Source organism: Asterias amurensis, chromosome 21, assembly GCF_032118995.1.
Source record: "Asterias amurensis chromosome 21, ASM3211899v1".
NCBI classification, from domain to species: domain Eukaryota; kingdom Metazoa; phylum Echinodermata; class Asteroidea; order Forcipulatida; family Asteriidae; genus Asterias; species Asterias amurensis.
This window is the reverse complement of record NC_092668.1, coordinates 10,347,251-10,419,339: the sequence shown is the minus strand read 5'-3', so window position 1 is coordinate 10,419,339 and position 72,089 is coordinate 10,347,251. Positions and strand designations below refer to the sequence as shown.

General features: G+C 38.0%; 2 protein-coding genes across 2 annotated transcripts; both read left to right on the top strand.

Annotated features, from left to right (window-relative positions):
* Positions 1-24,522: 24,522 nt before the first annotated feature.
* On the top strand, positions 24,523-25,319 carry LOC139953372 (lactadherin-like). The gene is made up of 2 exons (XM_071952879.1): positions 24,523-24,726; positions 25,129-25,319. The coding sequence occupies exons 1-2, from the start codon at positions 24,523-24,525 to the stop codon at positions 25,282-25,284; spliced, it is 360 nt and encodes a 119-aa protein (XP_071808980.1). The 3' UTR covers positions 25,285-25,319.
* A 4,303-nt stretch (positions 25,320-29,622) lies between these two features.
* LOC139953336 (uncharacterized) lies at positions 29,623-68,382 on the top strand. The gene is made up of 7 exons (XM_071952839.1): positions 29,623-29,853; positions 29,978-30,023; positions 59,738-59,977; positions 60,312-60,512; positions 60,939-61,046; positions 61,468-62,886; positions 63,319-68,382. The coding sequence occupies exons 1-7, from the start codon at positions 29,794-29,796 to the stop codon at positions 64,176-64,178; spliced, it is 2,934 nt and encodes a 977-aa protein (XP_071808940.1). The 5' UTR covers positions 29,623-29,793; the 3' UTR covers positions 64,179-68,382.
* Positions 68,383-72,089: the final 3,707 nt, after the last annotated feature.

The following is a 72,089-nucleotide window of genomic DNA, read 5'->3' as shown; positions in this document are numbered from 1 at the left end:
GACCACGTGTACAGGTACAGAACATTATCTTTGTTAAGTAGGATTTAAAACTTTGCATAGTGGACATACGATATGGAAAGTTTGCGGTAATAACATGGTAATGACTATCTCTAATGAGTTGGGGTGGTTCTGAAAAGAACCGTTGGTTTCAACTCGACGCTTCGATCAGTATGCTCTGATCGTCTTCTGGAGAAAGCTGGAGAAGACGATCAGAGCATACTGATCGAAACGTCGAGTTGAAACCAACGGTTCTTTTTAGAACCACCCCAACTCATTAGAGATAGTCATGGTGTTACCGAAAACCTTTCCATATTATCTTTGTTATTCCACTTTTATTGCTTCCTGTCAACAATAAATACCCTCATCTTGAACCTTTAGAAGTTTTGAATCGAAATTATTTTAATCGATCTTCATAGATATCGTGAAAAATACTTATAACGAATCATTGTAACGATCCTATAAGCTAAAAAAGTAATCCCGGTCGATTTTCTGCCTTTCGCCCGGGTGGTATTTAAAATGCAGCACGGTTCTTTTTAAAAATGAGAAGTCTCGAAATATCTACTCTGCGGTTGGAATATAGAAAGACAGTTCTCTACAGAAAAAAACTTCTCTACGGAAAAAAACTTCACCTAGTAGATAAAAAGTGGAGTTACCGCAAAACCAAATATTATTATATTAAAACATTGGTTTTTGATTAATATAGATGTAAACGAATGCAGTGATGGCTCAAATGTGTGTGACATGAATGCCGACTGCACTAACTCACAAGGCAGCTTTCAATGTACATGCATGACAGGCTACACTGGAGATGGAATGACCGGGTGTACAGGTAAATAACATTCTCTAAACTCATCGTTATGACACTTATTTCTATCTGTAAAAAAAAAAAATACTGATCTTGAACCTTTTGTATACTTCTTTTCGGAGGTTTTGTTGAAAGTTTTATTTGATCTAAATTTAAAAAAAACGAAAGTAATTTAAAATGAGTCTTTGTAATACAAGTTTGATTAAGAAGTGTGTAGCGACGAGTTCTTTCATGGCTGTTTAAAACAGGCAGGGTTGTTGCCGTGTGATAAAGGCCCGAGCCGAAGGCGACGGCTTTTTTCACACGACAACGACCCTGCAAGGTTTTAAATGGCCGTTAAAGAACGAGTCACTACTCTTTTATTCCCATTCATGAATGTCTTTTTGATTAAAAGGCGTAATAAAGTAAGAAACTCTGTAAAACTTATTCGTTTCCGACGTGCTTGAGCGCTGTATGTACATGTACGACGTCCGTGTGTTGCATTGTTTTGACTGAGACGCCTATTTCCGACAGTTTCCGTTCCGTTTGTGTGCGTATAGTCTTGGTGCAACACAATCTCGTTTTCCTTTCACACACAGCGCGGCCAGCTCACCGACAGCGCCCGCATCGCCCGTAACAAGAAACGTCTTACACCAAGACTAGCGCAGAGTATCCGCTCACAATCGGTTATAAACATGGTCATTACCAAAGGTTAAAACACCCCCACGCGACGCGCTCTCCACTATTTTTTGTTATACCCTAACCCTTGCCACCTACTCCTAGGGCTGAAACAGGGTTACCCCTTTTACAGTCCATACGGACGTAGGCTTGGTCATCAGAGCAGAAAGCACTACCTCCCCAATTGTATGTAGCAAGTGTCACGACCGGGATTCGAACCCACACTCTGCTGATCAAACACCAGAGCTTGAATCCGGTGCTCTTAACCGCTCGGCCATGACACGCCACGTGAAATTGCTAAGGTTTTTATGAATTTTGATTTATAGATGTAAACGAATGCGATGACGGCACAAACGGCTGTCACACGATTGCCGACTGCACTAACTCACCAGGTAGCTATTTGTGCGCATGTAAAGAGGGCTACGCTGGAGATGGAGTGACCTGTACAGGTAGAATATAAATTTTCTAAACTCATCCTTATGACACTTTGCTTTTTGTAAAAATAACCACCTTCATTGAACCTTTTGTAAACTTCTTAAAGGTGGCTTTGAGTTGAACCTTTTTTATCCCATAAAATACCCGAAAGTAATTTAAAATGAATCTTTTCAAAACGAGTTTGATTTTTTATTAATAGATGTAAACGAATGCACTGACGGCACAAATGGCTATGTTATGAAGTAGCCAGACCATAGGTCTGCATTGATACCTCGGAATTAATTGCGCCATTTGCTGGGACGTGGTCAGCTATGGACAAGCAGGTGTAAACAAATTTGTATTCAGGGAAAATGACTTGAAGAGTACAAAATCATGCCTAAAAAGGCTACAGATGTGCCGTAAGAAAAAAAAAGATAATTACAGGAAATTGACATTGAGGGTTGTTCTACTTGAATGCTATTTTTATTTAAAAGGAGGTTTGTTAAATATTTGTTTTAAAATGTTGTTTTAAAACACTGATCAGTCTAATGACTTAACCCAAATACTCACACATAATTCGATTGTGAAGTAACGTTATTTAATTTTAGCCTAAGTAGGCCTATCATATTTGAGCATAGGTTTTTGAGCATGACTGAATCATAATATTAAAATTGTTAATAGATTATAACGAATGTGAAAATTATCCAAGTGTCTGTGACACAAACGCCGACTGTATCAACACACAGGGCAGCCATGAGTGTTTATGTAGAGCTGGCTACACTGGTGATGGAGTCTCGTGTACAGGTAGAGTCAACCCTCAAATCTTAATCTTATAAACAGGGATGTACTGTTTGATTAATACAAGAGGGTGTATAAAGATGTACAGACTTTGAAAGGCTACCATAGAGATTTATCAGGATGGGTGCTTTCTTGTCAAATGACGCAGTACCAGCTTTCCTGTATGTCATTTTTGTCATCCCTTTTCTACACATAATTTGATTGTGACGTAACTTTATTTAACTTTGATACGTATTATTTGACCATGAATATTTGAGCTTGAAAGAGTTATGTCATTAAATTTTTAAAAGATTATAACGCATGTGAAAACGATCCAAGTGTTTGTGACGCAAACGCCGACTGCTTCAACACACCAGGCAGCCATGAGTGTTTATGTAGAGCTGGCTACACTGGAAATGGATTCGCGTGTACATGTAGATTTAACTCTCAACCTTTAGATATTAAACATGGGTGAACTTCATAAGTTGATAAATACACGAGGATGTATAAAGATGTATCATTTGAAAGGCTATCAAAGAGATTTATCAGGATGGGTGCTTTCTTGTCAAATGACGCAGTACCAGCTTTCCTGTATGTCATTTTGTCAGCCCTCACACTCATTGTAACCAAACTGAGGCTGGACGAAATAGTAGTCTGGTGCCATGTTTGCGCAATGAATGTTAGCATTCATTACTGTTATTGGAGACAGTAAACATGGCACAGATGGTGACAGCGTGATAATGGTGTAATAGTTGTTATCAATTATGACTGAATTAATATATTTAATATTTCTTTCCTAGATGCCCAAGAGTACATTAAACCATCAGTATGATTTACAGATTTTAATTTGAATGATTTTGTTGACGCCTTGCAGAATGTGATGAAGGGAAATATGGACTGAACTGTGACTGGGAATGTTCCTGTGTATCACATGGTACATGTGACAAAAAAACTGGCCAATGTCAATGTGATCCTATAACTGGTTCGACTGACGCTGTATGTGACAAAGGTAAATATCTAGGTTTACACTTTGACTCCGTGGGTCGAATTGAAGAATTGAGAGACTCCTTGGTTGGTTTGAAGTTTATTTTCTCCACTGATCCTTTTCAGATACTGCCCATGAGCATTGTATTTAGACATGTTCACACATTGGAAAGCTATCTTTAAATTTGTCATGTATTTTAAATATTTCACACAAAATGGTGTAAATTGTAGACTACATAGATGCAATAAACCAATACGGTTAGTTCTTTGCATTGGGAGGGGATGTTTACATCGTGTCGCCTTCTGTAAAAAAGTGCGTTTAAAGGGTCGAAGTACTTTTTCCTGACACGTAACACATTGCCCACAGATTTACATTAAACTACAGTTTGAAAATTATGACAGTAGATAGCTTCCTTTGAAATTGTACTCACTTAAGTGTTGTAGTTTTTGATAGATGAGTAAAACAAATATATTTTTCGTCTCAGTTTTAACATGTCGAAGCGTATTAACCAGTTATGCTATTATGATGGTATGATACCATAACTGGGTAATGGGATTTTACATGCAAATTTTTGACTTGTTTTACTCATTTCTCAATAACTACAGAACCTCAGTAAGTTATATTTGAAGGGAAGCTTTCGACTTTAATTATCTTCAAACCCTGTAAGTTTAATGTAAATCTGTGGACATTTTGAAAAAGTACCAAAATTGTTTAAACAAAGAAATAACAAAAATGTAACGATGGTTCAGCGGAACCAGATTAATAATAGCAATCTTAAATGATAAAAGCATTAATGAGCGTGTAAAGTCTCTAAACACTATTGGTACTTGTTAAAGACCAGTCTTCTCTCTTGGTGTATTTCAACAAATGCATAAAATAACAAACCTGCAGTGAAAATTGAGCTCAATCGGTCGTCGAAGTTGCGAGATAACAATGAAAGAAAAAAAAACACCCTTGTCACACGAAGTAGTGTGCTTTCAGATGCTTGATTTCGAGACCTCAAATTCTAAATCTGAGGTCTCGAAATCAAATTCGTGGAAAGTTACTTCTTTCTCGAAAACTACGTTACTTCAGAGGGAGCCGTTTCTCACAATGTGTAATGCTACCAACCTCTTCCCATTACTCTTTACCAAGTAAGGTTTTATGCTAAAATTATTTTGAGTAGTTACCAATAGTGTCCACTGCCTTTAACGAAGTATTAAATGATTGTTTTCCAGATGACTTTCATATGTCATTGACACGAGCTGATGGTATGACTGGACCTGTTCGTGACACTCAAGCCATCGATGATTTGGAACTCATCTGCACTGTGAATGTATTACCAGCAGAACTGGTTGGCTCTGTATTAATAAGATACCCAGATGGGAATGAATATCCAACCACACTTGATTCCAATCAGCATGTCTATAGAAAGACAGTTATAGATGTACATCCAAGAGATAGTGGTGACTACACCTGTTTCACCAAAATCCAGCCTCGACCATCTGATTCCATCGAAGATAAAACAAGTGTTTACAGTCTCACTGTTGTAGGTGAGTCTGTAGGATCAGGAATGAACACTGTTGTAACTTGTCCCGAACCCAGTATCTTATTAACACTTGACTTCGTTCAGGATGTTCTATGCTTTCGTGGCATTTTAACTGTTCATTATTGTTGTTACTCTTTCCATATTCGTTCTCTTAACACACCATTGCAGATCTAGATGAGTGTGCAACAACCGTGCACCATTGTGATGTAAATGCCAACTGTGTTAATGATGATATCGATGGAGGATACCATTGTGTGTGTTATTTTGGCAACAGACTTGCTGCTGATGGAGTCACTTGCGAAGGTTATAGTTCCGAGTTACAATAGGCCCTACATGTATTTGGTGTTTTCAATAAATGCACCCGACTATGGCAGTCCACATTTGGGTACATTTGTTCTGTTATACCATTGTATGATTTATTATGCAGCGCCTCACAGGCTGCCTTGCTAGCACAGCTCTACAAAACGAACATATTATAGCGAGATTGAGATTGGTTTTGACCTTCTACCAGTGACTGCTGCTCAAGTTCAACTCATATACCAAACTGGTCTGCTCAGTGGTGCCTTAATTATGAGGAGAAGACTGCTTTTAGTAGGATCTTGTCCCGTCTCTTCTATATCGGCACTACCCAGTACATCTACACAGTAGCCATTTGTAATTCCAGTACAGAGGAATTGATCTACACGATCAATGACAATCAGTGAATGATCACAAAGAACTCAAAGGACACCGCAACAATGAAGCTTAAGTGCCTGCTCCTCCTTGTGCTGGTAAGCCAATTGTTCACCTACATTCTTCTCCACCAACAACACTGGGCTGAAGTAGTTAACAATCCTGTCAACAATGGAACAGCTAAACGTCGCATTGTGCTTACTGGCTTCTGTAAGGCTTGCATCCCCTATTACAACAACTCCACTGCTACCTTCAATGTGACATTAGTAGCGTGTGGGGACATTGAGCGTAACCCTGGTCCAAATACAGAGCAGATTCATCAAAGAGACTATCATTCACAGCAATCTAAAATATCATATATTTCAGCTCAACTTTTGGCTATTAGAACTACCTGACCAAAACTACCTGTCTCTCAGCACACTTGGTTCACCATTAAAAATCTGCAGATTAACTCAAAACCACCTACGCACAGGGGTACCCGAGCTGGTACTCGCAAGGCCAAACATCGTCTGAATCACGAATCCACTGACTCGGACCACACATCCACTGACTCAACTCCAGTTACTCCTCCTGCCGATCATCCAATAAACGAAACAACTCAGCTTGGTTTAGTAAATTGCCAATCTGCTTGCAACAAGACTGAGCTCATCAAAGACCATATAAATGATTATAAGCTTGATATAATGGCTTTAACGGAAACTTGGTTTCGTTCGGACCAAGATACACACACCCATGACGTCACCCCCAGAGGGTTTCACACCCCCAGAATAGGGCGAAGAGGAGGTGGTGTTGCAATTCTCTATAAATCAACTCTCTCAGCGTCCGTTGCCATGCCAGCCAATCAGCCTACTTCCTTTGAATCCATTCAAGCAGATTTCATCCACCACGGTAACGCCAAACACTTCCGTATCATTGTTTTATATCGTCCACCACCTTCCAAAAAAAGCTAACGTTCCATTCAGCACGTTTATTGATGAGTTTACTGATCTGCTGGACAGCCAGGCACTGTTCCTCGGGAACCTCATCATTCTTGGCGATTTTAACGTGAACTGGGGTGATAACTCCACTGTCCACAGTCGACTCAGTGATCTCCTAATGCAGCACGACATGCAACAATTAGTCAACACCGGAACTCACACGTCTGGTCACATAATAGATCTTGTGATCACCCGACAACGTCATTCCCTCATACTATCCACCACAACAGCAAACTTCATTTCGGACCACTGCGCTATCCACTGCCAGCTTGACTTGGAGAAACCCAAATACATAAGGCGTCAGGTTACCTATCGCAAAATAAAGACAATAGACCAGGTCAAATTTAAACAGGACATCATCGCATCTTCCCTCTTCAGCAACCCAGTTGACCCCCTCATCGATCAGTATAACAACGTTCTCAGAGTACTGCTCGACACCCACGCTCCAACCAAGACCTGTTCCATCATTGTTAAACCTATGGTTCCTTGGTACAACGACGACATTGCGTCAACTAAGCGCAGGCGTCGACAACTTGAACGACGTTGGCGCTTAACGAGCCTCCAGGTTGACCGTGACATCTTCAAAGCTCAGCGAGAACTGGTTAAAGTTAAATTCAACAACCACAAGGCCAACTACTACTCTGACAAAATACGTGACTGTGGCCTCCACCAAAAAGCCCTTTTCCAAGTCATCAACAATCTCATGCACAGGATAACCACTCCTATTTTCCCATCATTCCCAAACGCCACAGCAATGGTTGACAGCTTCTCTGATTTTTTCAAAAACAAGATCATCAAAATCAGAGACAACATTCCCCTACACACTGAACCCTATGCTGACCCCCACGTTGAAGATTGTGAGTTCCACCAAGTTCCCCTCACAGCATTTTCCATCGCCTCGAATCAAGAAGTCACTAAAATAATCAAGAGCTCCCCCATGAAGACCTGTGCTCTAGATCCAATTCCATCAGCCATGGTGAAAGAACACATCGACGTGTTGGTTAAGCCCATAGCGGCAATAAACAACAGATCTCTTACCTCAGGTCACTTCCCAGATTGCTTGAAGAGGGCTCTCATTACTCCAGTCTCTCGACAGTCTCTCGACAAAAATTATTTAAATAATTATCGTCCAATTTCTAACTTATCATTTGTGTCGAAGGTTGCTGAAAAGGTAGTAGTCGCCAGATTGAACGCACACCTCACGGAGTATGGCTTGCGTGATGACTTCCAATCCGCTTACACTAGTTTCCATAGTGTAGAAACAGCTTTGTTGAAAGTCCATAATGACATCATGATTGCCATCGACAACAAACGGGCGGTTCTACTGGTGCTACTCGACCTTTCAGCGGCCTTCGACACAATAGACCATAACATCCTTCTGCATAGATTACATTTTCAATTTGTTCAAGTCATATTTGCATAATCGTACCCAGTCTGTTCACATTTCAGGGAATCTATCAAAAAACTCTGATCTTATATACGGTGTGCCACAAGGATCTGTTTTGGGACCTCTACTTTTCACCTTGTACATTTCACCCCTTGGCCGCATTGCCCGACACCATGGTCTCCACCCCCATTTCTACGCAGACGACACACAGCTGTACGCAACATTTTCTCACAATTCACCCAACGATGATATTCACACACTGCACATCCTTGAAACATGCCTGGACAGTATTAGCAGGTGGATGACAGCCAATTTACTCAAGCTCAACGCTCACAAAACTCAGTTTCTCATCATACGCTCACCACACCTCAGACAGGAAGTCAACATCTCTCACATACGCATTGGTGATGCCCTGGTCGCTGCTTGCTCTGATGCGCGTAACCTTGGTGTTACTTTTGACAGGTTTATGAACCTTGACCGACATATTACATCAGTCTGTCAATCTTCTTACGCGCATCTACGTCGCATAGCTGCAATCAGGGCCTCACTTTCATTTCACACAGCTGAACAACTCATTCATGCATTTATCTCATCAAGACTGGACTTCTGCAACAGTCTACTTACAGGACTTCCTCAGCAATCACTAAACCGTCTTCAAAAAGTCCAAAACGCTTCTGCCCGCTTACTCACCAGAACCAAATCTTCCGATCACATAACACCCATTTTATATAATCTCCACTGGCTTCCTGTTATACATAGAATACAATTCAAAATCTTGCTTCTCACATTCAAGGCCCTCCATGGGTTAGCACCTTGCTACATTACACATCTTCTACAACAACGTAACATCAGACCAGGCCTTAGATCATCATCATCATCACACATACTATATGTTCCCAAAACTCGTCTGGCAAGTTACGGAGACCGCGCCTTTTCCAGCTGCGCACCGCGTCTCTGGAATTCCTTGCCAGACGAACTGAGGGCCACACCTGGGGCCGATTTCACAAAGATCTAAGATTGATCGTAACTGCAAATCAATCGTAGTTGCTTAGTAAAACGTGATGTCACAATACAAATCACTATGGTGATACTGAAAATTTGTCTTGCGATGAATTTTATTGCTTTGTGAAATCGGCCCCTGATCTTTCTACTTTCAAACACAACCTCAAGTCTCATCTGTTTAATTTGACAGCTGACTAGCTTCCGGCGCCTTTGAATGGATCTATTCCAGATACTGCGCGCCTTATAAATTTTATGTTATTATTATTATTATTATGATGATGCAGGAAGAAACAAACATTAATTACATGAGTAAATTTGTGACCAGGTGTACAGGTAAATAACACAATTATTCTCTAAACTCGTTATGACACTTATTACTTTTTGTAAAAAAATATTGAACCTTTTGTAAACTACTAGGATTTGGGAACTTTTTGCAACACAAAACACAATGTTCACAGAGTAATTGTTTTTAACGATTTATAAAATTAAAAAATTAAATAAAGTTGTGTGGGGGTGACTCCGCCTACCCCTTTTGTGACGTCAATCGAGGAAGACTTTGCCTCGATCGAACATCGAACACACGTACGGGCAAGTACATTCGTTAGTTTGTACGTTTTGAAAAAGTTGTTTTCTTGAATTTTTCCGGCAATGTCGACCAGGTGTATTGCTGCTGGATGTAGCAAAACAACTAAAGATGGTGTCACTTTGCCAAGTTGTCCGGTCCAACGTCTTTTCCAGCGCTGTGCAGCAAACACTTCATTCGAGCCGTCGTGCTTAGAGAATCCGGAATACACTACACATTTTGACATGAACAGAAAAGTTCTTTTCTAAAACATGACGCCACCCCAATAATTTGTCCAGCTAGTGGGGAAGTCGAAGAAAGTACCTGAAAGACGTAACGAACCTAACGGAGCATTTGCCTAACGTGAAAAAAAAAATCAGGTATTGTTTCAACTTTGAGGGCATGTTTCAAGCGTCACTATGTTGTTTTGGCACTGCATGCGATTCATCGCGCCTCGATTGACGTCATGAACAGCGCCCTCTCGTGTCGGAATTTTTTTCAAATTTGTAAATTACATGGGAACTAATTTTTTTAAACCTTCATATTCCACTCATCAAAACACATATTTTAGTGACAAAAGCTTTGTTTTGACAAAATACCACTTCCAGGTGACTATAACTTACACCGTTTGAAGATAATGATAGTAGAAAGAGTTCCTGAAAACATTATTTGCTGAGGTGCTGTTGTTTTTGAGAAATGAGTAACAATGTCATGAAAATACGTTTTTACATGCTAAAATAATGTTCGTCTCATGATCACTGAGACTTTTTATGACAATGTTTTACTAATTTCTCAAAAACTACAGCAGGTAATGTTTTCAGGGAAGCTTTCTGCCATCAATATCTTTACACTGTGTAAGTTTAGTGTAAATCTGTGGACAGTGTGTTTTTGTCCTACAAAAAGTACCTAGACCCTTTAAAGGTGGTTTTTAAGTAAACGTTTATTTGATCTCCATAAAGTACCCGAAAGTAATTTGAAATGACTCTTCGTAATACAAGTTTAATTTTTGATCAATAGATGTTAATGAATGCACTGATGGCTCGAATGGATGTCACGGGAATGCCTACTGCACTAATTCACCAGGCAGCTATTGGTGCGCATGTAAAGAGGGCTACGCTGGAGATGGCCTGACCACGTGTACAGGTATATAATATTTTCATTGTTATGACACTTTATTGATTTCTGTCAACAATAAGTACCCTTAAACTCATAAATTCATTTTGCATCATCGCAAATAAAGGTCATCATTAGGAATTAGGTGAAACTTGTTAGCTTTTGCAGGTGAGTGCGATGGATTTGTAAACAAAATAATGACGTCACAAGGAGGTCATGGTTGCTGATGTTATTGCGCAATCACTTACTACATCCTAGCATGAGAGGTCTGCGAAGCAGCACATGGAGAAAGGTCTGAAAATGACCAAAACGTGTGCTGTTAAATCTGTACGAGGAACAAAATTTTCCTCAACCCATTAAATTTCCTGCTGGTTCGACTATTCAAAAGGAATGACTACGTTTTGTAAACACTAAACTCCATCCAACTTCTACATTTCAAAGTGCATAGAATATGTTCAGCCCACTTCACTGAAGACCAAACTCGAGGGAGACAAAAAAGGTCTGCGGACTTGTCGCGGCAGGCATACCCAGGCTGGCACTGCCGCTGAAACTTTTCCCCATTTTTCAAGGAAACGCGACTTCGACATCTGCATTTTTTTAATTGTTGTTAATAAATATCATTGCAGTCTTGCATTTCATTCATTAAAGGAATGCGTTGCCTTGGATCGGACGAGTTGGTCTTTAATAAGCGTTTGTAACCGTTTGTTATAAAATGCATATGGTTGGAAAGATGTTTTAAAGGCAGTGGACACTATTGGTAATTGTCAAAAATTTGCCTTCACAGTTGGTGTATCTCAACATATGCATACAATTACAATCCTGTGAAGATTTGAGTTCAATCGGTCATCGAACTTGCGAGATAATAATGAAAAAAGAAAACACCCTTGTCACATGAAGTTGTGTACGTTTAGATGGTTGATTTCGAGACCTCAAATTCTAAATCTGAGGTCTCGAAATCAAATTCGTGGAAAATTTCTTCTTTCTCGAAAACTATGGCACTTCAGAGGGAGCCGTTTCTCACAATGTTTTATACCATCAACCTCTCCCCATTACTCGTCACCAAGAAAGGTTTTATGCTAATAATTGTTTTGAGCAATTACCAATAGTTTCCACTACCTTTAAAAGTAGAATACAAGGATCCACACAAAATTGTCTCCAAATTGCGTGGTTTTCCTTTTACTTAACGAACTAACACGGTTGGCCTTTTATGGGAGTAAAACAATTGACTCTCATAATAATGGCCGACCGTGTTAGTTGGCGAGGTAAAAGGAAAACCACGCAATTTCGAGTGATACTTGTGTGGATCATTTTATTCTACTTTTAAAATATGTATCTAACCATATGCATTTAACAAACGGTTTCAAACACTTTTCAAAGACCAACTCGTCAGATCCAAGGCAACGTGTTCCTTTAAATGATCGATCACACGTGAGAGATCCTTGTGCCTTTCCAACCGGAAGTCAGCCTACTAACCATACAGTTCCAGCATTCGCGGTGTCAAAAATGCTGTGTTCGACAAATAGTTACTTTTTCTAATCCGTTAGAAACATAACAGCATTATTGGTCGAAAAAGGGTGATGAATATTTTGTTCGGCTTCGTCTTCTTCGATGCCCCGGCCAACCGGGGAGCGAGTGGCTCGAACCGGTATATTTCTACGCCCACGGACTTTCCTCATTCTGGTCTTCCACGCTGACAATCAGGCGAACTGAAACTGCTGGCCTTTGTAGCAGAATTACTGCCCTTACAGTCACTGGTACTGTCACCATATGACGTTACATTGGTATCTTCCACGTCACTTGCAGCCACGGTGAAAAGTTTAACGAACAAGCTTGAGCGGAAATAAGGGCCTCTTTCACTCTGTTGTATAGGACAAAATAAAACATTGTCCTCTATGTGACGTCATGCAGTTGCTTGAGGATGCTGCCCAACGTGGTGGTCTCCGCACGATTTGCAGTGAGGGGCCAACAAATTAGGCATGACCAACCAAGGACCAACAAAATCGTTCAACTTTATTGAAAATGGAACCGCAATGTATAATCGCTGCGGTAGCACTTTAAAATGACCTGTGATTACATAATGATTTGCATTGTGATATCACAGTTTGCTAAGCTAATAATATTGATTCACTCCCGGGAGAAGACTTAGCTCCTTGTAAAAACAAGCACTGTGTCTTTTATATTATTAATTTCAGAGTGTAATCAAAATACTTATGTGTTTTCAATGATGGATCTTCAGCTGCCGATGACGTCACCAATACTAAGGTTCACACTTAACAACGCTGACTATGGCTGTGTGTACTTTTCAACCACGGGTCCCGGTAGAGGCAACGAACTTTTAGAGTTTTGTAAGTTTAGATTCCTATTGGCTCAATCAAATTAACCTTTTCAATATTTAGATATCTAAGTTGATAAACGTACATGAAAGATTGCAAATGAGAGAGAACCCAACCGATAAGTATAGATCAGGGATATAGATATAGATGAGGTCGGTTCAATACCAATCGGTCACAGGAGTGTGTCATCTCAAATGAAACTGTCTGAAATCTGTCCACATCAGTACGTAAAAAATTACCGGAAAACTGTACATCTTTACACAATTCACGCTGAAAGTTTCAACACAGTTGACACAATAGCATACTATTATATTAACAGTTCATTGATAGTGGGGTAATGAAAAGTAAGATATGGTAATAATGGAAAATTTTCAAGAGAACGAAATCGTTTCAGGGAACAACAGTGATTTTGAGGGGATGTTTAAAATGATTCATTTTATCGGTTTTGTTCACACAGAACAATGCTTAAAGAATAAAATACTATTGAATCAAACTAATTTGGAGGGAACAAAATATTATTTACAGGAAATGCAATAACTCTATTTATTTGACCTTCATGACTTTTTCCGTTAAAATATTTGTTTGACACCACTACTGTCATTTTCCAAGGAGTATTCAAACACTGGTCAAAGACCAGTCTTCTCACTTGGTGTATCTTACCATATACATAAAATAACAAACTTGTGAAAAATTGAGCTCAATTGGTCGTCGAAATTTCGAGATAATAATGAAAGAAAAAAAAACTTGTCACACGAAGTTGTGTGCTTTCAGATGCAAGTTGATTTCGAGACCTCATCTAATGGTCTTGGTGTATCTTACCATATACATAAAATAACAAACTTGTGAAAAATTGAGCTCAATTGGTCGTCGAAATTTCGAGATAATAATGAAAGAAAAAAAACTTGTCACACGAAGTTGTGTGCTTTCAGATGCAAGTTGATTTCGAGACCTCATCTAATTCTGAGGTCTCGAAATCAAATTCGTGGAAATTTACTTCTTTCTCGAAAACTACGTTACTTCAGAGGGAGCCGTTTCTCACAATGTTTTATACAATCAACCTGTCCCCCTTACTCAAAACCAAGTAAGGTTTTATGCTAATAAATATTTTGAGTAATTATCAATAGTGTCCACTAATAAAACAAGACCTAGGAGAATTAACAGGAGGATACAAAACATATTAAGTCGGATTATCTTCAAATCAAAATAATTGCAGACAATGTGTAATTGCTCCCTGCCCATTGCAACGAATCCCAGCACTATTTTGGTTACTTTACATCACAACTGCTGGACTCTGATTATGGTGGTGTGCCTGATCCGAGCCATGTAGAGCATGAGCGTAATCTGACAAAACATCGGTTGGTTTTTGACTGGTTGGTTGGGGTTGCAACCCCAACCGGTTGAGGTTCCGACTTAAAGGAATGTATATATGCATAACTTCTGTTTTCTTTAGATATCTGTTGAAAAATGATAACAAATGATTACAATGTTCATGATATTGTGGTTATTATTTGTAATTACTTGAATGTAGATTTAAGCAATACCGATGGTCTCATCAAATATAAGGAATCATCACCCTATCAAGATCAGTGGGCAACCGGTCAGTTTAAGCATATCCCCTACACCAACGTACCAGTCATCATCAAATACTTCAACGGTCGCTTTGAGATGTCAATCGAAGGGGTGGAGGCTTCTACTTTGACCTATAACGTGCCATCTTCAGCTCAGCCCAGCAGCTGGTTTGTTAGGTTTGCAGGCAGCTCATCTGAGGCAACATTTGTTTTCACTGGGCCATGTATTGATGATTTTGATCCACAGGTCATCAAAGCCACAACTCGATCAGGCTAAGCTAAAATACAAAAGCACTGATTGGTTTGTTGGATCATAAACACCAAGAGTGTGCGCGATTGTAATAATAACACTAATATAGCGCCATCTATCTAGAATACTAACCCGACGCGCTGGATAGGAAAATAGAAGAAAAGGTAACAATTTAAAACAAAATAAACAAAAACGTTAAAATGTTTAAATGTTAACTATAAATGTTACATCGTCAGTTCGGGGCTATAGGATGATGCTCTTCGTCTAACTTGAAGGATTTCAAAAAATGTATGCAGATTTTTAAACTTCAGATAAATTTAGTTCGTTGCTCAAGAGGGGTCCAAAAACTAAATATTAAAACAAACAAAAATCATTCGTTATCAAAATCTATATGTGTGGATTTTGATTTTGAAAAAAAAAAAATCTTTTTTGAAAATTTCACTTAACGCCATTTTGTAAATTTCAGATATGAAATTTCAAATAATTATAGACATCACCCCACAGCACTGAGCTGACGCTACGTTAACCACGAATGAAGCACTTTACTTATGATTATTTAAACGCAAGCACGTTATTTAACAATATTTATGAATTTAAGTGTCAGTGCGTGATTTGTTTTGATTTGTTGAAGAGGTACAGTAGAAGATAGGTGCACTCTATATTTTGGTAGGTTTATTGAAAGTTATGTTGTATTGGTACATGCTGTATTATTTAAAGGGAAAGTATACATTTGTTATTTTAAACTGTTTGATTTTTCAATCATATATGAAGATGTAAACAAAATTAACGTGTAAAAATTCTGTTTCAATCTTATTGTTTAAGATATCGCCGAAAATCCAGACCGGTAAAAATTATGTTCACTCAAGATCGAAGGATAGTTCCTATAACAGAATACACAAATCTTAGAAGCATTATTAGCCAGCGATGCTTCTCATTTTCAAAATGTTGGTCATTAAACTGATAGATTGTTACACAACCGAATTACTTCGAAGTGAAAATAATCTTTCTCAAAATTTACTATCGAAAGCTACTGGGTTGGCTTCTAAACCAAACTTTTTATTTGAATTTATTTTAAGAGTAATAACTAAATGTATAACTTCTCTTTAACGCAGCTAAAAATAGTTGGTAGAGCTGTATAAACAAAATATTGTTGACTTTCTTGTGTATGTTTTGTTGGATGTTTTAAATCGAAATATTTCCGAGCTCAGAAAATTAGTAACTAAGCGATTTAAATTCTTAATGTAATGTAGTATAATTGTATATAAAGAATAGTGGTTACACTCTCACAACTCAAAAGTTGAATTTGGTCCGAATTCCGGGGTCCCGATGGACCTTAGGGTCCGCAATTTGTATCAAAATGAGTTCAGAATCCGAGATGAAATTGCAGTTTGCGGGTCAAGCTTACCTAAAAACGGGCCGGGTCCGCTGGATTTTACGTAGAGTTTTAACAATGTTGGTTAGTATGTGAGGCAATTCAAAAAGTCTGAGGAGGAGTGGTAATAATTTGTTAGTTGTATGATTATAAAAAAAGACATTATTAAAGACACTGGACACTATTCATAATGTCAAAGACCAGTCTTTTCACTTGCTGTTTCTCATCATCTGCATAAATTAACAAACCTGTGAAAATGATTGAGCTAAATCAGTCATCGAAGTTGCGAGATAATAATGAAAGAAAAACACCCTCGTCACACGAAGTTGTGCGCTTTCGGATGCTTGATTTTGAGACCTCAAATTCTAAATCTCCGAGGTCTCGAATTAAAATTCAATGAAAATTACTCCTTTCTCGAAAACTACTTCACTTCGGAGGGAGCCGTTTCTCACAATTTTTTAAAATATCAACCTCTCCACATTACTCGTTACAAAGTATGATTTTATGCTAACAAGTATTTTGAGTAATTAATACTAAACATATTCAGTATCTCTTTGTTCTAGTGTTAATATTTTGTGATAATGCCACTGTAGAATAATTGTGTGGTTTCAAAGATTGCTTTTATTCTATTGTAAATGTAGCTTTAAAAAAAATAAGTTTTTATATGAAGAAACTATTAATAGATAAATAAATAGTATAGGGTTGCGGGTACAGCCATGTGTGAAAAAAATTGTGTGAGGGTTGGCTCTGAAAAGAGGCGGTGTGGTCTCGACGTTTTGAACATTAAACAATGCTCGTCTTCAGCACCAAACCGGCTCTTTTCAGCTAGGGCCAACACTCGCACAAAAGCTTCAAACAATACATGAATAATATACATGTACTTGCTAATTCACTAGAAGTTTTCTCGGTAAATTTTTGAAAATGTGCAGCCAATTTAACCACCAGCCTATTCTATTTCGCACGAAATCGAATGCTACTTACAAGGGTCATTCGATTTCTTTTTAAGACTAGTCAAATGTACTTTTACGTCTGATATTCGTTTTAACAAAATAATCATTCCATTTAACAATTCATCGAAGCTGCATTAAAATTCGCAGGATTTGTTTTGAGGCGTCCGTTTTGTCATTCAATTTCATTCTGGGGCAGTCAATTCTGGAATTTGTGCAAACGCTTGGTTAACTTTTTGTTTCCTTACAAACGTTAAAGGCATGCGGTTCATTTTTATTAAGGACAGTTCTGGGTATGAACATGTAGCAATTACTGGTAGCAATTCTGTAAACTTCTAAATTTATAAACTTGGAAAACAGTTAAATGATACAGGCCTACAACATGAAGATTCGCCAGATACCCTGCTTGGACAATGCATGAATATCAGTTCAATCACTTCAAGGTGTTACTTGTTTGTTGGCCATTTGTATACAAGATATGTCTTTCCTATTCATCGATTTAAACAAAGCAATTTTCAATGAAAAGAAAGTTCTTAGTTTGTTATTCAGCAGCACAATTGTAAAGGTTAATAAAGCACTTAAAAACTAAAACAATTTGGTTGTTCAATGTATTCTCTGTCAGAAATGTTGCGTAAACCCGAGCATGAGACGAGTTGTAGTAATTATTTTACTATATAAAACCTCCCATGCAAGAAATCTGTGACAGTTTCAACAAACTTAGATCCTCCGGTTTTTGGAAACACAACAATCAATATTCTGTTCTGCATTATGATGTACAATGTCTCAGACAACCAAAATATTGAGAATTGTTTCCTTCCCCCGAAATGTTATTTTGTTCCCTCGAAGAAACAATTCGGGGGAGCGAAAACGAAATTACATGTTGACGTAGTCTTTCCATATCTTTGTTTTGATCGGTCCAAGGTAATTGGCCGCTGCACTGTCCGTCCTCTGCATGTCTACACTCAGTGGACTTGTGTATGCGAAATGAATGTATAGGTCAAAGGTGATTATAGACGGGGATTGATGTAGACAAAATGCAGATCTCATGCGTAATTCCAGAGCCACGAAGTGTGACGTCAGATGCTCTAGCCTCAACACTTGTGGTTGTCGTCAATCTTAAAGGAACACGTTGCCTTGGATCGGACGAGTTGGTCAAAACAAAAGCGTTTGTAACCGTTTTTTATATAATGCATATGGTTGGAAAGATGTTTTAAAAGTAGAATACAATGATCCACACAAGTTTGCCTCGAAATTGCGTGGTTTTCCTTCTACTGTGCGAACTAACACGGTCGGCCATTTATGGGAGTCAAAATGTTGACCCCCATAAATGGCCGACGTGTTAGTCGACAAGGTAAAGGGAAAACCACGCAATTTCGAGGCATGTTTGTGTGGATTATTATATTCTACTTTTACAACATCTTTCCAGCCATATGCATTTTATAAAAAACGGTTACAAACGCTTTCCAAAGACCAACTCGACCGATCCAAGGCAATGTGTTCCTTTAAATCCATGGGTGTGTTCCTTCTACATGCTGAGAATACATTCGACGCCAGAACTGCGGCTGCAAGATTTGATATTATCTCTTTGAGGGTTTTGGTTGTGTCTGCACTGCTAGTTTCCTTTTCTAGTGAGATCTTGCCCCTAGACGATATTGCTCGATATTGGATAGTGTATTGCGTTCAGTTGTATAGCTCACCAGACTACGCCGGAGACTAGTCTTGCCCACAAACCAGTCAAAGGGGGCGCGCTTTAGCGAGTTAACTGAGCGCAAAACACCATCCAATATCGAGCATTATCGTCTTGGGGCAAGACTAAAGCCGAGTAACTTACCATCGCAAATTGCTAACTTTTTACCGATATCAAAAGAAGAAGGACTTTCATTACGCAATTAGTGGTATATTTCCCCCACGTTGATCTTAAAGCTTGGGAAATAATTAAGCGAAGGTTCCATTGGTGATTATTGCAACCAATAACTACAATTCCACTTGACTATATACAAAAGGCAGCGCTGCGCTTCATATTCGCTATCTCATTACTTTCTATCAGCTAATCAAGTTTTTGAACCGGCCGGGTTCATCGACGTTGAAAACAAAATATGTGCATTTTTAGCTTATCAAAGGAATAAGTGATTGGAACCTTTGGTTATTACACCTGCTGAACAATATCGTAAGGTTGCGCTAACGGAAGCGGTACTGATATTACATTGTGCTAGCTGATAAAAGAATACATTGATTACCACGAATCCAAGGCAAGGGGGCTTGACAATTCCACCAATACAGAAGTGGTTTTTGATGGTTCTCATTATACTCCCAAGGGTTTGCAAGTAAAGCTAATAGCAAGTACGACATCTACATCCAAGCAGGTTGTTGAGAATTTATGAGAATATATGAGGATTTATGAGAATGGGTGGATCAGCGATGGCTTTACTGATGGTTTCTGCTGTATCAGGTACTTCTTCTTCTTTTTTTCGGGAAAAGGTACGAAGAAATGTGAACCGGTTTTGTGTTTCACTTCTATACTGGAGGGATGGTAACATTTGGGTTTGTATTGTCACAACTATAAATACAGTTTTGAAAACATCAAGTCCAGAGATACATCGTCACTGGTCGGGACTACATACCCAGGTATGATCGCCACTTTAAAGGCAGTGGACACTATTGGTAATTGTCAAAGACTAGCCTTCACAGTTGGTGTATCTCAACATATGCATAAAATAACAAACCTGTGAAAATTTGAGCTCAATCGGTCGTGACACTGGTGAGATAATAATGAAAGAAAAAAACACCCTTGTCACATAAAGTTGTGTGCGTTTAGATGGTTGATTTTAAGACCTCAAGTTCTAAATCTGAGGTCTCGAAATCAAATTCGTGGAAAATTACTTATTTCTCGAAAACTATGGCATTTCAGAGGGAGCTGTTTCTCACAATGTTTTATACCATCAACCTCTCCCAATTACTCGTCACCAAGAAAGATTTTATGCTAATAATTATTTTGAGTAATTACCAATAGTGTCCACTGCCTTTAACGAAAGACTTGATTCGAGTCCCATTCAATTTGAAAGAAGTTCGTAAGTTGTTATGCCAACGCGTTTGAATGACATAAACAATTTGTCCCTGCGTGAATTAACTGCCAATTGCGTATCAGCTAGGCTGCTCAACTTCATTGTCATCAAGACAAAACAGTTTACTCCTTAAAAAAGTGCTGGCTGGAAGAATCAAAGTTATAATGGTGGTAGATCAGCCATCTGTACTGGTTATTTAGGGTTTGCCATCGAAACAGTCGACAGTCGATGGCATTGATGACTGCGATATGCCTCCCGTCCACGCTGTAGGATCCGGATTGTAGGTCTACACTGTTACACATTATCACACTGTTACACATTATTTCAGAAATAATTGATTAAGGAGGGACAAATATTTACAATGTATAAAACAATGTATAAATTGTTCTAAAAGTTGCGGGGGAAAAAAACCTGGATAAAAAACATTGCTGGCACAGTCAAAGTGCGCATAAAAAGCTGCATTCTATTGCACTTCAGTTGTTAAAAAGGCGTGTGAGGTGAGGGCGGAGAGGGCTCTTTCTTTAGCGCTCTGTGGTAGAAGTTTCTCGGCGTACTCTTGGATGAGTGGTTTGGTTTTAAGTTGTCGACGTGCACGAGGTTAACCCAAGTAAACATGTTCAGTGTTAAAGGAACACGTTGCCTTGGATCGGACGAGTTGGTCTTTGAAAAGCGTTTGTAACTGTTTTTTTATAAAATGCATATGGGTAGAAAGATGTTGTAAAAGTAGATAATCCACACAAACATGCCTCGAAATTGCACGGTTTTCCTTTTACCTCGTCGACTAAACACGGTCGGCCATTTATGGGAGTCAAATTTTTGACTCCCATAAATGGCCGACCATGTTAGTTCGCGCAGTAAAAGGAAAACCACGCAATTCCAAGGCAAACTTGTGTGGATCATTGTATTCTACTTTTAAAACATCTTTCCAACCAATGCATTTTATAAAAAACGGTAACAAACGCTTTTTATAGACCAACTCGTCCGATCCAAGGCAACGTGTTCCTTTAACACCATTCAACCACTTTTTGTGTACTGCCTATTATATCTGTCAGGGTATTATTTCATGAAAGCAATTTGTTTAGGTGTCGTGTTAGTCTCGTCCCACCAAGTTTGTTACATGGGATCGGTGCTCGATCCCACCTGTAACAACCGACACTGTTGGGTCTTACTGTTCAACGACCCATGCAAATGTACTGCTCTACGCCTTGGCGGTATGACTACATCATACACCCGAGAGATGGCGCCCTGTCTGGATAACGTCTTTCTCAGCGAGGAACCAGTTGAAGTGAGGGCGTTTTTCAATTGTGAAGGTAATCATAGTATGTGTAATAGAGAGGTTTCGCAGAGTCACAGATACTCTTACGTAAACTGATACGTCATAATACGTCATCACTTTTTGAGGTCCATGTGACGTATAACTGTTGTACACAAGTTAGAATAGTCGCTCAAAACGGGAATCTGTCGCCATAGTACACGTAAAAAAACGAGTAAATTTTGTTCATGTTTTTGTTGCGGATTGTTATTTTTTAATGTACCAGGTTTTCACCATGTCTATTAGCGGTATCATACATGGATGTAGTTGGACATTTGTTAACCACCATGCTCCAGAAAAAGAGAAATGGCGATTGTCCATGGGTGCAGCCATTTGGTTAATAGCGCCCTCTTGAGCATCAAGTTGAGGGTATTCGTATTCGTTTTGTGAAACAAAACTACACAGCTCACTTGACGCGAACGCGTACGGTTCTGTATGCGTATTCGTATCCGCGACTCTGCGAAACCTCTCTATTGATTCACTTGCCCCGCCGCTTAGCGCACCAGCTCTTCACAAACGGTCACCTTTGCAACGGTCACCCTTGCTCGGTCACTCTTGCTCGTTTTCATGTTTTCAAGTGCGTGCAAATGGCTCAACAGCGTAAATGCCAATATAGTCACATCGTTATAAACAATGCTTTAATTGAGGCAAAATAAGTCAATAAGTAAACAAGTAAACAAGTAAACAGCTATAGAGATACAGAAACACAGGAATGAGTTGGGTCCATTAACACCTTGCTGCCATTAAACAAGCCTAAAAGGAACTAAAAATTTCACAAGTGATAGTGATATCCAATGAGCCTAAATAATGGATTTGGGAAGCATTGTTATGTATTATTTCTGATTGAATGCATTATTTCATATCCCAGGTGGTGAGTGTTTTGATCCAGAGCCTTTGGGTCTTGAAGATGGAAGTATTCCTGATTCTATGATAAGAGTCTCGAGTGGTCTTGGTACCGGGCGAGGGCACTTGAATGGATCCCCGTGGCTGCCACAGTGAGTAGTATATACCTTTCATTTGTTGATAAACAAACCGCCTTGGTTGGCATGGTCGGCCGAATGTTAGTCAAACACAAAATCGTAAAAACAGATGTTTTACAAAATTTTAAATTTTTTGCCAACTTTCAATTAAATAAAATACCAATTATGTAGTTTGTTTTAAACAAAATCAAGAAATGTTGTTATGTTGTTACAAAAATAGCGATCTTTTCTTTATTTGCATTCATGGCTTTCCATAGTTTTCCAATCTGGGTTGGCAAAAACTTGGGCTGTGACATTGCAATATATACAAATCAATATCAATCGACAGACCTTATGCATTGACGTTATCAAGCCGCCATCTTAGAGGTAAAACAAGGACGTCACAAAAGTCAACCTTTTTTGACCTCTAAGTGAGGGCGCCCTACTCAAATGACATCAATACATATAAATTGGTATTAACACAAAGACAACCAAATCATTTTATCAAACAGTTATCGGTTGGATCATCACTTATTAAAAAAAAGGGTTTGTAAATGGCCTTGGGTCGGTAAGAATATTTATAAATTCAATGTAATATTTTAAAGGCAGTGGACACTATTGGTAATTACTCAAAATAATTATTAGCATAAAACCTTTTGTGGCGACGAGTAATGGGGAGAGGTTGATGGCATAAAACAATGTGAGAAACGGCTCCCTCTGAAGTGCCATAGTTTTTGAGAAACAAGTAATTTTCCACAAATTTGATTTCAAGACCTCATCGATTTGGAATTTAAGGTCTCGAAATCAACCATCTAAACGCACACAACTTCGTGTGACAAGGGTGTTTTTTATTTCATTATTATCTCGCAACGTCAATCACACCATGCCACCAATTGAGCTCAATTTGTTATTTTATGGCATTATGTTGAGCTACACCAGGTGAGAAAACTGGTCTTTGACAATTCCCAATAGTGTCCACTGTCTTTAATAAGATCACTTTCTAATCTATATCTTTGTCTACTTATAATCATCCTGAAGGAAAGATTCAATAATGGTGTTCTATTCTGCAACAATCCTTACGGGTCGTTGATTCATTCTCGTTATGTTTAAAGGAACACGTTGCCTTGGATCGGACGAGTTGGTCAAAACAAAAGCGTTTGTAACCGTTTTTTATAAAATGCATATGGTTGGAAAGATGTTTTAAAAGTAGAATACAATGATCCACACAAGTTTGCCTCGAAATTGCGGGGTTTTCCTTCTACTGTGCGAACTAACATGGTCGGCCATTTATGGGAGTCAAAATTTTGACCCCCTATGCATAAATGGCCGACGTGTTAGTCGACGAGGTAAAAGGAAAACCACGCAATTTTGAGGCATGTTTGTGTGGATCATTGTATTCTACTTTTACAACATCTTTCTACCCATATGCATTTTACAAAAAACGGTTACAAACGCTTTTCAAAGACCAACTCGACCGATCCAAGGCAACGTGTTCCTTTAAATTGTTTGAAAATGGTATCTTGTTTCTTGGTTTGAGGCTGACGTTAGTGTGAGTACACTGGAACCTGGGGTCGATTTCTCAAAGAGTTAGGACTAGTCCTAACTTAGGACGAGTACTAGGAGATGTACAAAACGTACATGTATGTACAGTCCTAAGTTAGGAAGAGTAACTCGTCCTAACTTGAGATAAGTCTAGTCATAACTCTTTGTGAAATCCACCCCGGTGTCATTACGCATGGGTGTGTTCTCAATACAATGCGGTACAAGAAGCTAACCGTACTCGGACTTTGATGATGCCCTACATCGCAATGGAACCATCTTTTGTATAACATTCCTTACGATGATTTCAAACGTTCTCGTTGAAAACAGGCAATTGTTTAATTGCTGGTATGAGGTTGATCTGGGTATGAGTGCAGTGGTGTCTGGTGTCATCACGCAGGGAGGTTTGTACTACTACCGTGTTACTCGATACAAAGTGAGTTATAAGAAGCTACCATCTTTAGACTTTGAAGACATTCTAGATCGCAAAGGAGGATTCGGAAAGGTAACATACATTTAATCAAACCGTTACATGAGCCTGCATGGACTTGATTTCACACACGTCTTGTGTACACGCCTGCTACAGTATAGACTTGTGGACAAGTCGTTTATGGTCCCACGCGGTGAGATAGTCGAGAATACAGCGGTGCTCTCCGCGCGAAATGCTGGTTGCGCGACTACTGCGCACTGCCTCTCCTCGGCGAGTAGAAGTCGGCACCAGCAGCTCACGAGAGAGAGCAGTGACAACTCGACTATCTCATCGCGTGGGACCAAACGACTTGTCCACAAGTCTAGCTACCGTTACAGCTCCCATTGGTTTTTGTTCCAATCCTTTTAATTATGTAATGTTGTCAATTTTGATTGACTTTTTGTCCCAATGCTACTTCTATGTTTCTTGGTGTTGCAGGTTTTCGAAGGCAACATTGAGGATTCTAGGTTCCCAATCACCAATATGTTTGAAGAGTGCATCGTGGCTACCATAGTTCGTGTTGTGCCTGTAGCGTACAAGCATGGCGTTGCCCTGCGGCTGGAGTTACTTGGATGTTACAATGAAGTTGAATAGTGCAAAAAAAACTTTGTTGTAAAATAGTTGTGTTGTTTTGCAGAACCATTGGTTTATAATACAATGTGTTTGCACCATGTGAAAGTCTGACCCCGTTTGACCTTTATTTCCGGTCGAAACCGGAAGACTATTCGAAACAAGGTTTGGGGTGTCGTTGAGAGGTCTGAAAAGCGATTGACGTGAAATTTTGAGGTGGTGTCTATTTTTAGAACTTCGATTTCGCATTTATCTTCAACAGCGCCCTCTCGCGAAAGGTTTTGATTAAAACCTGTTCGAGTTATGTTTAAAACAGTTGCACAAAATTTAGAAATATCAATGTATATATAATTAGCTAGACGCCATGATAACGTCATAAGTTTTCAAATGATTATGCTTATTCAAATTTGTTTGGTTTCAAGTTAGAACATAACGAGATAATAGAGAAAACGATCACAGCATTATACCACGTGTTCTGAAAGGGTTGCATGGCATACATTATAGCTCAGTTGGAAGAGTGCTGACACGTTAAATCGGGAGGTCGTAGATTCAAATTAATTTCAACTATAATAGAGCATTTTTCTTTGTACACTCCCACTACAATAAGCATAAGACAAAGTAAACACATTTATTTATTTATTTATGTATTTATTTATTTATTTATTTATTTATTTATTTATTTATTTCAGAACAAGCAAGAAGAAATCTGTTCCCCTAACCTAACCTAAATTCCTTATTTATGCGATTCCCCAAATACAATGAAAATGGGCAAAGTTTTAAGCCTTTTATACACCAAACGCATTAGAGACGGCGGGAAATGGCATATGACAGACGTTGTGAAACTGAATGGATTACCGCCCTCTATTGGCTCTCTTATCGTGTTGAGATGATCCACAAAAAATAAGGCGCCTTAGACCTTGCCCTTGCCTACACAGCAAACAACCTACCTATATCACACAACTGGAACTTGAACCTCTTCGTGTATAGGCAAGAGCAAATTTGCTGACATTTTATAACGAAAGACTTTCGTGCTTCTCTCATCAGTTCTCTAACAGGGGTTTCTATACTCTGAGGGGTTTCCACTGGGTATAGCCTACAACCTTCTCAATGCCACTTAGATCGAAATGCAACCTATAAGTTTAAATCTGATACAACTATGGTGTTAGGTAGCACTCCCAAAAACCAGGACAAGTCTTCACTTGAATTGCTTGATTTACATTGTACTGCTATTTAAAGGCAGTGGACAATAATTGGTAATTACTCAAAATAATTATTAGCATAAAACCTTTCGTGGTGACGAGTAATGGGGAAAGGTTTGTAGTATAAAACATTGTGAGAAACGGCTCCCTCTGCAGTGACATAGTTTTCGAGAAAGAAGTAATTTTCCACGAATTTGATTTCGGGACCTCAGATTTAGAATTTGAGGTCTCGAAATCAACCATCTAAACGCACACAACTTCGTGTGACAATGGTGGTTTTGCTTTCATTCTTATCTTGCAAGATGACCGATTGAGCTCAAATTTTCACAGGTTTGATATTTTCTGCCCATGTTGAGATACACCAATTGAGAAGACTGGTCTTTGACAATTACCAATAGTGTACAGGGTCTTTAAGGAATGCCCCATAATTATGGTTCCTCAGTGAAGCTTCAATAGCTGTGAAGGCTAGCCTTTGACAATTACCAATAGTGTCAACTGCCTTTAAACAGTAAATTTTGTATCAAAATTATAAATACAGTGTTTTAGTAAACTATAATTAACAATGCTAATGACTGAGTCGTTCAATTGACATCTATAGTGCAATCTTCTCCTTTCACTTCCTCGTTTCTTGTATTTATTAAAATTAATTCCGTTGAAGTTTACTGTTAATAGTTATAATTCATTATGTTTGGTTCAATATTATCGGCCATTTACATTATCTGCATACTTCTAACTGTCTTACTGTCTCTTTTGGTGAATGTATTTATAAATATAATATTTTTTTCTCCTTGTACCGTGTTTTTTAGTGTGGGCCTTTGGACAATACTTTTTACTGAAAGTGTCCAATGGTTTTAAAGGCGAATAAAACCAATTAACTGTCTATAAAGTCAACACTTATTCATGACGGTTAGAACGTACAATTAGACAATAAGAAATCTAAATATTGTTGCTATGATGTGTACTCAAAGCATGTAATCAGAAACTCCAACCAGCAGGGCAAAGCAAAACAAAAATTAAAAATTAAAAATTAAATAGGCAATTACAGATTCAGCAATGGGCAATTAGATCCCGTTATCATTGACAAATCATAGAAACTTTTGAAAGATTGGTTTTTAAACCTCAAACGAGTACTTTACCTCTTGATCAGTAGCGAGTGTTCGATCTCGTGGTATCGGTTGTTCAGCTAATGTTAATATTATCATTATTCTTATCTATTTTAATAACATTCCTACATGTTTTTCTCGAAACTATAGGCCGAATTAAAACATAAACTACGTGGGGAAATACGTCAATTGACAATCAATATTTATATGAATTACTAATTTTAATCAACTAATTTTAATTCAGATGCCACAATAAATGAAAACAAAAAGAATCATAATAGGTTATTATTACACTGTGAACGGGAGTGAAAATAATGGATATTCACCCATGGTGGTAAATGACGGAATTTTTACTTTCGCTTAAAATGGTTGTGGATTCTGATACCATTTCAAGTTTTGCTAAAAATCAATTTGTTTGTTGAAACAAATGTGAAGTTTGGTTCCAAAATGAACAATTTTATCGAACTTCTCATAACTATGAGCAAATTACTGGCATCCTGGCACCTACTGCGAGACTTAAAAAGTTGCCACACTAATCATTTTTATGACAATCATGTGATGTAGGCCTACCCTTTATTTGCAAACACTAAAATCGAATACTTAGCCCCTGGCGTTGGCGAATCCTTTCTAATAAATATGTCAGCAACATTTTTGTTGCGCTCCCATAATAGTTCATTGACGGATAGGCCTATATAGGCCTAGGATAATAAAAGACAATGGACACTGTTGGTAATTGTCAAAGACCAGTCTCCTCACTTGGTGTATCTCAACATATGCATAAAATAACAAACCTGTGAAAATTTCAGCTCAATTGGTCGTCGAAGTTGCGAGATAATAATGAAAGACAAGAAAGAAAGAAAAACAGTCCCACAAAGTTGTGTGCATTCAGATGCTTGATTTCGTGACCTCAAATTCTAAATCTGAGGTCTCGAAATCAGGTTCGTGGAAAATACTTCTTTCTCAAAAACTACGTCATTTCAGAGGGAGCCAATTCTCACACCATGTTATACTGTCAACCTCTCCCCATTACTCGTTACCAAGTAAGGTTGTATGCTAATAATTATTTTGACTAATTACCAATAGTGTCCAATGCCTTTACTGCACACCTGACGTTTTGCACTATACTATAGTAGGCCTACCGGTATAATTTAATTCTCTACTTCCGCGAAAAGAAACAGTGCAAAAATAAATAATGACGCTGTTGTTTTGTCACTCATAAAAATTCTACCTTCATGGTCAAAACAAGGACTATTGCGAAACATTTTCAGCATCAGGCCTTATTTCAAACGAAACTAGTTTGATCAAAATTCACAACGTTCACTATTGGGTTGCCAAAGTAAAAAATTATAAAGGCGAATTTACTTTTATTAGTGAATTGCTGCCATTTGCATCTGCTTGACATTGACATTTGTTTTTATGACATGATCACGTGACATAGGCATATTTATTAATAATATTGCGAACACAATAATTGAATATACAAGCCCCCTTGTATTTGCAAATAAGGGAATCAATGTGTGGTGAAATTTTTAACTAGTGGTTTAAACCCAACGAAAACAACTTTGCGATCCTGTTATCTGGTTCTAGTTTAGTGCACACCTGACGCTTTGCACTACCGGTATGTAACTCTCTAATTCCGAGAAAAAAAAATGATGCAAACATAAAATGACGTTGTTATTTTTGTTTTGTCAAAACAATACTATCGTGCGACACGAATACCGAAAAGCCTTATTTTTAAAAACAAAACTACCAGTTAATTTGATCAAAATTCACAACTACTGTCTCCACCTGTACCCGCGAGCCGCGCCCAGTCAATTATTTTCGCCAACCTTTTTCGATCAGAAATAATTGCAGAAATATGCTACAGACGAACCTTGCCAGCCGCGATCGTAAAGCCATTTCATTTTCATTTCAGACAACCGAAATAATTTTTGTTTTTGTTAATTACACCGACTCGGAACCCACTGGGTGAGATCACCTCTAACGGACGGGCGAGAGTTGTTTACGAGTTTACCTCTATTGATCAATGCACTGACTGGGTTCAGCCAGTGTGTGTTGTTTTTCAGAGCAGCTAGCGGTGCATGACGGGTATTTGGGACGGGGAAAAACATCGTACAAACAACACACACTCTGTGCATGCATGCAGTATTCAGTCACAGAGCTCTAATATGTACGGACGATAATATGAAAGCGCTTGTCATCAGCTAACGCACGGGGAGCCCAGCGGTAAGATGGCCGACCACACCAACACGTTGCTCCAGTGCTCGCTCAAAATTCGACACGGCCGAAAGGTAAGGGTTCTCATATTTCTTCCAGAATCCCGCATTTTTTGAATGGTTTGGAATGTGGCATGGTAGTACGTTGTTTTCTTGGCTTAAACTTACACGGATGTCGTTCTGTTTTAAAAAATTGCAGTGGAAAACACGGTGGTGTGAGCTGACGAAACTAAGCCCAGTATCCGGTGAGTAACAAACAACTTTAAATTAGTCACACAACAAAAGCATGTTTTCGCCGTACCGGCTTTTCAGAAATCGGATCGTTAAAATGAAGGGGGAAAAAATGATCGTCTGTTTTAGAAAAAAAAAAAAATTTGCTTGCCACTCGGATGAGACATTCTTTTAAACTTCTTGAAACTGAGTTTTTCGCTTGTTTTAAAAATAGGTCTACCTACACAGTCTTGTTTTGTTGTTGTGATGAAATGTGGCGTTAAGCTTTCGGTTTGGCTTTATTTACCCAAATCACCTCTTTCTTTTTGTCAGTCACAATTTTATGTGTTTTGGGGAAATGTGGTTCAGGTGTGTATCTTGTTAGCTGATCTGCTGAAACCCTCCACTTTGGTTTCTCAGCAGAGCAATTAAATACAGTGGAAAACAGTTAACAATTATTTTGTTGTGCCAGACACTTTCCTCATTTTTTGACATACATACAAAAAAATGATGCTGCAGTTCTGGTAGTTGTATTTTCATGATGGATTTTCTTTGATAGAAAAATGATATTTGTAAGTAAGGACTTTATGACAATGACTTGAGTTATTTTCAGTCATGGGACACAAGCAACACCAAATAGTAGTCTATTTCCACACGCAGTGCGCAAGTTAGCATTGATGTATCCGGCAGGATATTTTGCTGACTTAACCAATGGAGACGGATGCATTAAAAGTTTTAGTAACAAAACAGACAACATTATAAATATGATAAATTTTTCTCAAACAATTGTATCACAATGTAACACAAATTTGGTTGAAAGTCTATTGAAAAAAAAAACCATTTTGTAGTTAAATTGTGAATTTCATAAAATACAGACATTCATGTCACTTCACCAAATGGAAGATCTAGTTTTGTTGATCCCAATCATTTTTCTAAATATCGCAGCAATGTGTTCACAGTGGATTGATTTCTACCTGGAAATGACTGCAATATTTAGAATGGGGTTTAGAATTATCAGACGAGTAAACTAGTTTCCATGTGTCCATTTTGTGGTGATTTTGATCTTTTATGAAATGAAAGGTATTCAAAATGTCTAGTGTTAGCCTGAGGTTTATGCATATATACAGTGTATATGGGTTATTGGTTTATCAAATTCTTAAGTAAGCAAATAACACCACGGTTGTTTTTGTAAAGGTTAAATTAGCACTAGATAAGTGCTGTGAGTTACTCGTGGGTGGCGGCCTAATTAAATTAAGTTACACCTGGTAAACATTAAGCAATCAATTTAAGTATTATTGCGTCAAACCATATTCGAGACAACTTTTAATGGACGTCAATTGTTGCGTTTGTTGACGTATGTACATGTATCTGCCAGAGTTCAAAGGGAGATTTGATTAGAAGTTCAATCCATCTCGTTGTGGGTATGTGTGTAGCAGGATATGAACATATCTTTGCTGTGAATTAACACCTCACTAGTATAAAGTAATCCCATAACTTCAATAACTAACTACAGCATTGGTACGTATTTAAGCCTGGTTATGGCACAATGACAACGTTACACAGATTATAATCATCTGGATTTATGAAGCTGTTCAGTTTCAATAACTCAGAGTCTTTTAGAACTTGAAATTAAAAATTGACCACTGGCCAGTAAAATTTAACTCCGGGCCAGGAACCACACCCACAGTAAACAAGTCAGAGTGCAGTTTACTGTTTCCAAACAGGTTTTTAGTGAGTTTTACTTTTATGCACTAGCTTTTCTATACTAATTTTTCTCCTAAAAGTGAAGCGAAAATATATGATACTTGAAATCCAGAACCCTAAACAGGGTGTTTTCTATGGACCAAATCATGGCATCAAAGTCCTATGTCAGTTCCCTGTAATTATACAATTAGGCTATGTAGACCTGCCTTATAAAGTGATTTCCAGAAAAAATAACAATTGCAGGCTGGTTGTTATTACGATGTTTTTCTATCCAGCCCCACATTTGTGATCCCCCCTTGTGTGGTCCACACCCGTACAGTTCCCCGCAAATCCTCTTCCGACATCAATAACAATAGGCATCTAAGAAGGCATTGGGGGGCAACTGCTCTCTGGAAGTTGTTGTTCACATTGCTGCACAGCATCTGCCGTAAACTACATGCCTTCTTCCCTTTTTTTACCCTGTTGTTTTTTGTGAGGAAGGCGGTTTCAATAATGTGTTTAAGTCTACACTATTAAATGGTGGTGAATTCACCAGACAAGGCAGTTTGTAATGGGGCAATTATTGCCTAGTATTTAGGTGAGGGTGAATGCACGCCGCAATGGCTACCATCCTGTGCCCCATCAGACTATACCACTTCATGGCCTGACCATGGGAGAGTTGTTTTTGTCGGTAGTGTAAGCGGGGAACAATTGAGACCATTTCCTCACACCCTCAGACAAAAGAAACCCCAGAGCCGGTGTGTTTTTTGTGGACATTCGGACACAAACAACCTGCCCTAGACTTGCAAGTGTCTTTCCAGCGTTGAGAATAGAGTCACTGGACTCATATTGAACTGTTGGAATGATAAGTGGAGGTCAAATTACTCGGAGGGACTGCATTTAGTTTACCTGACTTTCTTTACAAAGCAACATCAAAACAGATTTATGTATTTTGTATGCACCATTTGGTTGTGTTGGTTTGCAAACAGTGTGCAGTTTAATTTTTCACTTTTTGTACCCTTAGCACTTACATACTGCGATAATTTTCAAATCAACAGTTCAAAACAGGTTCACGTTTTACCATAAAGGTTACAAATTACATGATATTTTTTTCTCAAAGTTCTCTTTGCTTGGAAAAAAAACAGATTGTGTCTAAGTGGAAAATAGCAAAAGAAAAAAATAATAACAAATACAAATCTTGCAATGTTTTGTTTTTAAGAAATAGTTACCTTGAATTCTGCAATCCGTATTTTGAGAAAAGGTTTACCGTTTTGACCTAGAAATTTTATGAAGTTGTTTTATATTCCAAAATGTATACCAATTTATTGCACCATTTCATTATGACTCATTCCTATTTGGCAATTATAAAATTTAAAAAAAAATTGCTGTTTTTTATTTTTATTTTTATTTATTAACAATTATTGGCAATTATTTTACTCTTGGCTCTAATCAAAAAAATAAAATTTATGACACCAGAATAAAATGAAAAACCTCGGCTGTAAACTCAATTGGCTGATTTCCCAGTGGACTCGGCAATCCTTGATTTTCTCTTGGAAATAAGACAATATGCTAGTTCCCTTCAGGCAAGATACTGTGTTCTTGCAAGGGCAAGGAGTTTTTACCCTGCGTGAATAGTGTGTCAATAAAGGAAAATATAAATTTGTTGTGGGAGAACAAAAGGTACCACTGTAATGGCCAGCGGCAGAATAATAATTGTCTCTAGGAAGAAGAATGCTTGTTTATTATTACAAACCTGTTTGTTTGTTTGTTTTACAAAAGAGGATTTGAAATTGGTTTTAGGTAAGCAACATATATGTAGGCCTTCATGAAAGCATTTCATCAAGATTTTAAAGCACTTTTCACTACAAGGGGTCTTCAGTCATAACATGTTATGTTCAGTATTTTCATGTTACTTTCATGTTATGTACAATTAGCGTCAATAAGCTTTCATTTGCATTCCATGTTGCTGAAGAAAACATGTCTCAAGTATTCCACCTTTCTAATGTGGCCCTGAAAGCCTTGTCTAAAATCAAAAATACTAACAAAGAATTATGTATTTTCTGTCTACAACAGATTTTGTTTTTCAAAGTTGACTTTGTAAGCCTAGCCATGTGTTGTGGGAAGAAGAGTCAAGTGTTTTTCCCATGTTGGAGTAAAGCCCTCACAGATTTTATTTATTTATTTATGTTATTTTTTTCTTGTCAAGTGCAGTCGACGTTTAATGAGAAACTGTTTCACTTCTGGCGTGCTGGCACAGCAAATCGTTGACATTGAAAGCTTGTTTTTCTCTTTTGTTGATGATGGAACTTTGTGTGCAGACTTTATTTGTGATGATTCATAACGCAGTCAATGAATTGGTGTGTGTAGCCAGTGAAACAATATCAATCATTAATTTCATATTTGGAACAGGATGCAAAATGCAGTATTTGTTGAACCAGAGAGCAAGTGATTAACTTTAAGTCTGACCCAATTTAATTGAATCCACATGCTTTTGGAATAAATGTAACATGTTTTAAATATAATGTAACAATGTGTGGCATCGAAATTATAGAATAATTTTTTACAAAAATTACCTAGGAGGAAAAAAGATATTGACAAAACAGGGACATCGTCAATTTAGGGCTAGATAGCTCAGTTGGTAGAGTGCTGGCATGCTAACCCCGGAGGTTGTTTTGTTTCAGTACGAAAACTGTTTACATAAGCAGCAAATATTTTTTGAAAAAAATAAATATTTTTTGAGAAAAAAATACAGTTAATCTGCCAAGCCAATTCCTAACACGAAATAGTAGAACAAGAAAACAGTGTTCCGTTTTTCAATTATTGAATATTTTTTGGTGACTTTAGCAGTCACTTACAACCATTGAAAAACTTGTGTAGAAAACACTTAGTTGTTTCCTCAATGGTGGCCATGAAACACATGAGATGTAATCATTACTAGTGTTGTGAAACAAACACTTGTTGTTGAGCATAACGAGGGTTATAGTGTTTCCCCCTGTGTACACCTAGTCCTTTTGTTCTGAATCAGACCCTATCATAAAATAACAATCAGAATTGGATTCCAGTTAGACATTCCAGCCTTAAAGGGCATACATACTTATGTACACCAAAGTTTTGAACCTATAAATGTACACTAGTAGGATTCAACAGCAAGATGCGTAATGTTCAATTAAGCCATAACATTTTTTGAATGGGTTCGTGTATTTAAGTTTAATAATTAATAATAAACAACTGAGACTGAAACATAGGCCCTACATTACACATTCATGTTGGACTTCTGCCTGCTTGCTGTACATAAATACTTCTGTCATGTGAAAATAAAAATTATTTAAAAAACAACAACAAACAGCTACCCTATCCACAATGATTCGTTTCAAAGTCCTTTTCATGTTGTTTTTAAAAATAAAAATAAAATTAATACAGAAAAGATGCAAAGAAAGTTTGTTAACCTAAACACATCCACAGTGTTGCAACGATGCGGTTGAAAAAAAAGCTTTCATCCAAAATGAGATGCCCATATTTTTAAGTGGGCAATTATTCGAACTCAGTTTATTATGCACAAGCATTACCAGACAATAATGGCCAGACCATTCCTCACAAACCCATGAGCAGGGGTAGTTCCTTTAAGAGAAACCTAGTCCAGTTGCAAGTGTAAATAAAAAACAGTCTTAATTTCCAGTTAGGAAGTGACAAACAAGTGGAAGCGATTCCAGCAACGGAGGCAATAATGGACTATCAATTACGGAGTTCCCATTTTGGATTAACCAAAACAAGTGACTAGGGGTCAGCCAGGCAGGAAGGAATGAATGAAGTCTGCAGAGAGTTTCACTGCGGATTAGGAAATAAATCCAATTACTGTAAATTAATGGATAAGATTTAGGAAGATAACTCAATTTAGAAGATCTGTATAGAGGAATTGACAATCAGGCAAGTCAGGTTTTAATCGTTATTTCATCACCGAGAAGTTTTCACGCTGGTTCTGAGGAGGAAATACCCAGTTTGACTTGCGCGATGGATAACTCACAGTGGTTTGTGTTCTTGTTTTCAAATGAGGGAAATTGTGACCTACAAGTTAATGTATAATTTATTTAGCCTTGTGAAGGAAGGAACAAAGGTGCATCATAATTACCCAGGACAGTTTTTAGTATTCCGATTGGTGGAGAGCTCATGGGGGTGTTTAAACGGTTAATAATGACCAGCTGGAGCTGTTAATAACCAGTTGTTTTTTAATACTTTTCATGCAGGATAGCCCACAACCTCAATCCCCGGGGTGATTGATCTCGCTGCGCCATTAGCTGGTGGATACGAGGATGCATTATGTATGCGCAGAAATGCATGATCCGAAAACTGTCTCATAAAAATGCACCACACATATAGAGCTCAATTGCCCGAAACAGTTTCCTACTTTATTACGCCTTTTAACCAAATTGGCATAATGAATAGGAATAAAAGAGTAGTGAGTCGTTCTTAAACGGCCGTTTAAAACCTTGCAGGGCCGTGGCCATGTGATAAAGGCCTGAGTCGTTTTATTGCACAACCATGACCCAGCTGAATTTAAACAGCCGTTTAAGATCTCGTCGCTACCTTTTTATTCTCTTAAGAACACCAAGTTTTTATTGATGGTATATCATTTTTACCTTCCTACAGTTTCAGTTGTGCATAGAGAACCATTTAGGCTCAACGTTTTAGCTTCAAAAGTCAAACTGTGTACCTCATTTACCTCGTATGCAAAAAATACGAGATGACTTAAGAAGGGTCAATAATGTTTTTCTGTTTACAATCAAAACGTCTTTGACAATATTATACAGAATTACTATAGTTTCCTAAGTCTGCCCGTCGAGGTCCCAAGGGAGGGCTAATGTACTGCTTGCATTCGAATCATATGAAAACCTCTTGCCTCTATCTCGTCCCCAAGCTCTTCAAAGATCTGAGCACACTCCCACTGTGTCTCACTGTCGGAATTGTAAACAGGTTCGCAAGGTGTTCACACAGGGACACTAGCAAACACACAGATAGCAGTCAATACTATGTCAATAGGCAGCCAGCATTCAGCTTTCAAAACAGCCTTGTTGACAACAGCGATATTTGATATTATGGTCAGGGCAGACACAAAGGTGTTTTAGCAGGGTTGGCAGGCAGAAGCAATGTGAAACTGTTTTTTGTTTTTTTCAACAGAGTTTTTTCTTTTTTTTTCTCCTTTTTTGTCATTAATACCACATTCCTATTGTATTGCTGGGTCCTGGGTGTCCACATTCATGACATTGTGTTGTAATTTGTACGTTTCGTTTTCATTTTCTGATGATGAACTATTAAATTGTCTTGAAAGGTTTACAAATGTGTATAAACCATGATAAATCAACCAATCAAATCCACATGAATAGTCTTGTAAACATTATGAAAGAAATCAGTAATAAATTCAGACGTAGCATTGACATTATGTTATTTCCCAATTGGCCAAGCAGCATTTGTAATATTTCCTTGGAGGATTGCAGATACTGCAAAGACGTTTTTCTTGATGTATCTGTCATCAGATAGAGGTGTATGAATGCCTTGTATGTCTTATCCATGTATGACTGTTCAGTGGTAGCGGTGCAGAAAGCCTAGCAAGGGGGAGGAACGTACAGTAGCTGCATATATTTGAGTGCTTCCCCTCTCGGTTCATCAGAGTGATCTCAGTGTCTGGGTGACAGTGATTTTTTTATTGCATTGGTGAGGATTGTAAACATGTCAAAGAAAGGAGAGAAGGGGGGGGGGGGTGCAGAAGACTTTTGTCGGTCTGCAGATGGTAAAAACAAGTTGGTCTGTCGATCCTGTCTTGTCATGGAGATGTGATAATGACAATCGCATTTTTTAAGATCCATGTATTTAGAGACTGTCAGATTAAAATCCTGTCAAAGATCTGAGTAATGTCATAACAACTTTGACATGTACCTATAGCTCTTACAGAGCTTAAGAAATTCTGAGGAGTGGATTTGATAAGAATTTATTTTTTTATTACATGTATACTCACACAATGCACTGTTTTTTTTTTAAATTCTTTTGTCTACTTCAAATTGTCCAATAGATTTTTCAAGGTGTTACCATTTTAATTTGCTCCGCGTATTGAAAACAGTTTAAATATTCAATTAGTGTAGGTATTGTTGAGCCCGTTCAAAACACACATATTACTCACAGTATTTTTTGTTTTGCACTACAACAGCATATGCCTGCCCTATTGTACTGCTCTGTCTTCAGCACAAAGGAAACCCCTGGCGTTCTACCCTGAAAAAGCATAAACCAAAAACACTGAATGGACAACATCGTTCATGTTCAGATGGCGTAGGGAGGCTCATTCCCGCTGTGTGTGTTTTTTCCCCCGTTACAAAAGAACTGTCCTTGTAGATATCTATTAGGCAAAGCGGAAACGACAAGGCTTTAGTGTCAACAGAGCCCGCCGCGAAGGTGACCAAGCGAAATAATTTTGTATATTGAAGATTAAACAATATTGTGCAGCAGTTGGGTTTGTTTTTGAATCACCTCGTCTCAAGTCTTTAATTCAGGTATCTTGGGCTACGGGACAAAAAATTCCTTACAGGGGACAGGAGTGGGTGGACTCTTTCCTCCATGAGGAAGTACCTTGAAGGCTTATCGGAATGCAACCGAGAAATAAGGAAGAAAACATAGAGTACATCATTGGTTATTTGTGTCCTCAAGCATATCTTGATATTTGGTTTCTGTGGATGCGTAAGCTCTCTGTGATTTTTGAGTCGTTAAAAGCCTTGGGTATATTTAGCACAAGATCTTTTGTGAGGTTTCAGGATAAATATTATTTGTTGTTGATGCAAAAGTTAAAGTTGGAATCAAATTAAAACTTTCAGATTTTGTTATTTTCCAGGCACACTTTTTTGAATGGATAGTCCATAGTGTTGTAGTCGGGTGTAATAAAAGAAGCTTTTTATAAACCAACCAGTCCTAGATTGTTGTCGGATGTTTAGAACAAACCAGCTGATTTTTCTCCTGATATTTTATTGTTATGGTTCCACTTGAGGGTGTTGCACTTAGAATCAACAACTAGACACTCTGCACACACACACACAGCTAAAAAAATCCAGTGTTGACACGTGAGATGCTGATAGGTTGGCAAACAATGTTCAGCGCACAAATACTTTATTGACAAGTTTTTTTCCCTGCATTTGAAGAGTTTGGGAAGCCAAGCGGTGTAAACAGAAAATTATTTTAATAAAAAATGTTAGTAGCTGTGGAAGTTAATGTTAATAGAATGTTAATAAAAGTGTGCATGTGGTGTTTTTTTATGCCGTGTCACACTAGCAACTTTATTTCCAAGTTCATACTTGGACCATTTGCCGTTGATCGTAAACAGTTACAAAAACGGATGGGATTGAAGCAAAGGTACAGATAGCGTTTTTTTTTTTACTTAAAAAATAAAGACGGAGGTGTAGGCCTATCAGGGTCTTTTTTATTTTATTTTGACACGTTTCTTTATCTATTGTTTTTACCTGTAAATTATTAAAATAAGCAATGTTGACACACTGTTTTGCCTACAGCAAAATTATACACCTTTTTCAATTTTGGCACAATAGTTTCTCTGTAGCATTAAAAGTTACACATTAATTGAGCATTGTTTCAACTCATGTACAGAAAGATAGTTGCCCATAAACCTCATAGTGAATGTTGCAACATGTGTGCATCAATAAACAACTTCTGAAAAACAAACAAATGGATTATTTATTTTTTTAGACAATGGACGGTTTTCGCGTTAACAAACAAACAGTAAATATTCTGCAAGTCAATTGTACTTAGTTTCAGCCCAGACACGCGGCAAAAAATGTAGACTTGGCATTGTACCAAGATAATGAACAGGTTGGGAATAAAAGCGTAAACAACTATCCAGCCATCGCTCGTGCTCGGCCAGTTGGAAAAATTGAGGCCATTACTATTGTCAACTTCGGAGAATGTTGTTTTCAATATATGGTAATTTTCACCATCTGTGGTTCCTTTAATTTTATGCATGGGGGGGAACATTGATTTAAAGACACTGGACACTGTTGGTAAATACTTAAAATATTTATTAGCATAAAACCTTACTTGGTAATGAGTAATGGGTAGAGGTTGATAGTATAAAAAGAGTGTGAGAAACGGCTCCCTCTGAAGTGGCGTAGTTTTCGAAAAAGAAGTAATTTTCCACGAATTTGATTTCAAGACCTCAGAATTAGAATTTGAGGTCTCAAAATCAAACATCTGAAAGCACACAACTTCGCTTTTTTTTCATAGTTATCTCGCAACTTCGACGACCAAATGAGCTCAAATTTTCACAAGTTTGTTAGTTTCTGCATTGTTGGAAATGGGAAGACTAGTTTGACATTTACCAAAAGTGTCCAGTGTCTTTAAAAAATCCTGATTGTCAAGGTGAGGCCTTTGCAAACAGTGTCACAGAGAAAACATTTACCATACTCACACTCTAGAGTTTGTATCTCTGTCTGCAATCAGTAATTTTTGTACTAATTTGGCAATTGCAAGCAATAGTTTGTTCACGCTTAATTAAACTTAATTGCCACATTAGTAAACAGTAAACAACTACAGTTTGCATCCCTGGCTGCAATCAGTAATTGTGTACTAATATGTGGCATTTGCAAACGATACTAGTATTCTTGCATAATTAAGTATTTTATCAAGTACACAAATGTTGTTGCATTGTGAGTTTAAGTAAACAATTTTTCGTTGTTTTCTTATTTGCAACCCTAAATTTGGGAACTGCAGTCAGTAGTACTAATGTGGCAATTGCAAACGACAGTATTCCCGCATAATTATGTATGTTATCAAGTACATAAAATTTGGTTGCATTCTGAGTAAACAAGTAAACAACTAATAGTTGTTTACTTGTTTGCAATCCTAAGTTTGTGAACTGGAGGTTGTTTCCTACAGCACGTACTTTGCTTAGTGTTTTTACATATTTTTATTCTTCTTAAAACTATTGTGTTGCTATTTCTTATTTTTTAATGTGATTTTTCATGTTTGCTGGCAAATGAAATGAAATGAAACTGCATAGAATTTGATCTCTGAACTTTAGACAGAAAGATTGGATGAGAGACTTTCGAAGGTTCAACCAGCGCCTGAAAATAACTCCCTCTGCAATCAAAAGCTTCCTTCCCAAACTTGTTGTTGCCAAAAAAAAACTAGTACCACTCTGGTTTGCCCTGGGTTTATCAACAATAGACATGTTTGTGCTAAAGTCCAAGCCTCTCAGAGCCATTGTGTTGGGAAGAAAACATCGCCCAGTGATAAAAATAAAGCTCCATTCATGGGAATTGAAGCCAGTACTCATAGGAGCTCCCTTTACAGTCATGCAAACGAAACCGTCCAATTGGAGCAGGCAAACCCTATGGTGAATGGAATCACCCGCTTTACTGTGTTTCCTTGCACTTTGCGTTGCCAGTCTGAACTCCAATAAACATGTGTAACACACACGAATTGCGGGACCCTGACTGGGCTATGCAAATGTTTTTCACAAACAGCCACTCATACGCATAGAATTTTTTTCTTTTTTTTCTCGCTGTCTCTCTCGATCTCCGGACACTCTGTGGTTGCACGCCACAACCCAGCATCGAGCCTCGGGACAGTGTGGCGTGATGGCCTGATGGGTGTGGACTAGGGGGGGGGGGAGAATATACGACAACAACTTCTTTTAATAACGCTGGATTTAGCACGACTGAGTCTGGAGTGGCTGCATATTTATAATGCTGAGTTTGCCGCTAATTTTAGAGAAGAAGTGGGGGTCGGGCAAGAAGAATTGAATGTCAATTGAAATGACACTGGCTCTGGTTTAAAATGTTGGACTGCAACGAAATTAGCTGAATGCATGTTGGCATTATTGACATACAGAACATCAAACACGAGACTTGCATTTCGTAAAGGTCATACTACAAGTTATTCGTGCACCTGTCTGGTTAAAAGGGCAAAAGAGTGCCCCCCCCCATGCCCCCCCCCCCTCAAAGAATTTACCGATTTTCACCCTGCCCTTCTCAACTCTATCTTTGCCCCCTTCGTCATTTCCTTGTCTTTTTGTAGTTCGCTAAGGAAGTATACCCTGTTAGTTAGAGAAAAAAATATACCGCAGTTTTTCATCACTAACAGACCTGACTTTTATGCTGAATACTTATCGCTCCCTTATGTTCCCCCCCCCCCTCCACACACACGCACGCACTTTGGTTTAATTCGGGAGTTACCTGTGTCTTTGAGGGAAACCCACTTCATCACCTTAAATGTGAATCGACCCAGTACTACTTATTTAACATCATTGCGGCACCCGCTGCCAAAATATACATGTTGTAGCTACCGGGCAATCTTGGTAGTCTAGTTGGTATATTTAATAGAGACTGCTCTAGAATTGCAAGGGTCGTGGGTTCGAATCCTACCCAAGTAATATGCCTGTGGTTTTTATTTTCACAGGAATCAGGAAAATACTGGGTATACAGTGCTACCACACATGGGTGTATGAGTAAAAACCCAAAATAATATTCTTTATCCCCGATGCAAATTTAAAATCTGTAATATACCAACACTAGTTTTACCGCCAGACATCTCACTAGTTTTTGTTGTTGAAATATTCCCTTTTGAACCCTAGTTCAACCGTCAACTGCAGCAAAAAACAATAACAAGTCTTGTTGACGATGATTACTGGAGTTTTTTTATTTGGTGGACTCGTTTCACAATGACTTGAGTCAATATTGACTCACAGAACGCGATATTTATAGTTCAAAGGCTATTATACATGTATGCTGAGCACAGTCCGGTCTTGGCTAGTCTGTTCACCTTTGTCCAAGATACCTTGTTTGAGTTTAGTTGCTTCACGTGAATAGCAAATTAGTTCAGCACCAAATCTTTTCCTGTTGAATATGTTGTTTTAAGGTAAAGCTGTGTTCACACTGGATTTGAGTGTGGGCTGGAGAGACTGCTCCCCAATGTTCTCCTGTAACTTTCTTGTGTTTGACCATCAATTCAACAAGCAGTTTATGTAGGAGTGCGTTTTGGCGACCCCACTGCCTTTAAGATTTATCAAAGGAGGTCCCTTTTGCAAAATAACGACTTTGCCCTCTCAAAGATGCAATTCCCCGCCAGTATTATAAAATATTTATTCAACTATCTAGTGAAATATTCCCTTGTGGAATTCAGTCACTCAAGAAAAGTGTGTTGAATAATTTGATGTAATTTCTCATGCATGGCAAGGCAAGAGGATTGAGTTTCTAGAAAAAAAAAGAAAAAAAAAGTAAAATAACCAAGAACAGGTACCTGTAGTTAATAAGGAGTTAGAAATTTCCGTATCTGAATTCAGACTTGTTTGTGTTTGCCTGGTTAAAAACAGTACCCCCCTTTTTTCAGATATAAATAAATCAGATTTATGTCAGATTTTTAACCGATTTGACCCACAAATTTTGATTTAAAATTCATTAGGTATTTTGATGGGGGTCGAGAAAGCTACAAGCTTTCATTTGAGCCATTGCTCGAAAAAAGTCCGCCAGTTTTTAGTACCAGTGAAATAAAGTGCTCGAAATAAGTTTTTGTCAGGATCCCGACAATATATCACGTGACCAATTTTTATGTGTTTTACAAGGAACGTTTTATATTTTTTTCATGGTTCCTGATCATTAAAAGTAAAAGTTAAACTTTTTTTCGTTAGAGCAGGTGATACTCTTTGAAATACCATTCACTAAAAAAAAAAATGTTTTTTAAATGTTTGGGGCCAAAAATCTTACTAGCATCCTTAATCCACCTGGTCCTGGGGCAGTATCCAAAAGCTCCATAAAATCTGTAAACCAAAGGGGTTATCAAAAAAGTTGAAATGCCATCGTTAAAACACGTAGGCCTTACCTTCTGACATTTAGATCCTATAGTTTCAGACCTTTTGACAGCAATGACTCTCGACTCTTATGAATTTTTTTATTTATTTATCATTCCCAATGAGCAGAGCTACAACTGTATGCGTATTTTAATCATGTGTATAAACAATCTTATCAATTTTTACTCATGTTTTTGAAATTATTGCCATTTATGTATGAGGTAGGCAACTCTTCCTAACTTACATGAAAGACTTATCTTACATGTACATGTACATGTAGGACTTAGGACGAGTCCCAATCCTGCATGCAGACCTTTTAAGATTAATCCTAAGTTAGTTTTTTAAAGATTAATCCTAATTTACTCGTCCTAACTCGAGATAAGAGGAGTCTGAACTCTTTGTGAAATCGACCTCTGGATTTTCATCTTTTAGAGGGGAAGGCTGTTTTTTTTTTTTTCATTTTGAAAAGGGAATTTTCCATTATAAAATCTGAAAGTCCTTGGGAAACTTCTGAAGGGGCACTATGGCCAAGACCAGAAGGCACTATGGCCAAGACCAGGGAAACAGAAGCCATGAACTCTGTAGCCTCGGAGTAATTCCAGGCCTGGATTAGAGAACAAATTAGTCATTCTATAGAACCGGTGTCATGTACAAACCCTTTAATGTCACAGTGTTTTTATGCAAGAATTCCTAATAACAAATAATAAAACCTTGTAAGCTTTCAGGAGTTACGTATTTGTCCATCTGCGTACAAACAAGTTTTGCTGAATTAAGTTTGTTGTTTGTCGCGTCTGTAATTACATGTACGTGTCAGGCTCAACGTGCCGACTCTTTTGTAATGCTATAATGAGCGTAAGATTAAGTTAACCTTAAGTAATTAGCTGGGTTATGTAAGCACTGTCTATTGACATGTGGAGCAGGGCCCTAGGTGCATGTCAATGAACTAGTAATATATCCTGTCTTAGCTACACACGGAATGGACAAATCTTTGAAAAAAACATATAAAATATCCTACTCTATCACCATTACAAAATTACCCTTCTGTCTACATGCATTTTTAGCATGACTTTCATTTAAGCACGTTGAATTATCTAAATTTTTGCAGAAAGAAATATTTCTTTCTTTAGTTGTTTTCCTTTGAATAAATTAAGTCAAAATGCTGTTTTTTTTTCAAAATGACAAAATACAGAAACTTGGGGGGGGGGGGGTTGAACAAGATAAAAGGACTTAAATCTCATGTTAACTCATTTTTGAAAGCTTATATCTTCATAAAAGAGATAGACTTGGCATGTTTTACTGAGCATCTTTCACTAATTTACAATTAGTCACCATTTTAATTTTTCCCAAAGGGGACACTCTCTTCATTTATTTTACGCGCTGAATATGTGGACAGTGTACTGTATTGTTCTATTAACAACACTATGTAAAACCATTCGTGTTCTACTTGGTTAAAAGGTTCTGGGTTAGTAAGATGATGTAAATGTACATTGATTGATTATTGACATTCTAGAGGGAAAGGATGGAAGGCTGGACATCAATGTCACAAAGTTCTGTTTGGGTGTGCTGCTATCGTGCAGGGTAATTTCAGATTTATAAAACTACTAGAGCTGTGGAGACCTTGTGAGACTCCAAGTTGACAGGAATTTAACAAAAAATGGAATCCTTATTTTCAGTATTATTTTATAATAACATGCAAAATAAAAACCTGCACTGCAGAAAAAAGGTTGTTTGTTGACAATGGATTTCATTTGTGTTGGTCTTGGCATTTTCAGTTGTATTGATTTGTCTATTTTCTCAAAACCACAGCTTACATGTAGTTAAAAGACTGAGATAGCCCTGTTTTAATTTGTGGTTTTTTTTTTTTTAATATTGTTTATCTATAATTTTTATTCACATCCTTCTTGGGATTTGAAGGTGCCATGCTGCCTAACAGGATTCAAAGAGAGATTTCCGTATGAGTGGGCTGTATATAAATGTTGCATAATTACACCTACTACTAGATTTGCATTTAAAACATGGGTCAAATACAGTGTATATCCTAACTGACCCACAAAAACAAACACTGCACACAAAATACAAGCTTAACTTGAATTGCGCACACATATTTCAACATACATATGTTTTATTTATGATAAAGTGAAAGCATGGAGTATTATTCTACAATATTATCAAAGGCCTGGATGGAAAATTGTCAGACTGCCAGATCCCCCCACCTACAAAATTTTGTGACAAACATGTTGTTTATATTCAGCCAGCGTCTCGCTCGAAATCCGATTAGGGCCTGCAAGCCTTGAACTTCTGTGTGTGCGAGTCGCGTAGCGTGGAAAATATTATTTCCATGGACACGTTCGCTCCTTGCTGACATGGAATCGAACACCACGCCGTGCGGCTTTAGGTTACTGAACCCAGTCAATACATTCAGAACCACTCAAGCGAGCTACTTTACCTTCAGAATTCTGGCAAACATGTTTATTCCCGCACGGTATTCCCGTATTATTCTTAACACCAGCGCACTCTTAAATAAGGATGGCATGCTATTGTGCTGCGGCTTGTGTATGGGGGGGGGGGAAGGAGAAGGGAATCTCGACCACCTTTGAGGTGTACATAGAAACAAGGTCTAGGAAGGAAATAATAGACTTAGTGTTAAGGGGGTCGGCTATTTTGTACCACTTTCGTGTGCGGATGACTAGGCATTGCTTTGGAAAGGGAGGGTCTGATTCATACTTCTTGTATGTGTTGGACACAAAAGGGAATCTTACACCAAGCCAGAGGTTGAGCAGTTTACCTGAACAGTTTTTAGGGAAAAAAATTGTTATTCGAAACACATAGAATCCGTTACCCTTGCAGTCCTCTTGTTTGTTTAAAGGCAGTGGATGTACTATTGGTAATTACTACTCAAAATAATGATTAGCATAAAACCTCATTTAGTGACGAGTAATGGAGAGCTATTGATAGTATAAAACATTGTCAGAAACGGCTCCCTCTGAACTAACGTAGTTATCAAAAAAGAGGAAATTGTCCACGAATTTGATTTCGAGACCTCAGAATTAGATTTTGAGGTCTCAAAATCAAGCATCTGAAAGCACACTACTTTACAATGTATGTGACAACAGCGTTTTTTCTTTCATTATTTCTCGCAACTTCGGCGACCAACTGAACTCAAATTTTCACCGGTTTGTTATTTTAAATGCATAATGAGGTACACCGAGTCAGAAGACTGGTCTTTGACAATTACCAATAGTGTCCAGTGTCTTTAAGGAGACTCTGCTTATATAAGTGGATCATGCTAATTGAATGTAAGCTTGGGCGATATCGATTTATTTTATTCACGATATATCGCCGACAATATATCGCGATATTCGATATAATCGCGATTAATGAAATTTGACATCATCAGTCTTAAAACTCCAAGGGAAAGTTGTAGAAGAGACAGTCCTAGTATAAGAGAGGTGTTCTAATGACCTATTCTTCTGGTTTTACTCCAAACCTATGGGGTATCAGCTAGCAAATACATCGCGTTATTTAATCGATATATCGATATATCGCAATTATCGCGATTATTGCGATATATCGCGATATATCGATATTTCGATATTTCGATTAAAACCAAATCCATCCGATATCGAAATCGTGTCCAAATTAATATCGCGATATTCGATAATATCGTGATATGGCCCAAGCTTAAAGGAACACGTTGCCTTGGATCGGTCGAGTTGGTCTTTGAAAAGCCTTTGTAACCGTTTTTTATAAAATGCATATGGGTAGAAAGCTGTTGTAAAAGTAGAATACAATAATCCACACAAACATGCCTCGAAATTGCGTGGTTTTCCTTTTACCTCGTCGACTAAACACGTCGGCCATTTATGGGGGTCAAAATTTTGACTCCCATAAATGGCCGACCATGTTAGTTCGCACAGTAGAAGGAAAACCACGCAATTTCGAGGCAAACTTGTGTGGATCATTGTATTCTACTTTTAAAACATCTTTCCAACCATATGCATTTTATAAAAAACGGTTACAAACGCTTTTGTTTTGACCAACTCGTCCGATCCAAGGCAACGTGTTCCTTTAATTGAATGCAAAGTTTGGTGATTATAATTTGCAAGTATTACACTGCCATTACACAGTTGTAAAAACATCAATGGCAGTTGGGTAAAATGCTGATATTGTAGCCTCTTGCTACACCTGAATGCACCGTTGCCTCGCCCTGCTGGCCATCAGGTTTTCTCCTGTTTGCAGCGTTCAAGCTGATATTAGGGAGGTACCCTGTTTTTTTTTATTTTAGAAAAACTAAGGGGCAAGCCGGGTATTTTTGTCTGTTGACATGCATGAGGAGTTTTGCAATTTAGATGAGCTAGTCGGTTTTAGAGAAAAACAGGCAGGTTGTAATGCTTCACTAACATGTCATCACGTTCATGTAGCCTCGGGAAAACAATATTCTGGGGTCTCTTTCAAGGCCGTTTAGAGATCAAAGAGAAAGAAATGAATAAAACCAATTTGGACTAAGTGAATAGTTGCGTTGCTTTTTTGCTAGAAATGTATATTCACTGGATCATATGTAACCATGGTCCAGTGTTACAGGACTCTCAATCGCAAGGTTGTGGGTTCAAATCTTACCAAGCTAACCGCTGATTTCACAAAGACTAATAATAGGTTTTGTTTTCTAGGTATGGGATTGGAATCACAATTTCTTGATTTGTGCAATTCATAATTTTATAGACGTTTTAAAGGAACATGTTGCCTTCGATCGATCGAGTTGGTCTTTGAAAAGCGTTCTGTAACCGTTTGAGATAAAATGGATATGGGTAGAAAGATGTTGTAAAAGTAGAATACAATGATCTACACAAATATGCCTCTAAATTGCGTGGTTTTCTTTTAACCTCGTCGACTAACACGGTCGGTCATTTATGGGAGTCAATTTTTGACTCCCATAAATGGCCGACCGTGTTAGTTCATAAAGCAAAAGGCTAACCGTGCATTTTTGAGTGACACTTGTGTGGATTATTATATTCTACTTTTAAAACAGCTTTCTAATTAAATGCTTTTCATAACAAAAGGTTTCAAACACTTTTTATAGACCAACTCGTCCGATCCAAGGCAACGTGTTCCTTTAAACTATAGTTGCAATGTTGCAGCTTGGTTTTTTGTTCCCTTGAGTTTGCAAAGTTCCCTTTTTGGAAAGATCATCTTAACACAACAACAAACAAACAAGCAAACAAACCACCATTTTATTTCATATCATAAACTTAATCAACTTATAGTTGTAGTAGTTTTGTATCGCAAACAACATGAAAAGTATTTTGTATATTATAACTTTTAATTATAAACATGTTTGTAAAAAACAAATTAATTTGCCAAAAATTTGCATGTTTGTAACTTTGCATATAAGGGTTTATTACTGCTGCAGTGCGATATGAAGTTAATAAATTACAGCCAACGCTAATATTTTCAGTCAATGTAGAAAATCCAATATTCTGTGAGCGCAACATTACAATTCACATGTCGCTGTCTGAATGTTTTTGTCATTGTGCACCTTGCGTTATTTATTTCCCCCCTCCTCTGTTTGGCAATTATCTCTCAATGGACTGCAATAAACCGAGTGGATTTGTGATGTTTACTCCCCGACTGCATGTGTGTCAGCGCCGTGTGGCATCAGCCCATATGGTATGACATAGTCTTGTTTACCCAGACTTCATAAAGGCTTGTTTGTTTGATGTCCCAGTATCGTTATAATATCGTCAATCACGTTGCTGCGTATAATTCTCCCTCTGCGCGGGCTGAACTTACATGTGCACCTACAGCTCACTCTAGGTTTTGTGTAATCAAACTTTAGACTTGCCGCGGAATTAAAATTGTTTCGTAAGGAGATGAGTATATTTTTCACTTTACCTCAGTCCGATCAATCAATGGTTTCCTGTCACTTAAAGCAATGGCGGATTGGCCAATCCAGTCTAAGTTCTCAGCGGGGCGATTAGAGTGGCAGTCCCAGGGTTTCTAATGGTCAGACAACCACGTGTTCTCTGTCCAGGTACCGGTGAAAGAGCCTGTGAAAATACTCCCTGATGCTTTTTGGAAAAAAGTAATCTGTCAACTCAACTTTGTAAATTGTGGCGGAAATCGTGAAAAAAAAACTTCATAGACATGCTGGTTTTTTTTACGTGTGCAATGTTTAGCTTTATTTTATAGGGTAGCTGTACTAAAAGCAATGCAATCTGATTGTCAGCTTGGAAGGTTCAAATAAAAAAGGAAAAGTCCGATTCTAGAGTTGGTTTTTTAAAACTTTGTCCTGAAAATTCTGGTGTACTAAATTGAAAAGGGGATGTGCACCCAGCCTGTGACGTACTTGTCCTTTAAATATTTGTTTACTCTTTTCTAAAAACAAATTAAATGCAATAATAAAAAAAATTACTTTTGAAATCGTGATTTAAGTTTTGCTTCCTCCTAAAACTGAAGTAAATATTTGGTTATTTGGATTTGGTAAAGTGTAGAAACCTTTGATAAAGCACATAATTGAACTGTTAGAGCGGTATTGTACAATAAAGAATTTAAGTTGCGATTCACAATAATTTTTGGTTCCTTGGACATTGAATTAGATTAGAATAATCCTCTGATTAAACTGGAGATAAATCCCTAAGGGATTGGTGAAAGATCATGTACATTAGAATCTTCCCATGGACCAATCTGAGCCATAGGAGGTTGTGCTATTTTGCTTCAGCTCGAATTTTTTCCAAGTGCTGTCATTGTTGGTATTACATGTAGGTGCAGGTGAAAGCATCATCGATACACGTTCATAAAACTGGCATCTGGACCGAGTCAGTGAGTGGGGCCACCTCCTTACCAGTCTTTTTTTTTTTTTCTGGGGGGGGGGATCATATTATTCCTGAGAATAACCCTTCTGTGACATCAGCTGAGGCCAAGACATTGCCACTCTCCATTTTTGAGGAAAAATGCCATGAAAATAACCTAGAAACATGGTTTTGTTTTTGAGTTGATGTTTACATAGGAATAATGAGAAAATGTCAATTCGGTCCCATAAGCCTACATGTATTGTGTACATAAATGTCTCTAAAACATTAAATCCTGTATTGTATGCCAAAATGTAACTTTGCTATACAAACAAAGAATTCGCATAGCAGTTTCGCTACGTAAGCAAAAATTTGGACGAAATTGTTCCCTGCCCATCAAGGAAATACTGAAAAATAAGTCTGAGGATTTTTTTAGTATCTCTTTTGATTGGGAGTTTTTCCCATTTAACATGTCCTCATTGTCTCCCTTTCATCCTGTTATTGGTTCTGATGGATGTGCAATTAAATTTTGTTTTAGTGTTTTTGTTGAATTTGAACAGTTCTTACATATCATGAATGTGTAAAGATGACCTGTGTTTCACCCGTGATGTGCATTTGCAAGTAATCCCTAAAACAAAGACGATATCTTGAGAAGTGTTATTTCATTAGCGGAAAAAAAAACAAGAAAATAAAAACCACTCTACTGCAAATCACCTGCAGTTATGTACACGAGCCAAATCTATGCGATTGCCGAGATCCATTATGGAAAATTCAATCTCATTAGATGCTGTGCTCATACGAATGGTACGGTCTGACTCCGTGATGTGTTGTTATTGAGGCTGGCTGCTGCACAGTAGTGATGGTTTAGAGTTTATACGACGATTGCTGACTGAAGTTTGATGGTAAATCAATCACAATATCAAGTTTTTTATCTCGGGGGAACAGGGATTGGCTGAAATATGAGAATTTGTTATCGGTCATTTTCTTAGATTTTGTGTGCAGATCAATTTACGGAAAGAGGGAGGGGGAATTTGAGAGCTTGCCTCAATTGCAAAATAATCTCTGGAAGTTCATTTTTCGAAATCTGTGCAAACAGAAACCATGAGTTTGTTGGTTGATTATGCAGGCCTGCCCTACTGCTTTTCAATCAGCATTAATATTATGTCATGTATCATTATGACAAAAATCGGATGTTGTGGCTTGGAAACGGCTGTCAGTGTCGGTTAATTTTAAAGGGGCTTTGCACAAAGATCTGCTAAGCATGAAATTTCTCCCTTTATAAAAACAGGAATCCCAACCAAATTTCCATTTGTTGCATTGCTTGTTACTGGTACTCAGCTCAGTGTTGTTTGCTCCTGAAAATCATGTGGAAATTTTGTTGATAATCCTGTTTTTATCAGGGAAATTAATTGAAATTGGCCTCTGGTTAGTGCCTTTAAAACAAGGATGAGATATATCAAGAAATTTTGTCATTCCAAGAAATATTTTTTATTCAAAGACTTTTTTATTTGTCATGTTCCCTACATGTACACCATGCAACTTTTTATTTTAAGAATGCACTTCCCCTCCTCGCCCATTTTTTTAAGGCCTGTCACAGATTCTGGAAGACTTTAGGATTTGAAGAGCTTTGGAACATGCTACTGTACTTTAAAGCAGCCGTTTTCCCTTTCCATTAGAATAGTTACATCAACAATAACTACTCTAGGAGTGGCATCAAGTTCAAAATCTGTACAATCTACATCACTCACTCAGTGGACCCAAGTTGTCGCGTTGCCGCATGTTTGAGTCGGCTAAATCTACAATCTACATGTAATATAACAAGCTTATTTTGTGTTTACCGTAAAGGAAAGAACCCTGGATGCATTTTCTAAAGACAAATGTCCTCGGTCGCACTGAACTGTAGAGTTGAACGCACTGATGAAGAGCCATAACTTTTTACTATCTAGGGATGTTTTCTTTTTGTAATCTTTTTACAAATTTTAATACGCTTCTATTTTCAGCAGATACGCGTGTACATTGGATTCTGATCATATTGTTATTATTTCATTTCAAGGTTTTTCTTTTTTTATAAAGGTGGGAATGAGACTGTAATATCAAGCACGATGTTCTTGCTACGTACTTTATTAGTAGTCTGAATTACGATTGTTTTTTTTTGCCCTTGGAACAAAATCTGGAAAAAATGGAATAGTCTGAAAAATCTATTTAAAGCCTACATGTACGACACCACGCGAACATGTCTGGTCATTGTCAACCAGGTAATCAACATGGCTGGTTTATGTTGAAACAAACAAGTGAAATATAAATTGATGTTATGTTGCTGTTTTTGTTTTGAACCAATAATTCAACTTAAAACAATAATTGAACATTGAAGAGATTTAGAGAGATACAATTCGTTTTTGTTTTCCTTTATCAATTTTTTTTTTCTCTAAATCATATGATGAAATATTCATTTCAGTATATAGATTTTTAACAAGCTTTTGCTGTGGTAAAAATATCTTCAGTACAAAACAATTCTGCACTACACCATACCTTTATGTTTTCAAGTACACGTACATTTGTACATGTGTTGAATTAAGTATAATTGTCAAGTTGTTATTGTCAGATCAGAGAATTCCCACAATGGAAAACGACGACCTTCCCCTTCTCCCATCTTCCTTTTCACTCTCCCAGCGAGAAGGAACAGATCAATAATTCAACAACTCGCCAATCAAAGTGAATCTTCAGTTGAAGACATCGTCACAAATGAAAAAAGACAAAATGATAAATCAGTACTCCCCATCAATCTCATCTGTACAATATACTCTGTTGACTGGTTTGTTTTTTCCGTGAGTTTTTTTTCCCGCTTTTCTTTTTCCTCTTCCGAGTCTTAAATGCAGCTGCTCTTGGCGGGCAAAACGCCCCTCCACTGGGGTCACTATACCGTTTATACATAAACCCTGGATGAGTCAGATCCCAGGCAAGTGCATAATAAACAACAATCTTCGGTTTTCGACGACGGACGGCGGGCGGCCGGGTGTATAAGGGGGGGGGGATTTATTCGAAAGATGCGACGAGGCAAGCTGTAGTCATCTGTGTCACATCGCGACTTAATAGATGAATCACCCAATGGGTTGTTTACCGGCCCTTGCAGGGGGTGGGGGGGGGGGGGGGGAGATGTTGTGGTCGGGATAATTTTCCATCTTTTATGGGGGATGCGGCATGAATATTTTAGTGTTTTGACATGTCGCGCTGCAGCGCAAGTCACGTATTTACTTCCATGGTCGGACTCGATGTCAAAGCAACATTGAAAAACAACAGGGCTACATGGTGAAGAGCATGTTTCTGAAAGTAAGGCTATTACTCACAGGAAGATGTCACACTTTGTCTATATTTAGGGGAATTTCAAGGAATTTGTGTGGCGGTGGTGAATAATTTAAAATGTTAAGAGCGAAAAAGAGAAATAGAAGATAAGAAGAAAATCTGTAAATATTTTGGGTTCATTCACAAAGAAAGTTATCAATTTGTAAATATTTCACGTACAGCTGTTTACAATGATGTGTGATTTACTCTGAACAAATAAGCCAGAATGAAGATCTTCAAATTAGAAATGTTCATGTAGGCAAGAGTCCATTTCTAGGTACACAAAAGAAATAACTAAAACAACAACTCGGGACGGGATATGTTTGCATTTGTAATATTTCAGATTAAATAAGCCATAACAAAATTACCTCCTCATCAACCAGCAAATAATAAGAGCGCCATAAACATTTAACTACATGTACACTGTTCACACCACTACGAAGGACTCTATCAAAAAAGTGCATTGCCTTTTCAGAATAGAAATAATCCATTCAATTTTCATGCCAGTACAATTAATTTCAAAAATACATTTGAACCAGCCACATGTAACTGAAGTAAATTTACTGTTGTCTATATGTCTTTGAAATAATACAATGAAACAGTTGAAACAAACAAAGTGCTATTTGAGACAAGGAACATAAAGTGGGAAAGCAAATTGACAGCTGTACACTGCTGTTTGTTCATTCTTCAGACCTGTCCCTAAGGGACCTGTCTGGCAATAATTGTAGCAATTAGTAATTAGTCCCCGGGGCATTTGGACTGTAAAGTGGCTGGTTCAGGGCAATATTGCCTGCTACTGTGTTACACCTCCATGGTTGCACACTGTGGCTAACTGTGTTACTTGATTTTCTGCATTTGTTTAAGAATTGGCTATAATGTTTCCTAAACAACAGTGTAGGCCTATTTTGTTTTGAAATGCAAGCATGGACTTTCAAAATAAAACTTTCAAATGAAGCAGGATTTTACTAATGCTGTGTACCAGCATACATGCACAGTATGCAGGTTTATGATGTATTGGCTAATCACTTGTTTTGGGCCCGCTGGTGGAAAGCTAGGTGGCAGACTTACATGTATGAACCAGGGGACGCTTTCACGAAGAGTTAGGACTCATCTTATCTAGAGTTAGGACGAGAAACTCGTCTTAACTTAGGATGAATCTTAAGGTCTGCATGATGGTGCAGGGTTGGGACTCATCCTACGTAAGTCCCCAGATTAATCTTAAGTTAGGAACAGTTTTGTGAAATCGCAGCAGGTAAAATTGTCATCATTTATGTAGTTCTGAGCATGTGTGCATTACCGAAAACAATGGATTCTACCTTGTAAGTCTGCTGCCACCATAGCGCTTCCCAAAAGTCCCCCATAATGAAGGATTTGGGGACTGGGTTTTAAAAGACTTTATACAGACATGACAGACAAGACAAATGCGGGGTTGCTAAAAATAGTAATCTGGTTGAGCTGCAAGCAATGCGACATTTTAGCTGGTAGGAAAATCCTCTCCTATTTTTCCTCTGTAGTAGCTGCTATTCATGCAGCTGAAAACACTACACAGTTTTGTGTAAACAGTTCTACTGTCTGTTTGAGTTGCTTTTCTTGTTCAAATACAATTTCTAGATATTAAAGACATTGGACACTACTGGTAATTGTCAAAGACTACTGTTCTTCTCACTTGGTGTATCTCAACATACATAAAATAACAAACCTGTGAAAATTTTAGCTCAATCGGGTCGTCGAAGTTGAGAGATAAAATGAAAGTAAAAACACCCTCGTCACACGAAGTTGTGTGCTTTCAGATGCTTGATTTCGAGACCTCAAATTCTAAATCTGAGGTCTCAGCATAAAATTTGTGGAAAATTACTTCAGAGGGAGCCTTTTCTCACAGTGTATTATACTATCAACAGCTCCCCATTACTCGTTATCAGGTCTGGTTTTATGCTACTAATTATTTTGAGTAATTACCAATAGTGTCTACTATCCCAGAGGCACAGTTCCTTACAGATACATCATAGCATGAATTTTTGCTGTGCATAATTTGTTGAACATTTTGGTACTCCAAGTTAACCAAATTTAAAATGATCATACTTAAAATTTCAAGCAACAGTTTTTGGAATATTTGCTTGCTTTTCAAGATCTTCTTTCGGTCTTGTCAGTTTAAGTTTTTCAAAGCTTCTCACAAACTCTGACACCTTATTGATAGATAAGCCTAAAAGTGGTTTAGCATTTTTACAAGATGGCCACAAAAACGTTTTTTTTTAATCCAGCCTCGCCTCTTATTAAACGCAAACACAGACCCTTTCAAATCGTCTGCAAATCCCCTGTAAACACTCCATTATTACAACCACCATGCGCAAGAGTGAGTGTTGTACAATCATGTACATTTTCCCTGGACATACACATGACTATTAATAATTAATAACATGACAAAGGTATGCTGTTGGAACTTTATCAAAGCAGCTCAGTATCCCCCCCCCTAACTTTAGGGCATTGATCGCAGGGGAAGTGGACAGGTCTTTACCCCTACGGCATCGGAAGACATGCTTGCCACTATATTATTTATGATAAATTCTAACCCCTCTACATTCCTAAGGCCCCCCCCCTTTATTTGCAAGATTCGCACACACCTCAGTCTTCAATTGAAGTGTTTGTTGTAAATTGTTTGTTAGGAGCCAGATCTTTTAGATCTATGTACATCCATGCTGAAAGGAATGCACATCCATGCTGAAAGGATTGTCCGAATCATATAAACAAGTGTCCAAAAGTCTGACAATTTTAACATTATTTGATAAATTGACCAAGCATTTTGTAACCCCCTGCTTAAAAACAAAAACATAGAAATGCTGCATCAATCTACCCTGAAAACATAAGATCTTCAGCACAATGACTTATCGTTATCATAATTTTTCAGAGAAGATCTTTCCTCAGAGAAGATTTGCTTTCTCAAGAAGACGATAATCAAAGTATACTGTTCGAAACGTCGAGTTGAAACCAACGGTTCTTTTCAGAACCACCCCAACTCATTTAGAGGTTATGATAACCTGGTGTTACCGCAAACCTTTCTATATCGTATTTCCACCATGCCAAGTTTCAATTCCTACTTAGAGAAGATCTTACTTTCATTTTGTACAAATCTCAATTTTTAGATGGATGGCACTTAATACAGCGTACCATGAAAGGATGAATAAACTCAAGGAAGTGAAACCTTTTGAGAGATCACTTGGGAGTAGACACAATTTAAGAAATCAAAAAAATATATTAAATAATTCATCATGATTTAGTTTGTAAGGTCCTGAATCTGGACTCGCAGTTTTTGAATTTCCCATCTATAGGCCTATCTTAAACATTTTGTAATGTCTTAACAGGAGTGGCAACTCTCCCCTGCTGTTTACACCAAGAGTGCGCTCGGCGGCACTGACAACCGTCTTTTGTCTTGAAGTCTTTCCCTCTAAAACAAACTCCACCCAAAGACTAAACCCCCCTCCTCCCCCCCCCCCAAAAAAAAAGAAAAAAAAGAAAAGAAAAAAGAAAAAAAAGAAAGACCGACAAAAGTGAAAGAGTGTCCCCACATTCCTTTCCTATAAGACAGGGCTGGCGCTAAATCCTCTCAGAGCACTCCAACAAAAGTGTTCTAATTTGCATGTGCATTGGGGGTCTAGGTATAGACGGCGCAGTACTTTTTCATCACGGCAAACAACAACAACACTGTGTTGGTTGCAATCAATAGGTCCACAGGAACAAGAGTGGGGGCCATCGCACCCCAAAATTGCGTTTGTCACACTCTCACCTGTTAAAAATGTCGGTCGCGAAGAGAGAAATATTGATGAAATTCAAAATTCACTGTTTAGACACTAAGCCTCTTCCTCAATATATTACATTCATGGTTTAGTAAAACACTACAATACAGCGGCTAAAAGCAGAAATGTACAGTTTACAAAAATAGACATTAAAATATTACTTTGTTACAAAAAAAAGAATGTCTTTATTGAACTGCAAGTTAATCATCCAGTCGACCCCCTCCCCAAACGATTTCCCGATCAATTAGTAAATTGCAATTATCTCTAATGGACTGACCCAATCGATCATTTTGTCATCTACACTTTCCCAGTGTATTCCAAACTTCTAAATTAGCATTGACGTTTGCTTTTAATTTAGTAATGCCTTCCCTATTGTTGCAGTACTTGACTTTTTTTTATTTCTCTCAAACCCATGAGATTTTAATAACCAACCCTTCCATTCCGTGCGTTTTTTTCTCTTTTTCCCCATTTTTTCTTTTCTTCAGATTTTATCATCTGAAACAAGTTGTTTGCTCATATTCTAAATTTATAAAAAAAATACCAACATGTGTACATTGTCTGTTTTACCACAAAACATATAAATTCTAGTGTGTGTCAAAAGCATAAGTTGTGTAGAAGAGAAAAAGAACCTTGTTTCTTTCTTCTTTTGTGTTGCAGTAGCACTTTGAACCAAGCGTCATGTTTTCGCCCAGGGGTGCAAAACTCACAAAGCGTTAGTAAATGCATATTTGAAGTGTTTTCTTTGCCTCCATGCAGCGTACATGCTCCTTTATTGTAAGGGTTTTTATCCTCAACGTTGGCACTATCAAGACCTCATCCAGGATCTCTCTTAAAGTCAGCGCCATTACAAACTGAAAATACGTTCAACACAATATTTGTTGTCCCGTCTCTAGAGCTGAAAAATGCCGGATGAAAACTCGGGGGTCAATTCTTTATTTGTCCACTGTTTGTTTTTCATGTTAGTGACTTCTTTTTGCTACAACTCCTGTTCTATTTTTACTGCAAATGCTTCTTATATGCTTTCGTTTCTGAAGGTTTTTAGAAGCACAAGTCTTCTGGGAACTTCAAATGCTAAATCCTCCCTTGTGACAGAAGTGAAATACTTCTCTAAGGATTGGCTTTGGTGCTCTTCTTGTAGTTTTAAATCTGTGCACTTTAAGATTGTTACTTATAAATATTGTTTTGTTGGACCAACCAATCCAAAAAAAATTTTGCACAAGGAGCATAACAACCACAGCAATACCTTTTTGACATGCTACGTGTACACCAAATTATTGCATCACAGAAGTTTAAGCATGACATGGGTCCCCATAGATGACATCCACACCCCCACACTACCCAAAGATACAATACACCAAGATCTTCCTCTGAATAAAAAAAAAGAAAAGAGATTGCAGAAAAAGATACTCAGTTTGTTTTTCCTTTTGGGACTAGGGATTTTTCCTCCTCTTTTGTACTGGAAATACAAAGAGGGATGATACATTGTAAAGAGGATTTGCCAAAGGGGTGATTAAGGTGTTTATCGAAAAGGCAAATTCTTGGTTTAGCTGGGGCTCAACTGGTGGCTGTGTACACAGGATGAGGCGTGTACTGAGTGTAGGTGGCATTTTGAGTGCTTTGGGTGGGAGTGTTTTGGTTATAGGAGAAGTTTGTTTTTTAATCCACTGGTTGGCCTGTTGGATAAAATGGGCTTAATGGACAAGTCTACTGATACACATGATGTGTTTACATGGGATACAGTGGGTACATGTACATTGTAGATGTCTCTTTTTTTGTACAACTTGGCAGGAGGAGGGTGGGAGTAAATTTGATGGTGATTTGACTGATTAGTTTTTACACAATAAAATCAAATTGCTCCCTGTACAATTTACAGTGTGGGTGTTCCATTGTAACTCTTGGAAGCTGGATCATTTGGTCCATTGCTGTACAAGTTTCATTGCTTTATTCTTATGCCCATGTGGCTGAGTGGTGTGCACCAGACTCAAGTTCTGATGTTGTCTAATGTAAGTGTGGGTTTGGATCACGGTTTGTTTCCTTGAGCAAGACACTTGACCATAGTAATTTTGACTGTAACCGTAGTCCCATGGGCTGTATATCATGCACGAAAAAGAACCCAGTACACTTTTCAGAGGAGTTTGCGCGAGTGTTTTTTGGTCGGGTGGCTATAGATTGCACTGCAGATCAGTTAGGTTGAGTGACAAAGTTCAAACAAATAGCTCTGCATCCATTATTATGAATACATTTATTTATTTATGACGGCCTTAAAGGGTTATTGTTCTTTTTTTAGTAAACAGCTTATTGAATTTGTTTTCCCCCTTTATCAGATCAAATTGTATTGAAGTTCTACAAAGGCCAAGACCAACTGTTATCAGGCAAGGAGCTACGTAGGGAGCAAATTGTCATCTCGGCAGAGAACTTTTGCGGGGTGGAGTCGTGCATCCGGCATCCCAAGAACCCGTTTGTGCTGACCATCGTATGCATTAATCAGATTGTGCTGCTGTCGTTTGCTTGTCATTCTGACCTTCTGGACTGGTTTTACAAGACACATAATACACTAGGAAGCGGTAAGGGATTTTCCTCTTGAAATATACAACTTTGACAAAGATGATAAAAAGGTCAGCCAAGAATTATATGCTAAGATTGTAGGGGGCATATATCAAATGTGTCATCATTTGTGCAAAAGTAAGGGTTGCAAAGTTGCTTTTGTTTTCTTGAATGATCAAAATTAAGCTGTATTTCAAAACAATTTCTTCAGATACATTTGTGTTGTATTTGTTCTGAATTTTGCATTTTTTTCTCTGCTACTATTCAAATTTGATGTTGAAAAGTATTGTGAACATGTTATTTGAGCCGACTATTAATTAAAATGATTTTTTAATTATTTTTATGTCCTTATAGTGACGACGATCAAATGCAAGATTAACATCCCAAACGGCAGTCGTCTACGAGCAGGCCCTGGCCTCTTGTACTTCCATGACAACCACTTTGCAATCACGGATGACGTGCCGTCACAACTTATCGGCGGTTGGAGTCTAGCTAACCTAACGAGATACGGTCTGATCGACGAAGGATTTGCATTTGAAGTCCGATCAGATAAAGGTGAGCAAATACTGTTGATTCTTTGAACGATCGTATATCCCACCGCTGCCACCGAAACACACTCCCAAGTGGAATGCCACCTGCTTGAATCATGAGATGGGAACAGTCAGTTCTCCAAATAGAACATATGCTCTAAGTTATCAACCTGGTGTACACTATTACGATATAATTGTTAACAAAAGTTTAATTTTTCACTTGGATCATTTGCCTGAAAAGATCAAAGCCCAAGTGGCGTGTAGTTAAACCACTTTGATATCCTTTTTTTTTCTTGGCCGCCGTTGAACACAAAATAGTGTATCATCAGTGAAGCCAACACGCCTAAAAGGCTGATTCAAGCACAGAACCGACTATACTTAAACCAACCATTTTCTGTAATGTTTTGTTTCCCAACGATTGCTGACAATGTATTTGTATTTTGGCTGACAGATGGTGGTGCCTTCGTGGTGCTCACAGAGCAGGGTGAAACGCTTAAGTCTCACTTTGATGCCGCTACCTACAGCAGTTCCAACAGGTGGTCCCACGTATCTAGCACAGGTGAGGCATCCAAACTATAACACCCGTTAGTCCTTTTCTCATAGAACCATTAACTCTTGGGCTGACTAAGGCCACGTAAACCAGCCCTATTTATTACATTTTTTTCCCTTCATTATACAACATGCTACGTGACCAAAAAAGGCTTAGAAAATTAATCAATTAATGTTGCCTTGACTGCGATCATGGTTTCTGGAATTGTAGTAATTACCAGATTAAAATGGATTGCATTTATTATACATGAACGCACTTTTGGTTTCGCAATCTGTATAATTTAAACGATTTCAGATTTCAATGTCTTTATTATGTGCTGTGTTTCTGGTACTCATCAATGAAATCTGTGCTAATGGGAAATGTAATGGCCTGTTTAATATAAATAAGCAACATTTTTAAACTGAATGATTTAAATTCCTTTATTTTACAGTTTCCATTCATGAGGAACTCATTCCAAGGAGGCGCAACTTCTCAGAAGAAGTTCGTCACCTCATCAGTGGTGTTCGGAAAGATGACAACACATCAGACGGTGCTGGGAATGGACATGGTGGATCCCAGGCAGGGAATAGTTGTACGGTACAGGCCAGGAGTGCCGCGTCACTGGAACAATGTTCACATCGGAATAATACATGCAATAACCGTAACCAGACTATGTCACATCTCCACAGAAATGACTCATTGGGACGCAACGTTGAAATGGTAGAGTTGGATCACTCGGGGTTAGCCATGTCCCATGTTGGTTATGGTGGAGGCAGTAGCAGCGGCAGCAGTGTGGAAACGATATTTAATAACTGCGACAGTCTACGGTCTCCGAAGAAAACAACGCCGATCCGTGAGCAGAACTATGAGATCATGGCCTCATTTAATCATCTAAGAGAACATGAGGATACCTCCAATGGAAATGATCCTCACATGGGAGAGTTGCATGAGGCATGCTCCATTTGCCATGGAGGCAGAAAACCCCACGGGGTGGACAGCGATAAAGAAGAGAATGAATATGTGAATCTGCCACCTCCTAAAAACAAGAAGTTGAAGCCACAGGGTTCAGCTAATGGTTTAATGCAATTGTCCGAGGACAGACCGGAAGCATCCAAGAGTCGGACGCCCAAATTTTCCAGTAACGCCGCACACGCGCGGACAATGAGCTTGCCACTTAATGAAGATTATCTACTTATGAAATATAACGAGAATGGAAACTCTAAGCCAGGAACAAGCAAGGCAAGTAAAGGCAGAAGCCTGTCAGTACATCCCTCCATGGAGCGTTCAGACTCCCTTCCCCCACCGTTTGACAATCTTGTCCCCGCTAGTACCCTCCACGGTATGCTGCAGGAACTACCCGATGCAGAGAAAGCATCAAATGAACAAGGGAATGTTATCCCGGTTCCATTCCAACACGGAGACCTTGTGAAGCCTGTCGGACCCATTGCTATGCTGAGACTGAATAGTATTTCGAGTAGTAGTAATGAGTCAGTCAGCTCAGCTTGTGACTCGTTACTCGACGCTAGAACAAGCCGTGGTGCATCGTTCAGCCGGCCTCGACAATCCTCGATAGGGTCGACTTGCCAAAGGGCTTTCTGTAAGAGACAATCCCACAGTCAAGATGAGCGTTCCTCGTCCCCGCCTCTTCTTGCATCCACCATCTCATCTCGAAGTTCAGATCCTGACTTTCAAAGTAGGTTGTTGAGCCAGAGGGATGAGGACCCAGAGGCTTTTATTTATGTGAGGAAGGGATCTGTGGAGAGAAGACCAGAGAGCAGGCGACCAGAGAGTCCCATATCCAGTGCACCGTCCGTCACGTCTTACATCACCCGTAGGAGACAGTCACTTCAAAGGGCAGAAGGTTCAATAGGTAAGTCACGGTACACATGTATCTGACTATAATAAAATAAATTTAAATTTGGTATACATGTATGCTTTGAGTAAAACGAAGGTCATTAGATTCCTTTGCACTGGTCTTTTATTGAAACCGAAATGAATGAATGGTCTTAGCCCTAGTGCCCCTATAAAATAGTTATATACGCTCAAAGATGGTTGCTCCTTTGCAAAATGAAAGTAACCCTAATTATTCTTTAAAAAAAAAAATTCAACAAGTAGGCCTTCATGGACATTTTATAGACTGTGACGAAATGTGTTACTATCTTGTGTAATATCAAGCTTTCTGATCTTTTATTTGAACCCTGTTCTTAGATTGAAGCCAAATTCCTCAAATCAATTCAATTTTTGTCACTTGATTCGCCTTATCCTCAAGATATCTTAAAACATGATCTCATTCTTGTTTCAGATGATCCCAAAGTGAGTTTACCAGAAGACAAAAGTATTGACAGCTACACAAGGCGTAAGCGTTGCAACACGGATCCTTCCCTGTCATTCAGTGCCGTGACAGACGGGACAGTGTGGAGTCGCGACCCAAATGATGATGAAGATGACACTGACGGATACCTCATCATGAAACCAGTTTATGAGGAGAAACTCAAGCGGTTTCAAGCCAGGAAGTTCTCCAGCCCTGTACTCCAGGGAGTCCCCCAGAGCCCTCTCCATTCCAACGATAAACCACCCTTCGTCCAGGCCAAGTTGAAACGTTCCGCAACGGTCAGCGGAGAGGTGAGCTCGCTATCACCCCGCCCAAATCACAGGACGATGAGTCTCCGGGAACGCCCTGCCCGAGGCACAGGAACCCCACCCAGGGATCGTAAGAGCAGCATGAGCTTCATGGAGAGGTTTATGCGCAAACGAGGAAACTCGGCGGGTGTGGTTAAGGTGGACTCGTCACGCCCCCGCCACAAACATAACTACGCAAGTATTGATCCCGGGGACGTCGTTAGGCAGTCTCGACGAGCCAGCGCCCAGCCAAGGATGCAAAATCCCAGCTCTTCGACAGAGGTGGATATCCTTGACGACCCCGATTTCAACGAAAGCGTGAGTAACTTCATCCAAGAGAATCCACCTTCTTTGGATCAGGATGGGTATCTCGCTTCTACTTCTGCCCCGAGCAGCATGCAGTTCAACCAAATAGAAGCTAGCAAGAACATCAAGCCCAACAGGAGGCAGGATGGGGGTATCCACTTCACTGCGGACGTGGACACCGTTGTGTTCAGTCAGGACAGGAAGACAAAGAGTTCAGATGAGTACCTGAATCTTTGACAGATGCTACTATATTCTGTCCAGTATATTTCTCATTTTGAGGCTGTCATGATCAATTAAAATCTGATCAACCGTTTAAAGTGTGAAAAACATTCATGTGGGAAACGTTAAACAAAACGAAATGACGCACCACAAAATTTTAATTGTATCTTACACATTTATAACAACACTTTATTCACAAATGTATTCGTCGATGCCCATCTTAATCAAGCTACAGTATTTTTGTGCACACAAAGCCGCTCATTGTACTTTCTTCATAAAAATGTACTGTGTTGTTTGTAGTCTATAGGCTGACGTAAAAAGATTTTATATACACATGGATGAACTCCTATTTCAAAACAATCTTGCAATTTTTTATCGACAGTTTGTCATTCGGTTGCACCGAGTACATGTACTCTTCCATGGACCAAGTGAATGTTTTTTATGTACACAGAGATGTTCATGTAGTAACTTTTATGGAAAATTTAGCAGCCTGTGACAGTAAAACTTGTAAATCCATTTGCCTGTGTGTGTGTGTACACGTAATGTTGTCTTTTGAATATTGCTGAAAATCGTATAGTGTGACTTGTGTGTGGATATTGTATTCAGATTTGTTGTGTAAAGCATTCACTGTGGAAAGCCATTCACTGCGGAACAGGGAAGAGGTTATGTATGCTAATGCGTCTAGACTGTGTTATACACAACTAAGTTTATAATCTGGTACCCTGGGGGCAGGGTGCATATCACTATAGAATGGGCCACCACATTAAAGAGACCACACCAACACCAGTTTAAATTGTGGGCAGAGTTTAAATTAAAAAAGAAAATTCTATGCATGTTTTTGAAAACTTCTTTTAATGAAAATTCAAATTTGGTTTAGGTATTCAAGAATCTGTCAGTATGAGGTATCCATGCATAGCTAATAGCATTCACAGTCTATAGTATTTGTTTGCGAACATAGTTCACATGCATGAAGTGATAAGTCCACGCCCGACTTAGTGCGAAATTGAGATGTTTCACCTGCGCTGAATTTGATGCGTTATTTTATCCCTCTCTTAAGAAATAGTCTTTGAATTAACACTGACTGTTGACTCAGTAAGATTCTGTTTTGTTTTGATCTTTTGGATGAATGAGGCCTCCCACATCCGCCCCCCTTCTCCGCCCTCCACATGAGCTGTTATCGGGCTTTATTATGCATACAGGCTCTCCTGTAGACAAAAGCAGCGTACGGACTCTCTGACTATACACAGCATGTGCACTGAGATATTTGTATTTACCACACAGCCGTGTAAGTTGGCAAATCCTTGATGCGAGGTTGGTCAAGGCAGTAAATTATATCCGCCTTTGACTTTGATTCCTTTGTCTGGCAATTGGCCCCAGGCCAACAGTTGTTTACACTGTAATGTTTAAAGAGCACGGTGGTCACCACGGAGCATCTTATTTTTCATCCATTCAAGGCGAATTTTAATCAAGAGAGCAAGAATAGTCTCGAAGGCTGGCTATAGATCCATCTTTCTCATATTTTGTTTTCCTCGGTTGATGGTGAAACCATCTGCTGGGAATGCCCCTTATTTTTGACTGCGCGAGGGTGCTATAAATAGTATTTTTATCACTTCCGGGGGTACACGCGATTCGCCCTGCACAAATTAATAGGTGTTCTGTCACTTTTGTTGCGCCGTAGTTTCAATTTGCTTTAGAGGTGGATTATAACGGCTCCTTTAAAAGTCTTATTGTCTGTGATGGATTAGATGTATGTGGTGGTAATGTGTTCCAATCTTTAAAAACTGTTTTGGGTATGAATGAATATACCCCCGGAAGTGATTGAGAGCGCCCTCACGCAGTCAAAAAATATGGCCCATTGTTCCCATCCAAGGAGCAGAGGGAACACAAACTAAGGGTTTCTGTCTTGAGAATCGCATCAAATTTGATTAACTTAAGTGATTTTGAAATTTTATATTTTGACGTGCGCGTAAGAGTTAAATCAGTGTTCAGTTTTAATTTTCATATATATGCCAGAAAAGGATGTTTTGAAAATGAAAGTCTAGGTTGCACTATCGTGTTACATGTGTGTGAAACTTAAGCTCCTGAGTAAATTCAATCTAGCTGTTGTGTACTGGACTGGTTGAACCAGGATATGTAATGCAGTATGGGTTTGGGAAGATACAGTGTCCGCAACGAAAAACAAGAAGCTTATGGTAATTTTGTTGTCTAGAAATATGGCTGGTGACTTTGATTTATGTACATAATAAATGTCATTCACTTCTGGCAGAAAAGTTGTATACATTTGCATATACTTTTATGAGCATTTCCGTTTTCTGTCTCAAATCTTCCTGAGAAATAAAAAGGTTTTACTTAATGTATGCAATCCACATTTTACCACAATACTGTGTGTAAACATTTCACCGCTGGTTCGATGTCATTAAACTGAAATGTGTCGAGCAACTGCTTATATAATTATCGACATTGGCTCATCCAGCACACAAATATACAAGATCAAAATAGCCTTTTGAAATTTTACAACAGGTCACCTGTGTATAAAGTACAATGGCAAAGTTAACATCTTCTTTTTGGTTGTCTGTAGAAATCCAGTCAAACATTTATTGTATGGAAAGCTTTCACATGAAATTATCTATAGGAAGAGTGCATTAATATCAGTTTCCTAATGTTAAAGGAACACGTTGCCTTGGATCGGACGAGTTGGTCTTTTAAAAGCAGTTGAAACCGTTTGTTATGAAATACATATGGTTAGAAAGATATTTTAAAAGTAGAGTATAATAGTCCACACAAGTATCACTCGAAATTGCACGGTTTTCCTTTTACGTCGCACACTAAAATGTTGACTCCCATAAATGGCAGACCGTGTTTCTTCGCGACGTATAAGGAAAACCGTGCAATTTCGAGGCATGTTTGTGTGGATCATTATATTCTACTTTTAAATTATCTATCTAACCATTTGCAATTCGTAACAAACAGTTTCAAACGCTTTTCAAAGACCAACTCGACCGATCCAAGGCAACGTGTTCCTTTAACAACCCAACATAAGATGATTTTTTAGTAATGATTTTGTTTTGATACATTACCACTGTTGTCATGATAATCAATATGCACCTTAACTTTCTAAGTGTAACCCTGCTAATGCTCGAACTTTTGTTTTTCTCAATTTTGATGGATTCAGTACTGCATACCTAAATTAACCATATTCCCAGCAAAGGGCTTATTTACTAGAGTACTCTTTGCTCCTTTTTGTCAATACTTGATTTTGATGGATTCATTTCTGCATGGATAATAATATAATATAATAATAATATCGAAGTGTTTATAGCGCACGTATCTACCAAACAAGGAACTCAAGGTGCTGAGTATATACAAACTTTCAGAAAGATAGGTAATTGCAGTGATGAATTTTGTGACCCAATTATGGATAAACCATGTACCCATGCTTGACATTGGACAATTTCTTTACTCGGGTTAAGTTTAACTGTTTTGGGCTGTACTCGTTGATTCATAACAAATCCTAAACAATCATTACCATGTTTTCTGAGTTTGATGGATACAGTACTAATAGCCCAAACCAACCATACTTGCCATGTATTCATGGTTTGGGTTTTTTAATTTCCCAGAATTGAAGTATTCTATTGAACAAGTAAAGGATCCATTTAGAATGGAAGGAAAAAATGCTACATAATCTATACAGGGATTATAACCCCCACGCAATTCCCTCAGTGAAGGACAGACGGTACTTGGCATAATTCCTCTGCCTTGAGACACTAACACTGACCCTTGCTATTATGGTGTCAAAATATATCTAAACATCAATATTAATGATTTCTGGCAACAGCTAGAGTAATCTAAATATATCACATGGTGATAAGAGATAACTAGATGAAGTACGGCCGCTATAGGACAACAAAATTCAGTGCATTTTTACTAACTTTACAGCCATGTTAAAATCAGCGAAAATATCAGACAAGTTTTTCCTGTACATTTTTGTGGTCATCCTGTACTCAATTATTATGTACCTTATTTATTTGACATAAATTAATATGTATGCCTATATGCCATTTTGATGTACCATTTAATCAATGGAGAACATGTTTTGTGGTTTCCAAGATTGAATTGAAACAAAACAAATAGTTGGCTTAAAGGAACACGTTGCCTTGAATCGGTCGAGTTGGTCTTTGAAAAGCGTTTGTAACCGTTTTTTATAAAATGCATATGGGTAGAAAGATGTTGTAAAAGTAGAATACAATGATCCACACAAACATGCCTCGAAATTGCGTGGTTTTCCTTTTACCTCGTCGACTAACACGTCGGCCATTTATGGGGGTCAAAATTTTGACTCCCATAAATGGCCGACCGTGTTAGTTCTCACAGTAGAAGGAAAACCACGCAATTTCGCGGCAAACTTGTGTGGATCATTGTATTCTACTTTTAAAACATCTTTCCAACCATATGCATTATATACAAAACGGTTACAAACGCTTTTGTTTTGACCAACTCGTCCGATCCAAGGCAATGTGTTCCTTTAAATGCAGAACATCAAAATGCATGAAGAACCTTAATAGTGACATAAATTACATAGAAAGCCTAATGGCCCAAGTCCATATAGCTATATGTTTAAGCCAAAAAACTGGCTAACAACAATAAAAATACTTAACACACTGAGGTTTGCTTTGAGTTTTTGCTTAGAAGCGTTTTAAGCAAAGTTTTATGCTTAATAACTGTTTTAATGACTTAGTGTTTCAACCCTTTAATAACGGAGAAAGTCTTTGAGAAAGTCTCTGTTATGTTAAATGTTTTGCATTTGTACCTCAACTGGTTGGTAAGCATTTTCAAACCGTAACTCCTTTCCTTTTTTGTTCATATCTGCTTTGTTTACCTAAGTAAATAATCAAGTCAAATCACTTTTATGCAGAGAATATAATATGCAGAAAATGCAAAAATTACTCAGACATGGATATTTTTTATGCAGATATAAAACAAAAAAACATCTTCTTCCTTAGTGAAATTTAAGTCCATGTTTTCCTTCCGGAAATTATTTTTCCAATGCAATGTTTCTCCTTTGCATATCTAAGATTAAAATTTCTTTTCTTGTATATTGGACTCCTTTTTACTAGAAGTGAATCTCAACACAAGATTGAGCGAAAAAACAGTCCACTCAAGTTCCAAACATGTATTTATTAAAGACAACAATTCTGTGACAAGTTGAGCAATTGGCATTATCAATATGTTGCCATGGTGATTGTTTGTTTTTATTTATATTCACAGATGTCAGATATTTTTGTATTTTTCAACGAAGCACACAATGTGGGATCAAAAATTACTTTAGGTGTTTTTTTAACTGAAGATGTTCATAAAACAGTATTTTAAAATTTATTTTAGGATAAATTATTGAATCGTGTCATTCCAAGAATACTGTACAAAGAGAGCAGATGAGCCAAAAACAGTCTAATTGTATTCAACTTGTTTTTCAATGTCGTTACCAAAGTAATAGATAAATAGTGGAACCTGTTACTCACTGCATTGTAAGAGAATACATTGTCATAATCAATTGGCTTTGCCTATGGCTATGAACAAAGGCAGTAGTAGCGACAGCTCTGTTTTTCAGTGATCTGATCTTGGCCAGCAGCATCAAGCCTTTCCAGCGATTTGATCAAAGCCACATTCAAAGCCACATTCAAAGCTATCAATTTGGTCAAGGCCTTTCAGTTCTATTCACACAACAGCAACTTAACTGTGGTCCTTTGCTTAATTTTATCATGGTTGTAAAATGTAGCAATGTTGACAAGATTGTAATAATAATAATAATAATAATACACAGTTTTTATATAGCGCTTCACACAAAAAGCCTCTAAGCGCTTTACAAGAAAAAACAATATTACAAATTATAGACAGTAGAACAAGTTGTTGTACTTTCTCTCGAGGTACATTTTGTAAAATTTTACAACCATGCTACAATTTAGCAAGGGGCCTTTTGCTAATTTGCTCTCATGTGTGAAAGGGGCTTAATAAAAAGAATTTATACAGTTTACCTGATGCTCAACCACAAGTGGGTGCTTGAATTGTGACATTACTGAGTTAAATACAACACAAAATATATATTCAACAAACTAAAATTAAATTTAATAATGGGATGTAACACTTTAACCTTTCCAAAAAAGAAATCTTGCAATGTGTAACTTTTGTTGTAGCACCTTCTTGTAGTCTTGCATGAGGACTATTAAAGCCACTAAACACTACCTCCAATTAAAACCTAAGTAATGTCATATTTTACTTTTGGAGACCTGCGGATGGTTTCTGAAGTCTTTTGAGACCATTTTGGCAAGGGTGCTATAACTGAAGTAAAAAATGTCAAGGGTATCTCCAAGTCAGTTTTGATCTTTGTCGGAAACTACTGTCAATTAAAGTAGTAGTTCAGATGAAAATATTTCCCCAGAGGATTGACATTGCTATTGGCTTTTATAACAAGTCATTCCTTAGTTTGTTGTCTGTCATTTTTGAAACTATGTGCATGAAAAGCTCACATGTGTATTTGAAAATGCTGATTTTGCATAAAGCCACACATGGGTCCAATTCTAAACAGATAATTGAAACACACAAATTTGCTGAGTATGTATACAAAAATGATAAACAGAAACTCGTAACTTGTTTAGTTTAAATGTTTCTACCTGAAAAGTCCTGTCAATCTTTCTAAAATCAAGGGTGCATTTTTATTGGCTAAGTGTTTATTGGCTTTTATGACTAGGATATGTTTGAGTTAAGGGTCTCTCTGGCTATGTCTTTTGGCTTAAGCAGCAATATTAAAGTATAGGGAAATGCAGGCTGCAGCCATAGCCGTGTCTTAGACACAACCTCCTAGAGTAAAAATGTCTCATATAAGTTGTCGTCAAAACACCAAAATGAGTAAACCTGTCTTTCAGTGAACCATGTTTGTATATTTTTGTTGGTTGTGAATAACAAAAGAAAAAAAAGCTATATTATGCAATATTATTTAGATTAATTTGTACATTATGAAGCAAGACTATTGAGTGGACATTTGTACCTGTCGTTGTATAGTTTAATAATTCAGTTAATTATATTTGTACATATATTATATGTGAATTCCACTTGCAAGTTTTTGTACAATAAAGCAAATAAATATTTAATTTTCCAAGACTTATTAGTGTCAAATGTTTGAATTGTAGTTGAAAAACAGGTCGGTCACAAATGGTAAATGCAGACAGTTTCACAAAACTCAAAGGTTCCTGTTTTTGTGTCAAACAAATAATACATCAATTGTACATATAATATGGTTTACTGAAACATATACACAGTTTAAAGATGCAAGGTCAAATTTTGTGGCAATTTTTACTCAAAAAATAGGATTAAAATTTTTAAAACAAGGAAGTTTTAAGATTTTATCATCTTTCATGCATTGAGTGGCCTCCCATATCAATGTACTTTAACCGCCCCACCCCCTCAATCCTTTCCCTCTTGACTCTTGTATAGAAAAGTACCCCCACAACCCTAAAACCCTTTAAAGAATTCCCGAGAATCCAAGAACACAATGAAGGTACAAATTGGAGGGGGCGGGGGCGGACCACGACACGTCCTCAACAAACACCAATGCCAAAGAACACTCTTAGACACGCTCTCAGTCCTTCCGGCGGAGAGATATTCTCAACAGAGGGCCTTCATTCCCTGTGGAGATGGAAATGTTCTTGATGAGATAGGAAGGAGCCCACCACACAACTTCCCTTCTACTAGAAGCTAAAGAAGTAACAGCTTCCCTGGGTGCACAAACAAAGAGGTAAGCAGAATTGTGTTCAAGTTAAGAACAATTCAATTAAAAGCTACTTTTTGTGTATTCTTTGAAATGAGGACGGGATAACTTTCCCTACATGTATAACGCCATCGCCTTTTCCAAATTTTTACAGAAAGAGATATCTTTTC

Coding starts and splice junctions, on each gene's coding strand:
- LOC139953372 (XM_071952879.1), top strand. CDS start 24,523: ATGATTTCAAACGTTCTCGTTGAAAACAGGCAATTGTTTAATTGCTGG. Junction 24,727..25,128: donor GCAAAGGAGGATTCGGAAAG/GTAACATACATT, acceptor TTGGTGTTGCAG/GTTTTCGAAGGCAACATTGA.
- LOC139953336 (XM_071952839.1), top strand. CDS start 29,794: ATGGCCGACCACACCAACACGTTGCTCCAGTGCTCGCTCAAAATTCGA. Junction 30,024..59,737: donor GAAACTAAGCCCAGTATCCG/GTGAGTAACAAA, acceptor CCCCTTTATCAG/ATCAAATTGTATTGAAGTTC. Junction 60,513..60,938: donor TGAAGTCCGATCAGATAAAG/GTGAGCAAATAC, acceptor TTTGGCTGACAG/ATGGTGGTGCCTTCGTGGTG.